This window comes from Crassostrea angulata, chromosome 8 (genome assembly GCF_025612915.1).
Source record: "Crassostrea angulata isolate pt1a10 chromosome 8, ASM2561291v2, whole genome shotgun sequence".
NCBI lineage: Eukaryota > Metazoa > Mollusca > Bivalvia > Ostreida > Ostreidae > Magallana > Magallana angulata.
Genome location: NC_069118.1, coordinates 32,403,322 through 32,457,036, shown reverse-complemented (window position 1 = coordinate 32,457,036; position 53,715 = coordinate 32,403,322). Strand labels below are relative to the sequence as shown.

The following is a 53,715-nucleotide window of genomic DNA, read 5'->3' as shown; positions in this document are numbered from 1 at the left end:
ATTAAATAAAAACACAATCATATACTAGTATATACATACAAGAGTTGAAGTACAGCAAAGAATTTTCCTTTGACCAGTTGACACAATAAAACAGGTGCCCCAAGTTACATAACCTCTGCTAGAAACATACAAAGCAATGTTTTTCTTGTACATTAAACAGTTATATATGTTTCAGGAATGTTCTATTAATACTTATAAATGGTCCATGTCAATTTAAGTCCTTAAAATATTTTTTATTTATAATTTATAAATAATTAATATATTATGATAATATATATTTTTACATATATACATGTATGTACATGTAATACCAGCATATTGTTTGTATAGGACTAAGCAACATGCGAAATCTACTTCTATCTTGGTAATTGACATGACACTGATGATTATGACACCTGTCAATTTATTTGATAAGGTACAACAGCTGTATATAACATGCAAACAATGCTCAAATGCTACTTACTTTAAATAATGGAATTGGATTACAGATGTTTTTTTTTTTATTGAAAATAGAATTAATAATATTATAATAATGAAAGAATAGAATTTATGAATCAATCAGTATAAGGAAAGCAAAGTTTAAATCTATTTCAAAGAAAATACCAACAATGAAATTCAATATACACGTCCGAAAAAGACCACTTTTGTTTGATTTTCATCACATTTTTCATAATTAATGACGTCTACTTTAGATATTTGATTTTCTTTACATTGCCTTTGTAGAACTCACACACAAACAGATTGTTATTATTGTCCACACATAAACCATTAGGATTCTTTAGATCACAGTTATCAATGTAACGGAGAAACTGTCCATTCTGATCCAGAATGTGGATACAATGGTTGTCACTGTCTGCGGTCAGGATGCGACTCTGACTGTCTGTTGTGATACCATAGGGTTTAAATGGTTGGTTCTTGGTAACTGAGGGATGACCGGTGTATCTCCATCTGAGTTTCCCGTCCTGATTAACCACCACTACTGCACCAGCCTTACTGTCAGCTACACAGATGTCATGGTTTCTGTTCTCTGTGATGTATTTAGTATAACCATTCCCTGAGTACAGAGGTTTACCTTCTTCATCAAATTGAATGGTTTGTTTCTCTGTAGATCCCGAGTAACGGACAACTTTGGATTGAGTTTTATCATCACTGAACATGGTAACCAGGAGATCACCAGTAGAGGTGACACACAGTTGACCAGGCGTCCACTCAGGTAATCTTATCAACTCTTCTGTCCATTCTTTACTATGTTCACTGTCCCATCCCTCCCATCAGAGTACAGTAGTTCCCCATCACTGTTTACAGCTACATCATTAGGCTTTTTCTCTGATTTTATTTTAAATGTCCGTACGAGTGAACCTTTAATATTGAAGCATTTGATATCATTGGTCATTCCACTCGTCCAAATCCTGTCCTCATTCAGACAGGTAACACTGCATAGTTTTTCATGCCCAGTCTGTATTGTGACAACAAGCTCTGGTTCATCCAGTAGTTCTCTGACTGAAGTTTTGGGTTGGTTTAGTGACAAAACATTTTCTTCTGTAGCAGTGGATAATGGGGTGATCTGTTCAAACAAACTATACAGCTTCTCACGGTCTATTGGTTTTGGAATGAATGTTGGCAGTGATACCTGAACCTTGGGTGGAAACTTGCTGAACTCTCTGATCTTAGAGCTGTATTCAATGGTTGAAGATACTTCAGTGGATTTTTCGATTTTTCTTATGGTCTGTAATGTTTCTTTTATGAGGGACTGTATCTGTTTGATTTCATTCAAGTGTTTCTGTAAAATGTCTCTGTGTTTCTCTTTTATCTCGCTGAGTTCAGTTTTCATTTTGTTGATGACGATGTCGATTTCTCTGTGCCATTGCTCTCCTTGTTTGGACATTGCTGATGTAAGTTTTTCATATCCTCCATCCAGGTTGGCAAGCTGATTTTCCAAGTCTCGTGCAATTTCTTCATACTTAGGGGAAATATGATTCTTCAAGTCTTTTGTTTCTTTTTTAAGAACTTCTTTCTTTGCATTGTAAACTTCTGTAACTTCTACAAAGTTATGTCCCTTGTGCTGTTTAGATGCAGTACAAGAAGAACAAACAAAAATGTTTCCGCAATCCTCACACTGAAAATCACAATTCTTGTGTGGATGTATTTCACATGTTGGATAAATGAGGGTTGATCTTCGTTCCTTAAAAGGGACTATTTTATGTTTGTCGTATCCATCTGAGATGTGTTTGCCTATACATGGCGTGCAGAGGTTGAAATGACAAAAGTCACAGTAGCTGTGTACGTTGGCGGTCTCACAAAGGCCACATCGGGGTATATCCTGCCCGGCACTGGAATGAGGATCCATGGTTCACAGTTCAATCTCTAAAAAGATAAATACATATATTTTTTATGTTTAGTTATAAAAAGAAAAGGGTTATTATGTTTTCTTAATTCTCAGAGTCACAATGATGAACTGATTTTGTATGTAACATTATTTCAATGTATGTAGATTTCTCTATAAAATTCTGATAAATGACTAAAATAACCCCCACCCCCTCTGAATATTTTTTCAGCTGGAAATTATTCGACAGTTTTCAAAACTTTATAAATCATTTAAAAATTACTCAAACTGATATTTATGCGTTTGATTATCTATACCTATTTTAGGGAGTTGAATATACAGAACATTTAGATTCAAAACGAAAGTAGCTTTATAATTTTAATATTTCTAACGTTATTCATAATTTCAGATCTAATTAGAATAAAATGTTTTAATCACCATGGCTTGCAATCTAATTGTTGTCAAGTGATAAGAAATCAAACCCTGTTTACCAAAAATCACATATTCTTTAACTGTCTGATAACATGGCTTGTCTTGCTCTGAACGTAAGGATCCACCTGATTAGAATTTTAGAAAAAGAATACAAGAGTTACTCCCCGTTCATCGCTTTCGATGTTGCCTGGCTGAAGTCTGCATATTTTTTCCTTGAGTAAAGTTTAATTTTAGAAGAAGAAAAAAAATGTTGACAAGCAAAAAAAAAAGGGGTGGGGGAGGTTACTTTGCAAAATCCTGAAAATCGTATATTTCTAGGGGTAATGTCTGTTTTGATGTGTTTTGATTTGTTTTGATTTGTTTTAGACTGTTTCTTTGATAGTTTATTTAACCAATAAAATGCTTTCTTTGGTTATCCATTCGGGATATGAAAGTAGCGACATTACAGGAAAAATACATAACCCGCATTAAAAAAATCTTTGATGATTCTGTTCCAGTAAAAAAGATACATCTCTAATTATAGACGCATGTGAGACATTTAAAGTTTTGAAATGATTTTGGTTTTAACGTGTGAAAAGTAATTAAATCGGTCTTATGGCATCTCACATTTTATTTATAATGGTTGTGAAAAGAAGCGAGAGGGCAATGCATTGCTGTCAAAATTAAAGGAAACGCCCCCTCCTTCATTCTCCCATCCCTTAGCCCCCCCCCCCCACACACACACACACACGCACCACCGCCGCTACCACCATTACTACATTTTGCAGACTGACTTTTTGCATTTATATTTGAAATGATATACATATATATGCAATTGTATCATAATATTGACCGAACTCGAATCTATTTTGTCTATTTTCTTATCTATCCGAATACGGCAGCGTTTAGCGAGAATTCACGCAGTGTATAGCCTAATATTTCAATAACAGTTAAAATACGCGACGTCCACCTATTCTAGAATTAATTGTTTCACATACCTTTTCAAGGACCGCTACTCTGTAAGACAGTCGATGCAAAAAAGAAACACGATTTTCTCATGAAGGAAAATAATCTTAATTAGCAGCAAAATCAGTCTTTCTTTCTTTTCTTTTTTTGCATCAAACTGAATTAAATTTTATTTAAAATTGAAATTGCGTATTTCATTTGTATATATTTAAGTATTGAATCCTTATTTTTTGAAAGATATAGTCTCATAACTGCAATGATGTGTGCATACAAATTGAATAACGCGCGTTAATAACTACATACATAAAATATCACTAGAAACTCTTCTAACTGAATAGCCTATATAGGCTATATATCTTCGATTTCTCTCTATTACGTAAAATTATCATTGATGACGTCACAAGCATGTTTAATAGAGAAGATCATGTCGGGAGACAAATCATCGGAATGCAGTGTAAACAATGCCGAAATAAGACTTATTCAATACAGATACATAAGATTTAGATGAGTGTCAGTTAGGATATTATCAGGATAATACAGGCATGGATATTTTGTTTATTCAGCGAGTTTTATAAGGTAAGCAGATCGACATTTATATGGCTTGACCAGCCTTTCCTCTGCCAGCGTGTACAAAAAACGCAAAAGTGTAACACTACCCCGGATATTATGAAAGATGACTTTGGTAAATATCAACGGTATATGGCCTAAACTACTTAAAAAGTGCTGCTAGAATCCTGTGCTTGTTTTAAACGAAAAATACGTAGTATTTTCAATGAAATTATAGAAGTTGAGAGGTTTTCCGATAAATATTTACAATATTTATTTTATGCGATTAACAATAGGATTCTAGCGGTAATACTAATAAACATGAACTAATTGCCGATCGAATTATTGTAGCAAACATACAAATGAACTTCGGGGTAGTGTTACACTTTTTGATGTTTTGTTAGGTAAAAAAGTGATCTATTTTTAACTGTCACGTGATACCATGGTACGGCAGCTTCAAAGATGGAGTCGATTCCGAAGTAGAAAAATAAAATCTTGGTGAACACATTCACTTGGTATTGTAACGTGCCCGAGGATCAAGTACACGGTTTAAAAGTTATAGAAATTTAATTGTGATTAAACAGCAATATAATTATAAATATGAACTGGCATATCTCTTGGAACTCTTGGTTGGTAAATGATTAAAGCAGCAAATAAATATAACAGGGGTGTATTTAAAAAAAGGGGGGTGGGTGGGGGATGTCGACTGGCACCCAACGTACGTATATAGATTTAGTAATTAATATTCCGTAAATGTTTGGTGTGTATAACTGGTTCCCAAACTTACATTTTGTTCAGTTCTGCTGGTTACTGCTTACTCTGTAGCCTACCGCTCGTTCTCTCTCTCTCTCTGTTAGATCCGCCTGCTATATATATACTCTTCCTTGTCACCAATGTGAATAGTGACGTAGTACCCAAAACTACGTCACTGACTTTGATGATTTTTACCAAACTCCCATAACCGGAAGTTCAGAGTTACCAATGTTTATGCGGTGCATGGAAAACTATTTTACGAGAAATTACGTTTGGTATGGGATGCCATCGATAATAAAACAACATGGGGAAATATATGAATAACTAAGTTATGGTTAGCAGGTATGATTTGTTTACCAAGTCGAAATAAGCGCTATTTAATGACATTTCTTATTCACCACATCACCAATCTGTAGCAATCGCCAACACGTGCACCAACAATGTCGCCAATTCAAATCACCAACAATCACCAACACGTTGTTGTAAATGATGTACCGTTTAATTAATGAATACATGTATTCAACTACAAATCATCTGCAACACAGCATTCAAAAATTGCGCTTAGTATTTCGGTAACACAAGGGGAGTAAGGGAAAAAGAACGATAACTCTAAACCCATGTAGCCTATTACAGTATTAATATTCAGCACTGTTTTCATCAAAATAAACAGTTTTTAAATTGATCATAATTTTGACGGTCATTAAACTCGGAGTTGCCTTAACCTATCCGCGTAATTTTGACTCCAGGAGATATATGACAACATTGTTACACTATATATGTTTTTTAAATCATGAAATCATGAATTTAGTAAAAAGTCAAAATATTCAAATAATCTTTATTGTTTTAATAAATGCTTGTAACAAAGGGTTGACAGCAGCACTTTACAAAATAATTGAAACAATTGAGTTCATGCCCGGATCCAGAAGAAAAGCCTCAGTCGCCATTCGGAAAAAAATCAACACCTTGGACAACCCCCTCCCCGAAAATTTTCTGGATCCGCGCATGGTCAGATGTCAGGCACGTATAGTATCGGAGGTTACTAAAGGGGGCGGGGCAGGGGGAGAATGTTCCACCTCCACGATTGAAAGTTATAGTAAACTGAACAAAATTATATCTCTAAAATTGAAGTTTAAGGTAGTTGTCGCTCATCGCTACCCCCTCCTCTTCCACGGATTAAGATTTTGGAAAAAAGATTTTTGGGTGTTTTTTTTTTCTTGTAAAGATTCCGGATAATCATGTCCCCTTCCCCGCTATCCACTTTAAAAGCAATGTTACGCACATGTCATGATGTGTTCTTTTATATTCCGTAGAATCTCCACATACTATATTCCCTATACAAGCATTTCACATATATTTTTGGAAAGAGCTAGACTAGCTTGTCTTCACGAATAACAATAATTAATTTAGAGTGGAATAGAAGTCTTAAATCAGCTGACAAGGACATCAGTTGATTTTGATTGACACCTGTTCCCTCCACATCTTGCTCTGTACTTTTTTTACCGTGTCTGTTCCATTCCTTGAAACAACAAAGATCCTCTTGTACATGACGTGCATAGACACTGTGCACAATGTTCATCTGTCTGGGATCTGAACATTTATACACAGTACAGTTTACATACTGTACACTATCAAAACCTAAATATACGATACAAAAGGAATTATATTTTTGTTTTCATTTATCAAATGTAAAATATTGTTGACGGATTATAATGTTTGTGTTATTTCTAAAAACGAATATCAAGGGGAAAATTAAAGAGTGGGAATTACTGGAAGAAATAAAAATATTTCCGATGAGGAATTTAATCCCGAAACCGAGCCCCGTGTGTTGCGGAGTTCCTTGCCTCTATTACCTACATGTAGTTCCGGTAGTTTTCCAAGCTTTACGTTTCTATGGGATGGATTACACAATTGTTTGAAATAGTGTCGTTTCTGAAGAAATGATAAAACATAAACTTTATTTACAATGATTTTATGTTCAACAATTTGCATGGCGTTTGCCCCCACCCCCCTCCCCGGCCGGTGTAATGAAGAATAATGTCCCCCGTAGAATAATGACCGGGGGTCATTTTTTGACGTAGAGTAATGACCCCCCCCCCCCCCCTTGCTGAGGAATAATTGTATTTTTCTGAAGAAAAATGACCCCAGGGGTTATTTTTCTTCATGTTAAAGGGACTTGGACACGATTTGTGATCAAAAATTTTATTTTTATTTTTTATGTATAAAATGGTTTAATGGTGCATTTTAAATTATTGTCCAACATATTGAATGTTAAAGTCAAGTTACGAGCGAGATACAGAGTTAAGAATTGGTTGTTATGTAAACAAAGCTCGAGTCTTATAGTTGTTTACAAAAAATGTAATGTAGAGAATTACCATTTCTTAGACAAAATGACATGTAAAAACAATTTAAACTAATTCTGTATCTTCATAAATACTATTATCAACAAAAAAAGATACATTTGATTGAAACTTACACCAATAAAACATATATGTAAAAATGACAATATTCGAGCTTTGTTTACAAAACAAAGAATTACGAACTCTGTACCTTGCTTATAACTTGATATTTGAATTTCAAATTTTGACAAAGCATTATAAACTTCTATTTTTATCAGCATAAACATTTAAAATGGAAAAATAGAATTTGAAAATTTTAGGTCAAATCGTGTCCAAGTCCCTTTAAACACGAAGAATAATGACTCCCGTAAAAAATGACCCCCGCTGTAAGCAAGAATAGAAATTGGTTACCCCGTATCCAAGATACGACTTTGAAATTATTTGAATTTTCACTCTGTTCAACTGATTTTAAAGTTATAAACACCGAAATTGTAAATAAATCACTGTATACTGGCACTGTACCAGTTATCGGGTATAATTTTACGTTTTCTTTTCGTGTTTCCTTATTTCTTGACATATTTGAATAAAACTTGACATACTTTAGATGGTAAACTCCTTATTTATCAATCTGTTAGATTACGATTTACTGTACCCGTTATCGGCTTCGTGATAATAACAGTAAAATCCTTGTACATGTTGGTTTTATATTCTGCAAAGTATGTCCCTTGCGGGGTCAGCCTATATGTCGTGGGGGTTATGATAAACGTGCATTTTTCTTTTGTAAATCTTCTCATTTATGTGAAAAAACTAAATTTCCAACAAGTTCAACAAGTTTAATCATTTTAATGAAAATGTCCATCACAACACCCCCCCCTTCCGGGATTTAAAAAAAAAATTTAAATTAAAGAAATAGTGATTTAAACTTGAATGTAAATTATTTTGAGTTTTTACATTAAACAATGAAAATACATGTGTGTTTCTAATTATACATGTATATGAATTTAGAAGACATTTTTATAAATTTTGAGACCAAATTTCACTTCGGGTTTTTACTGCGATCATTTCAATCGAGCAAAAGTGAAAGTAGAGAAGTAGACAGTTTCCGGTGAGGAAAAATACTTCATTCTAGCAGTTTCCAGCTATCTAAGATTAGTTTGCATCGTAAGGGAATTATATAAGTGTCCGGTAGGTTCCACTTCTATATTTATGATGACAGATTTGCATTAAATTTGAGTAAATTAATTTGTCATGCATGTGACATGACTATATACCGAAGATGTAGGTATGCACTCTTTAACATGTAGAAGCCTACCATGTTGGTTAGTACTTAATCCACAAAACCTATCTTTGTTTATCATAATCAAAATTGAATGAAATTATCAGTAATCATTTTAAGTAGATATTTACTAAAGTATAATATTTATTTATTAATACTATTATTACTTATTAGGTTAGTTACTGACTCACTAGGGAAATATATTGGGTTGATCAATCTCATAGATGGCGAGGCGAAGCCGAGCCTTCTATGAGATTGATCAACCCAATATATTTCCGTAGTGAGTCAGTAACTAACCTAATAAGTGTTTTGTTTTCTCGAGGACTTTCAAGCGACATATTTATTCACAAATAGCGATGATCTACGCAAAGCCATGTACAAGATGCCTTACATCTCGTCCAATTTAACTCATTTAAACTCTTCAAAATTTTCAATCTCACCTTACAAATACTCTTTCAAAATCTTTGCTTCACCCATGTTTACTTACAATGTTTTGTTGCTATTCAATTTTAAATGTTTTCTCCCTTTCCTCTGCAGAGATTTGAGCAAATTTCGATGCTGCCATTTTGTTCTGCTCCAGACAAAACAATGTGACGTCAATATTCTAAGGGCAACTATTCTAATTTTAAAGAATTTCAAAGGGCAACTACTCCAAATTCTTTAAGAACTTACGGCATGCAGTTTATGTATAAAATACTATGAAATGTCGAAATGAATAAGCGAAGCGTCGACTAATGAGGGCCATATTGCCTAATATTATTTCTCACAGAACAAATATAGAGATATATGAGGCAATCACGTGCTATGTTTAAACCATTGAAAATGTGACATTTCAGTCCAAGGGAAAACATTGAAAAAATAGATCTGACAATATGTTGGGATGGGGGTTGATATAGAACGTTGGTTGGGGGTGGGGGGTGGGGGTGTTTGTCTTTAGGCTGTACAGATGTGTTGTGCATTAAGATGTAGTTATTGCTCTCTCTCTCTCTCTCTCTCTCTCTCTCTCTCTCTCTCTCAGTTTTAAACATATGGCTGCTTTTGACATGGAATTGCAAATGTTGGGGATAGTGTTTGATACATGTAGAATTAAATTCAAAGCATTTCATTTTAGATAACATGTAAATTGAAATGGAACTAATCTTCAAAGAATAAAACACAACAATGAGCCACACTTGATGTAAGTAAAATTCATTTTCGTAACTACATTGTCCAAGTTTAAAGGAAGGAACCTGTAAAAACTTATACCCTAGCCAGTATTTTACATGCAGATAATTTAGAGTATTAGATACTGAGTAACTTTATATTGATTTTACATATTTCACAGACTTAGTGGGTATTTTTTGTTCTTCTGGATTTTGAACTCTCTTCCGCATGATATGTCTTTTGATAAATTTTGTTAAATTTGTTACCATGGTAACAATATACAAGAGTAAAAAGAAAAACTCCTTATAAGCAAGTTTCTTTTCCCTATGACATATTTAATGAGTTAAGTCATTGCAATTGTGTATTTGTTCCGAAATTAGGCTTAAATAAAAGTTCAGCAAATATTACACTTATGTGAGTAAAAACAACTCATCACTATGATGTCATATAGGTGAGGTAATCTCAAGCTAGCATCAAAATGGAGCAAAAACTGAATTGAGGGCCTCACATTATAGAGTCATATATAACTTTATTTTTTATGAACCAATACCTACATGTAATACCTTAATGGATAGGGAAATTCCTATACTTTTCTATTTTACCTTTTTTGTGGTATTTAAAAACAATTCTTTTTTTGTAATTAAAGAAAAACTTGTGATTTTTATGACAACATTTTTATAAAATCAGACATAATTGAGCTTTTTCATAAGAATATGAACAAAATAAATTTGGTAAAATATTGAATGTTTATGTTTTACATGTATTTTAATCCTTGAGATTAAAGTTTCCTCAATTTATGCTATTTGAAGAGCATCGATTGCCGATGAGCTATATGTTGTTTAGGTAAATTATAACTGGACTGTTTCTTCAGATTTCATGCATGTGTATCAATGCTGCAAAATCCATAATTATGTATTGAATTTTTCCAAATTTGGAATCATGGTTCTGTAGAGTGTCTAGAGTGAAAAATATATATCAGCTAAGAATTCTAAATAAGCACAATGACTATTTTATATGAATTATAATTTCTGTTACTTTCTGTAAACTGCAGTAAAAATTACAATATTGTAAAAACTATCTCATAAATAATAACAAAATATACTGAAAAACTTTAATCTATAAGGGGGTCATTATTCTACAGGGGTCACTTTTCTTCATGTAGCTAGAGACTGCTCATTTTTATGAAAATGACACTTATGCTTCAGGCAAAAGAGTCATTTTTCTACGTAGAATAATGACCGGGGGTAATTTTTCTGCGTAGAATAATGACCGTGGGGTCATTATTCTACATTACACCGGAAAATCTGCATTATGCAGGCATTTAATTTTACTGTAATCTTGATTTCTTTGGTGCAATATGATAATTATTTATTGAATATTGAAATGACATCTCTCTCTCTCTCTCTCTCTCATTTAATTGCCAATATAAAATCGTAATCCTAGTATATCCCCTCCAGTTCCTCATCTTTCCAATACACAATATCCTCACCCTTTGTATGTGTATATACATGTACTGTGGAATCATTAATATTCGTGGTGGCTCAATTTTCGTGTTATTCGTGGGTATTCCTCTCCCACGAAATTAAATCCTCAACGAAAACAAATTTAGAAAGAGTTGTCTTTGTTACTGAAACAGTAACCGACGCATCCACGAGATTACATCCCCTTGAATGAGCAAAAAAATCACAATCCACGAAAATTGGCCCCCACGAATTTAAATGATTCCACAGTATATATATTCAAAGAGAAACTTTGATATATAAAGAAAACTTTTAATATTAATTGAAAAAAAATGATCCTTCGAAACATGGTATAACAGACAGAGGTAAATATCACTACCTGTCATCAAGACAGGTGACACGACGCTGCTCACATTACTTGCTCCTGTACAGGGACTTGCTCGATTCGCAATAATTGATGGACAGACATCTCACACTTTTTCAACATTTATCTTTGTTGCGAACTCAGCGGCCTTACAGACAAAATAAACTATTCTTAACCATACACTGGACGAGAAAACGAGTGTTACATTGGACTACGGTGATGCATGGGCCTTTCAACTCCTTAATTTTAAGTTACCGGTAGTAAAAGATCAACAACCTACTACCGCACCATGTCTCTAATTTCTTCCATTAATGAGGCGTGTCATTAACTTTAACTTCTTTGTATTAATTAACTTATATATTTATTTATTTATTTATTTATTTATTCATTTGTTTGTTTATTTATTGACTTTATTTCTTGACATTGACTTATTGTATGTAATTATATATTTGTATATATATATAATTATATATTATAGTTTATTAACTGCTCTATTTTACTTATTAATTAATTAATTTATTCATTTATTTATATATATATATTCATTCATCTTTTTTTCATTTATTGACTGTATATTTTTGACATTCACTTAATATATGTTATTATGTATCAGAACAGCTGATATTTTAATCAGATTGGCTTGCGAAGAGAAGTGGATGAAGGAAAATTGTTATGATGTGTTTTAAGTCATAAAGTGGAGTTTTTTTGGCGTTCTATCGATGTGTGTAGATTAGAAATCACCAACAATGAGCCTTTGTGGCTGGTACCTCTCCTGATCAAGGTTACTCTGTATTAACCAACTTTCACTGAAACCACTCGCATGAAATGAAAAAGGAGTGATTGATGAAATGTTTAGTAAATACATTTTTAATGCAATTATTACCAACCATTATGCTTGAAGAAAATTTGATGCATAAATCAGTAAATAATAATTGCTTGCCGGTGTTATTTTAAATTTTATGTCTTGATATTTTCTGAGTTTTAATTGTTTTCCTCTGTTACATAGGTTTTGTTTTTAAATTTGTTCATTTTGAATGTCATATATATGTATATACGTTGTAGACATGTGCACGCTCCCCTTTCATCCCATTTCCATGTTATGGTTTGACAATATGCACCTTCTCAATAGATTTATTATCTCTAATAATATTAAATTGCCAATATTAAAGTGAAGTATGAATTTAGCTATGATTCAGCACCCGCATTAGTTTTATTAGAACCTGACAATGCTAATTTATATGAAAATGCACGCCAATTCTTTAAAATTGAATAATATAACGGCAGTTTTTCAACCCCTCCCCCAAAAGGCAGGGTTTCCTAAACTTGTACATGTATATATTCTCGGGTGGTCATGATATAAACAAGTTTGCTATGTCTTGTGAATAGACATGTATATTTGCACAAACTAGAACCAAGAAAATCATTCAAAATTAACACGCCGTGAAATTGCATACAGTATAACTTTAAACATATTTTCTTAAATCAGAGGCCACCGCGAGCACCATGGTTTTAATAATCGCTCATAACTTTTTGATGTAGCTACAGAATTCAGTCAAACTTTCCACATGTGTTCCACAATAAATGTTTTTTTGTTTTCAAATTTTATTTTTGCGAGTGTAAAATAATAGATTACTTGTTGTAGGCTATGCCTGTCCACTTCCCAAAAGAGAATACTTGACATGTGGATTTCGTTTGATTCCAGTCATGGTTGTTAACAGAAGGATGCAACTGTCCTCATGCATCAACAGTTAACTTAAATTTAAATGGAATTAAAGGACAGAAATTGGTTTGTTTACTCCTATTAGCATTAACAGTTTTCAAAAATAGAGCAGTTGTTATTTATAGAAAATGGACAGTGAAATAGATTCATCCAATATTTTCTATAATAGCAAAAATACACGCGTTATGATTTTTTTTCTTAGCAGGGGGTATCAATTGTGAGCTTGCTCACAGTACCTCTAGTATTTATTTAAATGCTGTTTTAGAAACCATTTTCCGTAAAATTTCTTTGAATTTCTTAATTGTTTTTATTAAGATGTGAATTGAATATATATTTTACTTACTCAATTATTTTTAGCTTGAAATAATTTACTAGTCTTTATGATTTCATTTGTAGGTAGTTGTCCTGACTAACTCAAATTTGGAGGAGAAAATCCGAATTGGAGAGATCTGCCACAAGAACAACATTAAATTCATTTCTGTTGATTCCAGAGGACTGTTTGTGTAAGTTTTAATTTTGTTGGACTTAAGCTGATATTCGTTTATTGAATGAAATGGTTTGCCTTATTTATGAGGGTTAACCTTATTTTCTGCAAGCTTCCAAGCGAATTGTCAGGTTTTCCATAGTAAAAATTTCCATGATTTTAAAAAGGCATTCTGTATGTGATGAAAATTCAGGCAAATAATGAATACCATTGGTGTATGAAGCTCCTTGTTGGTTGTTCCTTATCAGTCATCGTGACTTGTCGCTATAGAAACTAGAACTGAGGCTCATTGACAATGTCTGATTATAGTAATGTTAATGTGGGGGTTTTGGTTTTTGGCAGGGAGCTGTTTTGCGACTTTGGAGATAATTTCGTGATGAATGATGTGGATGGGGAGGAGCCCATCTCAAACATGGTGGCATCCATCACTAAGGTAAAGCAGACCCAGACAGATTAAAAAAAAAAAACTGAATCCTGACTGGTGGTGCAGGGTTTAACATACTGTACAGTAAAAGACATTCTGGTCAGGGTGATTGTGAAACACTAAATAAGTTAAAAATGATTTAAGTTAAAATTGATTGTTCCTTATTCAAACTTGATTTTTTTTTCTCATGGTGTCGGGAGAGAAAGAAATAAAAAAAATTAAATTCACAGCCTCTATTATGTTAAGATGAAAAAAAAAATAAACAAAAGTGTTCAAATGATGCGGGCTAAACAATTTGATCTATTTTTAGGATAAAGAGGGCGTGGTCACTTGTTTGTACGAAGCCCGCCATGGATACGAAGACGGGGATCACGTCACTTTCGCTGAAGTACAAGGAATGACTGAGCTCAATGGGTGTAAACCAATCAAAATCAAAGTGCTAGATAATTCTCCCTCAGTCTATTTCCTTTGGAACATTTGAATCAATTTACTTTAGAATATATGGATTACCTACTTCACCTATATGTACACTTGTATGTTAAAAAGAACAGTTTTTGATTTACTTTTGGGCTGTACCAATTTGATATTTGGAGATACTGTAAAAAAAGAAGATACATGTACGTATTAAAGAAAAGTTTTGTTGTGTTTTTGTTGTTGTTGTTATCTGATAAATGCTTTGTTAATTGCAGGACCGTACACGTTTAGCATTGGAGATACAACCAAATTTTCCAACTATGAATGAGGGGGAGTACTTTCCCAAGTCAAGACGCATAAAACGATTCACTTTGTAAGTTTATACAACTGTATACAGCTGAAATTCAATATCTCGAACATCGATATCTCAAATACAATGGATATGTTGAAGTGATTTTTAAGTTCTAGCCTCTTATTTTTTAAGTGTTTTGCCCTTGATATTTCGAATACTCAGATATCTCAATGTTTTCAAATAGTCCCATCTAGTTCGAGATAACAAAGTTTGACTGTATTGTGTCAGTTTATTTTCTTCCAGCTTTTTCCTATTGATTTTTTTTTAATGGTGTTTCAAAAGTAGGGTTCATTGTTGTAACTATGGAATTGAATAAAAAAAAATTCCCTACCTTACAACTCATTACTGATTTTAATTTCTTTGTGCTTTCAGAAATCCATCAAGGTTGCTATGGTTGCCCCCGAGTTCCTCATGACAGACTTTGCTAAGTTTGACCGCCCCGGTCAGTTACACATTGGTTTCCAGGCTCTGTATGAATTCCAGTAACAGAAAGGACAGCTGCCTTGTAGTCGATGCAAGGTCAGTTTTAATTACATTCATAGAAACAATACTTTTATACTTCCAAATTCCAATTTTTTCTTTAAGAAACAATAACTTAAAACTTTCAAAGTCCCAATTTTTTTGGGGGTGAGTTATCAAACCTAAAACAAATTTGCTTGTTGTTTTTAGAACAGAAACCTTAGATGTTTAAGAAAGTTATCAAATCAGTAAAATTTTGATTTTGAAGCTTTTTTCTCTCTTCTTTTTAAGGCTGATGCTGATGAATTCCTTAAAGTTGTGAAGGCCTTGAATGAGAAGTCACCAGCTAAAGCGGATGAGCTGGACAAGAATGTAATGAGAGAGATGGCTTACACCTGCCGTGGAGACTTGTGTCCATTGGCAGCCATTATGGGAGGGGTGGCAGCTCAGGAGGTCATGAAGGTAAGGTCAAATGTCATATGATGATTAAACCTTTTTTTTCTTCTTGTTAATATGCATTTGATTGGAGCTATGTTCTATTAAAATTATTTTACATGTATCAAGAATTAGTTTAGTTTATTGAAAAAATAATAAATTGAACGTATAATGGAGGAGATATAAATATGTGGACCCCCCCCCCGGGGCATGGCATGTCTACATGCAGCTATTAAATATTTCAGTACAATCCGCAGAAATTGTCATCTCTTCTACAGAAAAACCTTTAAGGCTCTTTAAGCGTTGGAATGTGATATTCCATTTGCTTTGTCATGTGACTGTTTAAACCCATATGAAAATGTCTTATGATAATGATAATGAGATGTAATAAGATGAGTTGATCTTGCTGTTTTCAGGCCTGCTCAGGGAAGTTCCACCCAGTGTGTCAGTACATGTACTTTGATGCTCTGGAGTGTTTGCCAGAAGACAAGGACACCTCTCTGACAGAGGAAAACTGTAAACCAGTAAGTAACTGTTGTAACCGTAAATCATTGAGTACTTGTAACTAGTAAACCAGTAAGTAACTGTTGTAACTGTAAATCATTAAGTACTTGTAGTAACTAGTAAACCAGTAAATAACTGTTGTAACTGTAAATCATTGAGTACTTGTACAGTACAGATCAGACCCATCCTAACACCAAAGTAAATCCCAACTAAACCCTAGGTTTACTTTCAGGGTTTACCTTGGGTTTGCTTTCGGTTTACTCTGAATTTGCTTTTTGGGTCAACTGTAGCACTGACTTGTGAAGCAGACCCTTCATTTAACTTACCATCTTACTGTCTGTAATTCTTGCCTCTTGTATATTCCAAATACACATGTAACGTCTAATTTCAGAGTATGCTTCTGATCAGGGTTTACTATTTGTGTCCACTCTGGGTTTACTCTGGGTCCACTGTAGTAAACCCAGAGTAAACCCTGAAAGTAAACCCAGGGTTGAGTTAGGGTTTACAGTACTGATCAGACCCAACCTAACAGAAAGTAAATCTCAACTAAACCCTGGGTTTACTTTCTGGGTTTACTCTGGGTTTACTAGAGTGGACCCAGAGTAAACCCCAAGTAAACCCAGAGTTGACACAGAGAGTAAACCCCGATCAGAAGAATACCCTGAAAGCAGACGCTACATGTGTATTCAGAATTTACAAAGGGCAGGAATTACAGGCAGTAGGATGATAAGATAAAATACAAGTTTGTTTTACACTTTAGTGCGTATAGTTGACTCCAAAAGCAATTCTCGAGTAAACCCCAAGTAAACCCAAAGTAAACCTCGAGTGGACCCAAATTTTCAAAAAGTGAACCCAGGGTTTAGTTGGGGTTTACACTGGTGTTAGGTTGGGTCTGATCGGTACTGTAGTAATTAGTAAACCAGTATGTAACTGTCGTAACCATAGACCAAATATTACATGTAGTAACTAGTAAATTAGAGAGTAACTGTAAAACAGTAACTACTAATGTAAACCAGTGATTTCTAACAGTAAGTGTAAACCAGTAAGTTAATGTAAACCATTTAGCACGCCAATGGTTCAAAGAAGTTGAACATAGAATAAACAGCTCAAATTGATGCAAAATTGTCACTTTATAAGTATTTATCTATTGTCAGATTTAAAATCAAAACATTTTTTTGACTTTCAGACCAATAGTCGATATGATGGGCAGGTAGCTGTATTTGGGTCAGATTTCCAGGAGAAGATGGGAAACCTCAAATATTTCTTGGTAAGTGCTGTTGATTTCTTTTGAATAACAGATTACAGTAATTGGATGATATGATAAAAGTTATTGATATAATGCATACGACGAAAATGTATATTTACAATTGTTACATCTTTGAGCAATGTGGAAGCAGTTTATGATAAGACTGGTAACTTTGTTAAATATTTTTAGACATGAAGTATTCGAAGTGCTTGAATGAAGATATTTGAAGTGTAGTAATGTTAGAATTGTTTTGTAGGTGGGAGCTGGTGCCATTGGATGTGAAATGTTAAAGAACTGGGCCTTGATGGGTCTGTCTGCAGGAGAGAATGGACATATATATGTGACAGACATGGACATCATTGAGAAATCCAACCTTAACAGACAGTGCCTGTTTAGGCCCTGGGACGTACAGGTCAGTATATATATACGTGCTCAGAGAGAGAGAGAGAGAGAGAGAGAGAGAGAGAGAGAGAGAGAGAGAGAGAGAGAGAGAGAGAGAGTTTGTTTTCAGTATGAATATAGGCTTAAAAATAAGATATAGTTTCATTTAAGAGGCCCGGGGGCTGACAAATACATTTTTTTAGCACTTGCCCTCGGGCAAGTGGCAAGGCAAAATTTACTTGCCCTACCTCAATATCTACTAGCCCAACCAAATTCTTTATTGTGATTAAAAATAAACAATACACATACCGTACGATGTTTTTGCCCTTCACTTTAAATTTTTCCACTTTTAATACTCTTCATAAAATATATAGTTTTGATTCAACATCTCTTCCTCTTGGTTTTCTCAAGAGTGTGTTAAAAAATCAACACATAACATGTTGATATTTAGTTGGATTTGTTTTAAAGGTAAAAAACAAACATTTTATTAACAGTTTTGGGTGTTTTGATAATTTCTGTCACCTTAGGTTAATGTCCGAGATAACAGGTCACAAGCGCACACACACTTTTATACATATCCACTAAATTTTGTTTTAGAAACCTAAATCCCCAACAGCAGCCTGTGCTGCCAAACACATGAATCCCTACATAAACATCACCTCCCAGGAAAACAGGGTGGGGCCCGATACAGAGAACATCTACACTGACGATTTCTTTGAGAAGCTGGATGGTGTGGCTAATGCCCTGGACAATGTAGATGCAAGTGAGTTTCTTTTTTAAAATTAAAAAAAAAAAAAAAAATTGTATACAAAGAACTGAAATGGTACTATGATATTTCAGCAAACACCGTTGATATAAGAATTTTAAAAAAATTCAGATGATTTAATATTCATGCATCAACATTACATGTGTATATGAAAAAAATATTAAAATGCTTATGAACATTTAATAAAAACTGCATAATGCATAATTTAGTACAGTATGTTGTATTGAATAATAATCAATATGGGCTTGTTTTATTGCCCAGGATTGTACATGGACAGGAGATGTGTGTATTACAACAAGCCCCTGCTGGAATCAGGGACCCTGGGCACCAAGGGCAACGTACAGGTGGTCATTCCCAAACTGACCGAGTCTTACTCCTCCTCACAGGACCCTCCCGAGAAATCCATTCCTATCTGTACCCTCAAGAACTTCCCCAACGCCATCGAACACACACTACAGGTAGGGAATTCCTGCAGATATCCAGAACTGTCAAGTTTCTGTTGGAAGTCTAAGGATTGTGTGTAGAGTGCTAAGTTCAAGGTTGAGAGAACTTGATAAAAGTAAAAACCTATAAATATTAGATTTTTTAGAAGAAAAAAAATTTGTTGTGCTAAAATTATGAGAAAATGAGACTTAAAAGGTTATTTTTTATTTTGTAACTTGATGAAGCTCCTCAATGTCATTGAAACTACATTATTTTTGTAATAATTTTTTTTTTTAAAAGAGTGAATGTTCATGTGTGTATTTACCACAATGCATGTACAAATTTGATATTTTGAAGCATGAAGTTGTGAAAGATCAAAACCTTCTAAACATGCAAAACTCTACAAATTGTTCCGCTGCTAATGCAATGCTATTCAAACAAGGTCTTTCAATTAATTCTGTGAGTCAATTCACAATAACGGTAATTACATATTTTCAATGCAGTGTACATACAGTACTCGCAATGATGAACATCTACACTGACGATTTCTTTGAGAAGCTGGATGGTGTGGCTAATGCCCTGGACAATGTGGATGCAAGTGAGTTTCTTTTTTAAAATTTAAAAAAAAAACAAAATTGTATACAAAGAACTGAAATGGTACTATGATATTTCAGCAAACACCGTTGATATAAGAATTTTAAAAAATTCAGATGATTTAATATTCATGCATCAACAGTACATGTGTATATGAAAAAAATATTAAAATGCTTATTAAAATGCTTATAAACATGTACTAAAAACTGCATAATTTAGTATAGTATGTTGTATTGAATAATAATCAATATGGGCTTGTTTTATTGCCCAGGATTGTACATGGACAGGAGATGTGTGTATTACAACAAGCCCCTGCTGGAATCAGGGACCCTGGGCACCAAGGGCAACGTACAGGTGGTCATTCCCAAACTGACCGAGTCTTACTCCTCCTCGCAGGGCCCTCCCGAGAAATCCATTCCTATCTGTACCCTCAAGAACTTCCCCAATTCCATCGAACACACACTACAGGTAGAGAATTCCTGTAGAGATCCCCAGACCTGTCAAGTTTCTGTTGGAAGTTTAAGGATTGTGTGTAGAGAGCTAAGTTCAAGGTTGAGAGAACTTGATTAAAGGAAAAACCTATAAATATTAGATGAGAATAAAAAGGTTATTTTTTATTTTGTAACTTAATGAAGCTCCTCAATGTCATTGAAACTACATTATTTTTGTAATAATTTTTTTTTAAGAGTGAATGTTCATGTGTGTATTTACCACAATGCATGTACAAATTTGATATTTTGAAGCATGAAGTTGTGAAAGATCAAAACCTTCTAAACATGCAAAAATCTACAAATTGTTCCGCTGCTAATGCAATGCTATTCAAACAAGGTCTTTCAATTAATTCTGTGAGTCAATTCACAATAACAGTAATTACATATTTTCAATGCAGTGTACATACAGTACTCGCAATGATGATGTCACTCAAGTTGGGAACCACATCAGGATAACATACACCAATATACCAAATTTGGCCAATCTATACTTTTTTCAAAAATTTCCATAGAATATGGCTTAATTGCTGCCCTATTAGTTAAACTCTTAAATATATTATCCCTTTGATATGGTATAATTTGTGTTTTTGCAGTGGGCCAGAGACCAGTTTGAGGGACTGTTCATCCAGCCAGTAGAGGGCGCCCTTCAATATGCCACAGATCCTAAATTCCTGGAGAGAACTGCCAAACTCCCAGGCACACAGACAGTAAGTCAAAACCAGGGGCATTTGTGATTTTCGTCCATTGAACATTCAAATTATCTTCATGTGCACAAGCCAATGTTGCATGAATATGCAAATAATCTCAGTTTCTTCCAACAGAAAATGGGGATACATTGAAGAATTTGTGCCCTTTTTTCTTCCATAAAGGGTATCAATCACCCTATTCATAATGAAATTTCTCCATGTTATAATAAATATCAAATATAGTAGTATTTTTTGTGTGATTAACGTTTGGTTTGCCTTGTGTACATGTAGGTGGAGACACTACATGGAATTAAGAAGGCCATCGTTGACGAGAGACCAACCAGTTTCCAGGACTGCGTGGCTTTTGCCAGGAATCTGTTCCAGGAGAACTATAATAACAACATTCGTCAGCTTCTGTTCAACTTCCCTCCTGATCAGGTCTGTGTTGTTGATAGTGATTTATACACAGCTATTTCTTTTTATTGAATTGTCTTTATGCATGTACATGTACACTTATGAAAATCCATTGTCAGCTTATAATCTGATGGAAACCAAATTGCATAACAATCCTTCATAATAAAACTTAGGAAAAAATAGTATAATTGAAGAATGGGAGGGGGGCAGAAAAGTTCCTGAAATTGTCATCTTAAGGAAATGGAAATAATATATGTCATGTGGAAATGGCATTAGAGAGCGTTTGTGTAACCTTGATGTTAATAACAGGAAAGCTTTGTGTGAATTTTAAGAGCTAAAATAAACAAATTAAGTATAGTACATAATGTATGGTTATTTTATTTATAATCAAATCCTCTACAAACATATTAGAATAATGTTAAGAGTTTTGTCATAGATAATAGAAAGGTAGAATAACTTGTGTTTGGTTGATTTTTTTTATCAGGTCACAAGTTCCGGAGCTCCATTTTGGTCTGGTCCAAAAAGATGTCCGCATCCACTGGAGTTTGATGTAAATAATGTAAGTTCAGTCTGTGATCTTCCCCTAACTATTATTTTGTATCTTAATTGAATTGTCAGTAATGTTTACCCTGCAATTCGATTCTCTGCAGGAAATAATCTTTGTCTTATTTTGTCCTCTTTATTGCAGACCACCCATTTCGACTATGTTATGTCTGTAGCTAATCTCAGGGCTCAAATGTATGGCATCAAACAAGTTCGGGATCCAAAGGCTATCTGTGATATGGTGTCAAAGGTCAAAGTGCCCGAGTTTAAACCTAGGTCAGGGATAAAGATTGAAGTGACTGATGCTGAAATGGAAAGAAACCAAGGAAACCTAGGTTTGTTGACAAAATATGTTGTGTGTGTTGCAAACTCCTTGTGATAGATAAGGGATTTTTTTTTTTTATATTTTTTCCCCACGTTTACACGAACATGCCTGTATTTTGGGAATTTAAAGAAAAAAGATATTGCTTAAAATGATTTGATCTATTGTTTCTATGATGAAATAGATTTATATCAGTCATTTTAACCCAAATACAGTAAAACACAGTTATAGCGAACACACTTATAATAAATTGACACTTACAGCAAAGTGATTTTCACTCCCCGCGACTATATTACATGTTGTTAACTTGACGGATATTAAAAATTACGCTTATAACGAAGCAAAATCGCCCGTCCCTGGTGCTTTGTTATAACTAGGTTTTACTGTACATAATGGACAACATCTTTTCACATTTATGCCCCCAGAGATGTAAGAAAAGGGTGTATTTTTTTTAAATCTCCTCTTTGCATGCTTTTGAAAAAAACAACAAACCAGGTCTTAAATTGAACATCAAGGTAAAAGATTAATGGTCGAATTTAAGATCATTCATCTAGTTAATGGTCAAATTTTTCACATTTGCTTACTATAGAAGGGATACTTTTTCATGAATTTTAAAGAGGCTTGGAGAAATTGTATAATTATTTTTCCAAATGCAGATGTTGATGCTGTGGAAAATCTACAAAAGGACTTACCCCCTGTGGAGAAAGTAAAGGCCATGAAATTAGTTCCTATCGAGTTTGAGAAAGATGATGATACTAATTTCCACATGGACTTTATCGTGGCTGCTTCCAATTTGAGAGCCGAGAACTATGACATTCCACCAGCAGATCGACACAAGGTATGCTGAGGGGAATTAATGAATTGAAAGTAGATATGGTTGATTCATATGTATATGTTCTCACAGTTAATGCAAGGTGTACATGTTAGTCAGTTCTTTAGATACTTGACATTAATGAAATGTCTGAAGCATATGTAAGAATCCTATTGTATGTGACAAATGTGTATTAAGTCTATATATACATGTTCATATCATTAGGCTGTTTTGATTGGGTCTTGGTGTGGATTTTGGGGTTGGACCGATCTTAAGATTTTTATATACCACTAAAGAAAGATATATGCTGTTTATCAAATGATCAAGAATGATATGTACAATAGCCTAATTTCTAAAACAAAATGTAAAGAAAACTAATTTGTTTCTCATTCAATGTTTCAGAGTAAGTTGATTGCTGGAAAGATCATCCCAGCCATTGCTACCACCACAGCACTCATCACAGGCCTAGTGGCTGTAGAACTCATCAAGGTATGTCTGGTCGTGAACGGATCATAGCCACTTGTGCTTTGAGTGCAGGTTATGTTTTATGGCAAAAATTGTGCATTTACATGTTCATTTTGATTTTGTTTGACCTACGTTAGCTAGGGAAAGGTTTGTGTCCTTTTCTAAAGGAAAACTATACGTTCCAAGGATATTCATGATCAGATCTGGAGGGAGACTAAATATAAAAAATAAACATTGGATCCCCCATCCCTTCTATAATAAAAAGGGGGGCTTTAACTTTTGAGCATTTTGTTGAATATGAAAATTATATTCAGTAAAATTTTCTTTCATGGGGGGGGGGGGGGGGGGAGTAGATCCACCCTCGCCCTTGGAAAAAATCCTGGATCCACACCTGATCAAAAATATTTCGGCATGCATTTGTTGTAAAACTTGTCTTTCGATGTATGGTTATTACCACTTTTACAATATTAAAGTTCTCTTTTACAGCTTGTACAAGGACAAAATAAATTAGAAAGCTACAAGAATGGATTTGTAAATCTGGCCTTGCCCTTCTTTGCTTTCTCAGAACCAATTGCAGCACCCAAGAACAAGGTAATGAATTCAATCAGAACTTTAAAAATTGTGATATGCCTCTGTGTGCTCTTTCTCAAATGCATGTGTATGTATATGTTTGTACTTTATGATTTTAGTATTATGACACTTACTTCACATTATGGGACCGATTTGAAGTTCAAGGAGAGATGACCCTACAGGAATTTTTAGATTATTTTCAGGTAAACTAGTCTGTTATTATTAGATAAATGTATGGATTCATGATTGTCTGTCAAAGCTGGAATTGATTTCATATATCCAGAAATGAGCGTTCTTTAAACATTTTGTTGGCTGTCCATAGATAGTATTGGACTCTGTGACTCTGTCGGATACTTTGATGTCACCTTGATAATTAAATGTATGATGTGTGTATACCTTTGTAGAAAGAATACAAGCTGGAGATCACCATGTTATCACAGGGCGTGTCCATGTTGTATTCATTCTTCATGCCCCCCGCCAAACGACAGGAGCGACTGGGACTACCGTAAGTTAACGTGTTTTGATGTTCTGAATTATTCAGGTCTCGGAATAGTAAACAATTTCATGGCAGAATGTTAACAAGACCAGGGATGGGGTAATTGAAAGAAGTATTTGTAATTGAGTGTAATTAATTACATTTTTCAAAGTAATTGGAAGTAATTTGTAATTGAGTCTCCCTTCAATTACAAGTAATTGAATGTATTTCAATACTTTGCAAAAAATATCATGTATTTTCAATTACTTTTTCAATTACATTTCAATTACTTTTTTTCAAGTTAAAAATTTAAAAACTTAAGGTCTCATATTCAGTCCATACAGTTCTAAATTAACTTTAAGCTTTAAGCAGTACATTTTATCAGTACAAGTAAATATAATCAATTATATGCATGTACAGGTATATAATGTAAACAGGAAATTTGGCAGACAAAATTAAATAATGATATTTAGGTTATATACCTATTGGCTGGTGTTTATACACTAATTAAGTGTCTCATTATGTTTGATGTGTTTATACAACATGACACTCTAGAAAAGGTTTAATTTGTTCAGGCCTGAAGCTCTCTCATACCCAAGAACAAATGTATTAAATAAAAATTTAGTATTAAAAATCTTGTTCAGAACCAAAGATGAACCAAAATGACACTGGATTTAGTACCGATTTTTTGTCGTGTTTATATATTACATGTATTTTGAAATATAAATTTTAAAGCAAAATCTATAAATGATGATTAAAATAAACGCAAATGTTTAAAGACATTACTGTAAAAAAGTGTTGTGTGTGACTGTCTCAATGCTGTTTAGACATGTATTTCTTCTTAAGATATTAAAGTAATTGAAATGTATTTAATTACATTTGTCAAAGTAATTGAAAGTAATTAATTACATTTGAAAAAATCAATGTAATTGTAATTGCAAGTAATTGACAAAATTATTGATGTATTTGAAAGTAATTAATTACATTTCAAAGTAATTGACCCCAACCCTGAACAAGACACAAATATTCTCAAGACAAAAATAATGAACTCGTAGAGATTTTGGTGAAACTGGATGTTTATAGCTCAGAGTAGATGGGGGTATTCTTGTATCAAGACTAGTTTAAGAAATTTTGTTTAGAAAACTGAACTATTTTAACAAGCATTCAATTCATTATACAACAGTTCACGGTTTGTGTCAGAGGAATCAATTGACATGCAATAATATCTCAAGCAATGGTAGAAAAATCGACTTTCTTTTTACTTCATTTATGAACATTTCTATGCATTCTTTTTCTTATCAAAATGATGTATTGAATTGCAGATTATCAGAAGTAGTGAAAAGAGTCTCCAAGAAGAAGATTCCTAGTCACGTAAAAGCTTTAGTGCTGGAGCTGTGCTGTAACGATACGGAGGGAGAGGATGTAGAAGTTCCGTACGTTAAATACAATCTACCACAGTCGTAATGTAAACACTGCCCTAGAGACCGCAATAGGTATCCCCACGAGTGGTGACCAGACACTAGACATTCTCATATTGAGAGACTTATCAACAAACAGTCGGACAAACGGATGACTGATGCACAGTCAGTGAAGTGCAATGAACATAATTACAAAGATTTTTCTTCTTTTTGACTGTTGTATATTTGTATTTCTCAATGATGTAATATTAACTTGTGGACTTGTGTAAAGGAAAACAAAGCAAACAATAATTTGATTGTCTTACTATAGTATTCGCTGTACACAGACAGGTTTGGTAGTGTGCATAATAATTTATTCTGTCTTTATGAAACTTAAAAAAAAAATGAATAGAATCATAAAAGTTTAACAAGTTGTTGTTTATTTTCTTGAATGACTTCGTTTTTAACAAGTATTCTAATTTGGACTGTGAATCTTACCATTAAGAAGGTGGATTTGGGTTTTTAGCTGACCTTAACTTGAAGTTCAAATGAGAATTTCCGATCACCTGTTATCCGTCCATCCATCTGTAAACTTTTCACATTTTTGACGTCTTCTTTAGAACCACTGGGCCAAATTTAACCAAACTTAGTACAAAGCATCTTTATGGGAAGGGAATTATAAATTGTTGAAATAAAGTATGAAAATTTTTTTAAAAGGGAGATGATTACAAAACAGTGAACATAAGGGGTGTGTCTTAAAAAATCATCTTGAGTACCAATAGTTACACCAAATCTTGTATATATAGTGAAGTTCATAAATTGTTAAAAAAAAAACTTGACCCCAGATGATGCTTAAAAATCTTCTTCTCCAGAACTACAATGCTATTATTTTTCTAATTACTGTGCAAGCATCCTAAGATAGCGTAGATTGTTAAAATAATTAAAATAGTGACCCCCAGAAGAGGGGTTCAAAGTTAAACATAGAAATAAATATGTTGATGTTCTCAAGAACTTCAATGCTTCATAATCATGACTCTGGACCAATACTGCAGCCTGAAGAGGGTTCAAAATTCATTATGAAAAAAACAGGGAAGGTGTTCAAAATTCTTCTCAAGAACTACAGTGATACAATTTGTGAGATTATTATGCATGCATCCTAAGATTGTGAAGATTCTAGATTGTTAAAATTGAGACCCCCGGACCAATATTTCTCAAGAAATACACTGCTATGTTTTGTTATATTACTATGTATAAGGATCTTCATATCCTCACATTTAAGTCACAGTGACCTTCTTTCACTTTTTATAATCATTTATAGTTCAGTTTACAATTGTTATCTTTACAATGTTGAGGCCTATGATAAAATTGCTTTGATTTTAGGGTATGATGTCCCCCCCCCCCCTCTCCCCACGAAATAAGCTTCTTTTTTAAGTTTTGTTTAAAATGTTGTCAAGTCTAGCAATATATTAGAGTCTAACAGTATTATTCATATTTAAACATTTTGAAATGGATGAAACAAGAAATATTACTCAAGTGAGCGATGTTGCATATGGGCCTCTTGGTTTTTTGGGCTTTTTTGGGGGGGGGGGGGGGTTGTCAAAAGTAAACTTTCAGAGAGACGGTTAAATTATAATGCAGAATTTGTATTATGATTGATTGGAACATTTCTACAATCTGATTATAATCGGATCCTCGATCCGCTTCTCGTGTAGCGACAATAGAAAAACAAGGAGCGGATCCAGGATCTGATTTTAATCAGGTTGAACATTTCTTATGGTTTTTTTTTCGAATGAGTTTATAATGATACCCACTTTTTTAAACTGATTTAAAAAAATTATTTCATTATCATAATGGTACCTACTGCAATATTAAATGAAAATACAATAATACATGTATATATACCTACAAGAGTTGAAGTACAGCAAAGAATTTTCCTATGATCAGTTGACACAATAAAACAAGTGCCCCAAATTACATAACCTCTGCTCGAAACATACAAAGCAATGTTTTTCTTGTACTTTTAACAGCTATTAAAACAGTTATATATGTTTCTGAAGTGTTCTATCAATACTTATAAATGGTCCCTGTCAATTTAAGCCCCTGAAATATTTTTCTATTTATAATATATAAATAATTAACATATTATGATAATATATAACTTTTACATATACATGTTTGTACATGTAATACCAGTATATTGTTTGTATAGGACTGGCAACATGCGAAATCTACATCTATCTTGGTAATTGACATGACACTGATGATCATGACACTTGTCAATTTATTTGATAAGGAACAACAGCTGTAAATAACATGCAAACAATGCTCAAATGCCCCTTTCTTTAAACAATGGAATTAGATTAGAGATATATTTTTTTTTATTGAAAATAGAATTAATAATATAATGAAAGAATAGAATTTATGAATCAATCAGTACAAGGAAAGCAAAGTTTAAATCTATTTCGTAGAAAATGCCAACAAAGAAATTCAATATACACGTCAGAAAAAGACCACTTTGTTTGATTTTCATCACATTTTTATAATTGATGATGTCTACTTTAGATATTTGATTTTCTTTACATTGCCTTTGAAGAACTCGCACACAAACAGATTGTCATTATTGTCCATGCATAAACCATAAGGATTCTCCAGATCACAGTTATCAATGAAACGGAGAAACTGTCCATTCTGATCCAGAATGTGGATACAATGGTTGTCACTGTCTGCTGTCAGGATATGACTCTGACTGTCTGTTGTGATACCACGGGGTTTAAATGGTTTGTTCTTGGTAACTGAGGGATGACCGGTGTATCTCCATCTGAGTTTCCCGTCCTGATTAACCACCACTACTGCACCAGCCCAGAAGTCAGCTACACAGATGTCATGGTTTCTGTTCTCAGTGATGTATTTAATCATCCTCTTCACTGAATATAGAGGTTTTCTATTCCCTGAGTACAGAGGTTTACCTTCATCATCAAATTGAATTGTTTGTTTCTCTGTAGATCCCGAGTAACGGACAACTTTGGATTGAGTTTCATCATCACTGAACATGGTAACCAGGAGATCACCAGTAGAGGTGACACACAGCTTACTAGGCTTCCATCCCTGTAATGTGATCAACACTTCTATCTGTCCATTCTTTACTTTGTTTACTGTCCTTTTTGGCCCGTCAGCGTACAATAGATCCATGTTAATGTCTACAGCTATATCATTAGGCCATTCTTCTGATTTTGTTTTGATTGTTTGGAGGAATGAACCTTTAATGTTGAAGCATTTGATATCATTGGTCTGTCCACACGTCCAAATCCTGTCCTCATTTAGACAGGTAACGCTGCATAGTCCTTCATACCCAGTCTGTACTGTGGCAACTAGCTCTGGTTCATCCAGTAGTTCTCTGACTGAAGTTTTGGGTTGGTTTAGTGACAAGACATTTTCTTCTGTAGCAGTAGATAGTGGGGTGATCTGTCCAAACAAACTATACAGCTTCTCATGGTCTATTGGTTTTGGAATGAATGTTGGCAGTGATACCTGAACCTTGGGTGGAAGCTTGCTAAACTCTCTGATCTTAGAGCTGTATTCAATTGTTGGAGATACTTCTGTGGATTTCTCGATTTTCCTTATGGCTTGTAATGTTTCTTTTATGAGAGACTGTATCTGTCTGATTTCATTCAAGTGTTTCTGTAAAATGTCTCTGTGTTTCTCTTTTATCTCACTGAATTCAGTTTTCATTTTGTTGATGATGATGTCAATTTCTCTGTGCCATTGCTCTCCTTGTTTAGACATTGTTGTTGTAAGTTTCTCATATCCTCCATCCAGGCTAGCAAGCTGTTTTTCTAAGTCGAGAGCAATTTCTTCATATGAAGGGGCAATATGATTCTCCAAGTCTTTTGTGTCTTTTTTAATGACTTCTTTCTTTGTCTTGTAAACTTCTGTAACTTCTACAAAGTTATGTCCCTTGTGCTGTTTAGATGCAGTACAGGAAGAACAAACAAAAATGTTTCCGCAATCCTCACACTGAAAATCACAATTCTTGTGTGGATGTATTTCACATGTTGGATAAATGAGGGTTGATCTTCGTTCCTTGAAAGGGACTATTTTATGTTTGTCGTATCCATCTGAGATGTGTTTGCCTATACATGGCGTGCAGAGGTTGAAATGACAAAAGTCACAGTAGCTGTGTACGTTGGCGGTCTCACAAAGGTCACATCGGGGTATATCCTGCCCGGCACTGGAATGAGGATCCATGGTTGTTCAATCTCTAAAAAGATAAATACATATATTTTTTATGTTTAGTTATAAAAAAAAGGGGTTTTTATGTTTTCTTAATTCTCAGAGTCACAGTGAAGAACTGATTTTGTATGTAACATTATTTCAATGTAGATTTCTCTATAAAATTCAGATAAATGACTAAAATAACCCCCACCCCCTCTGAATATTTTTTCAGCTGGAAATTATTCGACAGTTTTCAAAACTTTATAAATCATTTAAAAATTACTCAAACTGATATTTATGCGTTTGATTATCTATACCTATTTTAGGGAGTTGAATATACAGAACATTTAGATTCAAAACGAAAGTAGCTTTATAATTTTAATATTTCTAACGTTATTTATAATTTCAGATCTAATTAGAATAAGATGTTTTAATCACCATGGCTTGCAATCTGATTTTTGTCAAGTGATAAGAAATCAAACCTTGTTTACCAAAAATCACATATTCTTTAACTGTCTGATAACATGGCTGATCTTGCTCTGAACGTAACCACCTGATTAGAATTTTAGAAAAAGAATACAAGAGTTACTCCCCGTTCATCGCTTTCGATGTTGCCTGGCTGAAGTCTGCATATTTTTTCCTTGAGTAAAGTTTAATTTTAGAAGAAGAAAAAAAAAATCTTGACAACCAAAAAAGGGGTGGGGGAGGTTACTTTGCAAAATCCTGAAAATCGTATATTTCTAGGGGTAATGTCTTTTTTGGATTTCTGTTTTGATGTGTTTTGATTTGTTTTAGACTGTTTCTTTGATAGTTTATTTAACCAATAAAATGCTTTCTTTGGTTATCCATTCGGGATATGAAAGTAGCGACATTACAGGAAAAATACATAACCCGCATTAAAAAAATCTTTGATGATTCTGTTCCAGTAAAAAAGATACATCTCTAATTATAGACGCATGTGAGACATTTATTTAAAGTTTTGAAATGATTTTGGTTTTAACATGTGAAAAGTAATTAAATCGGTCTTATGGCATCTCACATTTTATTTATAATGGTTGTGAAAAGAAGCGAGAGGGCAATGCATTGCTGTCAAAATTAAAGGAAACGCCCCCTCCTTCATTCTCCCATCCCTTAGCCCCCCCCCACACACACACACACACGCACCACCGCCGCTACCACCATTACTACATTTTGCAGACTGACTTTTTGCATTTATATTTGAAATGATATACATATATATGCAATTGTATCATAATATTGACCGAACTCGAATCTATTTTGTCTATTTTCTTATCTATCCGAATACGGCAGCGTTTAGCGAGAATTCACGCAGTGTATAGCCTAATATTTCAATAACAGTTAAAATACGCGACGTCCACCTTTTCTAGAATTAATTGTTTCACATACCTTTTCAAGGACCGCTACTCTGTAAGACAGTCGATGCAAAAAAGAAACACGATTTTCTCATGAAGGAAAATAATCTTAGCAGCAAAATCAGTCTTTCTTTCTTTTCTTTTTTTGCATCAAACTGAATTAAATTAATTGAAATTGTGTATTTCATTTGTATATATTTAAGTATTGAATCCTTATTTTTTGAAAGATATAGTCTCATAACTGCAATGATGTGTGCATACAAATTGAATAACGCGCGTTAATAACTACATACATAAAATATCACTAGAAACTCTTCTAACTGAATTAAGAAATGAAGATAATAATTTTTCTATTGATCGACGTATCAAAGAAAAAATTGACCGGAAAACTTCATCAATGAGCGTAGCGCATTGATGAAAAAGTTTTCCGGTCAATTTTTTCTTTGATACGTCGATCAATAGAAAAATTATTATCTTCATTTCTTATCATTTAATAAAACATTTTCGAATCAAAAAATGTGAAGTGTCATTGATCAAAAATGTAAATAATGTAAATGAAGCGGCGCGTATGAATACAAAATAACAACAGCAACAATATTTAAAATGGATGCGCCTTCAGCTGATGGAGAGCTATTGAACTGAATTTAATGGATTAAACACAAATAGTGAGTTAAAATCTGAACCGGTTGAATTGAAAACGAAAGGAAAATACATGCGATAGCTTGTGATATTATTCACTGTGCAGAAAAATTCGTAATAACACTAGTTTTCATGTGAGATCGATGGAAAATGCAACTGGACGTGTAAACCACCCAAGGAGAGGCGATCGTGGACGAAAATAGTTGATATGTCGACAAAGAATAGTATGTATAAGCGACTTTTGTAAACATTGTGGTAACTATATAGCCAGTGATGTACTTAAATGGTATACTATAGTATTTGCCGCTTGGAATGCGCCGAAGGAGTTGATGCATTGTACTCAAAACGATGCTTATTCTGAATTTCTGATGACCGATCATGTAGGTGTAACAGGTTTATCCGTTGATGTAAAGAAGAAATCAACACTCCTGTTAGGGTTCGAATAACGGGCTTTTATTATCATCACCAGTTATATAAATAGATTGATTTGACCCTGTAAAAACAATATAACAAGTATGAATATACGGCATAAAACACATGAACTTCAAGTAATTACGTATTGATGTACAATCAATGTATTGAAGTAATTTAACTTTATAAAGGGAGATAACTCATATAAGTAAACTACAATTTACATAGTATCTCCTTTATATCAATTTACATGCATTTACATTTCAGTTATAAAACCATTGCTATAATTATGTAATGCATATAATACATTAATCTGATATTCTAAGCATATGAACATACACATACCATTCTATGGGAATAGGCCCCATGTACTAGTTGAACCAAGTTCAATATGACTCAATGGTTGCAAGGTATATGTGCATTCTGTAATTAATTATACAACTATTACACTATCATAAAAGTAGTTTTAATTAAAACACATCTATGGAGACTTCAGTTGTTATAACTATTTTAACTTTAACTTATTATTTCAAAAGTCTCTCTCTCACTATTCATTCAATCAGAGAAAGTGCGAAAGAATTATAAATATGATTAAATACTGATTTGACATTTAGTAGAAATATTATAAATGATATTAATATTAGTAATATTAGATTAACTTACCAAGAAGAGATGTAATTTGTCAAAAACGTCTGTACACCTTTATTACAGTCCGCTCTCTTCAAACTCTTGACAAAGATTAAACTAAAACCCAAAGAACTTTTGGAGGGAAATCGACCAACCAATAGACAAACAAGAAACAAACTAAAACACCAATGAGATTAAAAGACACAACTTAACTTTGACCAAAATATAATTACTGCCCTAAAGGCAACTTTGGACCTTTCTACAAATTAAGTTGTCATGAATGAATGCACACTAATGTATTTCAAGATCAATAAAATAATTATAGAATCCAATACATATGCATTCAAAAAATCATGAAAATATGAAAATGAAATGATGCATATGCAATATACATGTACTTGTAATTAAATCATAAAATATGAGACTGCTACATAGGGTACTGTGTAAGTTTAAAAATCATCGTTACCAAGTTTGAACAGCAGTGTTACCGTGAAAGTGTATGGACCTATATGTTCGTTATGATTATTCTGGAAAAGAAACAGCCAGCCTCGCAGTAATGTTGATTGATCTGAAGCAGACGAAATCGTGAGAAGACGCTTAATTTTCTATTTCGTGAATAAGATATTGTGTTTTGTTTATTTTTCAAGGTTAGACTTTCAAGTTTTTATGTTTATAAAGTTGTATTTTGTTTGATGACAATAAAACAGACACAACTTTACACTTTGTTGACAGTGTTTATTTTGGAAATTCCTGTTCTATAAATAGTGTTAGATCAGAACAGTTGAGAAAAGTAGATCCGGCGAAAATTTTATTGATGCAGGTATCAAAGAAATTTTTCGACCAATCAGAAGCGCCGATATCTCATCAAACGAATAAATATTAAATGATTAGCCTATATAGGCTATATATCTTCGATTTCTCTCTATTACGTAAAATTATCATTGATGACGTCACAAGCATGTTTAATAGAGAAGATCATGTCGGGAGACAAATCATCGGAATGCAGTGTAAACAATGCCGAAATAAGACTTATTCAATACAGATACATAAGATTTAGATGAGTGTCAGTTAGGATATTATCAGGATAATACAGGCATGGATATTTTGTTTATTCAGCGAGTTTTATAAGGTAAGCAGATCGACATTTATATGGCTTGACCAGCCTTTCCTCTGCCAGCGTGTACAAAAAACGCAAAAGTGTAACACTACCCCGGATATTATGAAAGATGACTTTGGTAAATATCAACGGTATATGACCTGAACTACTTAAAAAGTGCTGCTAGAATCCTGTGCTTGTTTTAAACGAAAAATACGTAGTATTTTCAATGAAATTATAGAAGTTGAGAGGTTTTCCGATAAATATTTACAATACTTATTTTATGCGATTAACAATAGGATTCTAGCGGTAATACTAATAAACATGAACTAATTGCCGATCGAATTATTGTAGCAAACATACAAATGAACTTCGGGGTAGTGTTACACTTTTTGATATTTTGTTAAGGTAAAAAAGTGATCTATTTTTAACTGTCACGTGATACCATGGTACGGCAGCTTCAAAGATGGAGTCGATTCCGAAGTAGAAAAATAAAATCTTGGTGAACACATTCACTTGGTATTAATATTCAGCACTGTTTTCATCAAAATAAACAGTTTTTAAATTGATCATAATTTTGACGGTCATTAAACTCGGAGTTGCCTTAACCTACCCGCGTAATTTTGACTCCAGGAGATATATGACAACATTGTTACACTATATATGTTTTTTAAATCATGAAATCATGAATTTAGTAAAAAGTCAAAATATTCAAACAATCTTTATTGTTTTAATAAATGCTTGTAACAAAGGGTTGACAGCAGCACTTTACAAAATAATTGAAACAATTGAGTTCATGCCCGGATCCAGAAGCTCTCCTCCGCCACTGGACATAAAAGAAAAGCCTCAGACGCCATTCGGAAAAAAAATCAACACCTTGGACAACCCCCTCCCCGAAAAATTTTCTGGATCCGCGCATGGTCAGATGTCAGGCACGTATAGTATCGGAGGTTACTAAAGGGGGCGGGGCAGGGGGAGAATGTTCCACCTCCACGATTGAAAGTTATAGTAAACTTAACAAAATTATATCTCTAAAATTGAAGTTTAAGGTAGTTATCGCTCATCGCTACCCCCTCCTCTTCCACGGATTAAGATTTTGGAAAAAAGATTTTTGGGTGTTTTTTTTTTCTTGTAAAGATTCCGGATAATCATGTCCCCTTCCCCGCTATCCACTTTAAAAGCAATGTTACGTGTCATGATGTGTTCTTTTATATTCCGTAGAATCTCCACATACTATATTCCCTATACAAGCATTTCACATATATTTTTTTAAAAGAGCTAGTTCTCTTCACGAATAACGATTATTAATTTAGATTGGAATAGGAGTCTTAAATCAGCTGACAAGGACATCAGTTGATTTTGATTGACACCTGTTCCCTCCACATCTTGCTCTGTGCGTTTTTTACGGTCTGTTCCATTCCTTGAAACAACAAAGATCCTCTTGTACATGACGTGCGTAGACACTGTGCGCAATGTTTATCTGTTTGGGATCTGAACATTTATACACAGTACAGTTTACATACTGTACACTATCAAACCCTAAATATGCGATACAAAAGGAATAATATTTTTGTTTGCATTTATCAAATGTAAAATATTGTTGACGGATTATAAATTTTTCGTTATTTCTAAAAACGAATATCAAGGGAAAAATTAATGAGTGGGAATTACTGAAGGAAATGAAAATATTTCCGATAAGGAATTTAAGCCCGAAGGTAAGCATGGAGCCGACCGAGCCCCAGGGAGCGGAGTTCCTTGCCTCTATTACAAACGTGTAGTTCCGGTAGTTTTCCAAGCTTTACGTTTCTATATATGGGATGGATTACACAATCTTTGAAATAGTGTCGTTTCCGAAGAAATGATAAAATATAAACTTTATTTACAATGATTTTTAGTTCAACAATTTGAATGGCGTGTGCCACACCCCCTCCCCGGCCGGTGTAATGAAGAATAATGACCCTCGTAGAATAATGACCGGGGGTCATTTTTTGACGTAGAGTAATGACCCCCCCCCCTTGCTGAAGAATTATGGTATTTTTCTGAAGAAAAATGACCCAGGTGTTATTTTTCTTTAAAGATGAAGAAAAATGACTCCCGTAAAAAAATGACCCCCGCTGTAAACAAGAATAGAAAATGGTTACCCCGTATCCAAGATACTACTTTGAAATTACTTGAATTTTCACTCTGTTCAACTGGTTAAAGTTATAAACGCCGAAATTGTAAATAAATCACTGTATACTGGCACTGTACCAGTTATCGTGTATTTAAATTTTACGTTTTCTTTTCGTGTTTCCTTATTTCTTGATATATTTGAATAAAACTTGATATACTTTAGATGGTGAACTCCTTATTTATCAATCTGTTAGATTACGATTTATTGTACCCGTTATCGGCTTCGTGATAACAACACAGTAAAATCCCTTTACATGTTGGTTTTATATTCTGCAAAGTATGCCCCTTGCGGGTCAGCCTATAGGTCGTGGGGGTTATGATAAACGTGTTTTTTCTTTTGTACATCTTCTCATTTATGTGAACAAACTAAATTTCCAACAAGTTCATCAACAAGTTTAATCATTTTAATAACACATCTTCTAGGAAATTATCCATCACAACACCCCCCCCCCCCTCCGGGATTTAAAAAAAAACAATTTAAATTAAAGAAATAGTGATTTTAACTTGAATGTAAATTATAATGAGTTTTTACATTAAAACAATGAAAATGCATGTGTATATGAGTTTAGAAGACATTTTTATAAATTTTGAGACCAAATATCACTTCGGGTTTTTAGTGCGATCATTTCAAACGAGCAAAAGTGAAAGTAAAGAAGTAGAAAGTTTCCGGTGAGGAAAAATACTTCATTCTAGCAGTTTCCAGCTATCTGAGATTAGTTTGCATCGTAAGGGAATTATATAAGTATCCGGTAGGTTCCAATTCTATATTTATGATGACAGATTTGCATTAAATTTGAGTAAATTCATTTGTCATGCATGTGACATGATAGCTGCAGATCTGTAGCTCTCTGGTTGAAAAAATTCGGATAGACAAACCAGAGAGCTACAGTTCCAAGCGTTGTAAAAACCTCCGATTTACGCCGCCGTTTTTGTGTCGCTCGCTTCGGGAATTATATCCGACTTTAAAAAATTGGATTTATTAATTAAACATATAGTTTACCCTAACTCTGCTTACTTTGTTTTCCTTTCAATGGTTCACAACGACCATCCTTCGCCTTGGAATGTCATCGTTTTAAAAAACTCGCCTTATTACAACCATGTTAACCTAGTAGCGAGATCTCGGGTGCGTCGATTTACCCAAATGGACCCAAATGAACCTAAATGGACCCAAATGGCGATTAAAGTGGAAAACAATATTGAATGTTGGTGGTGGGGGTGTCTTTAGGCTGTACAGATGTGTTGTGCATGAAGATGTAGTTATCAACATGTAAATTGAAATGGAACAAATCTTCAAAGAATAAAACACAACAATGAGCCACACTTGATGTAAGTAAAATTCATTTTTGTAACTACATTGTCCAAGTTTAAAGGAGGGAACCTGTAAAAACTTAAACCCTGGCCAGTATTTTACATGCAGATAATTTAGAGCATTAGATACTGAGAAACTTTATATTGATTATGCATATTTCACAGACTTATTGGGTATTTTTTGTCCTTCTGGATTTTGAACTTTAGTTAAATGTAGACTCTCTTCTGCAGGATATGTCTTTTGATAAATTTTGTTAAATTTGTTACCATGTTAACAATATACAAGAGTAAAAAGAAAAACTCCTTATAAGCAAGTTTCTTTTCCTAATGATATATATTTAAAGTAGTCCGAGTATCGCACTACGTCATAATACAGATTTTACAATATTGGTTCGACTTTTACATAACGTTCTAGATACCCGGTATTTATTTTGCTCTACATTGCTGTTGTAAACAATGGAAAAAATAAGCAATTAGAACGGTAATATATGTATTCTATGAGAGATAGAAATGATAAATGTTGAAAAAATCGATTCTGTTAAAGTAAAATAAAAAACAAAGTTTCTGATTAACCAGGATCTCAGTCATGCTTATCTCTTCTTTGTTTTGATCCCCTACCCCCCCCCAAATTTTTCTTTTACTAAAACCAGTTCAAATTTAGAGACAGAAGCTTTTTTGAATTTAATCAGTCGTCAATTAATTAATGTTTAAATGATATCTAACATTGTTGACAGATCTAAGCAGAAAACTGTAGCAAAATGTTATTTTTACGTATTTTTTCGTTAGGGTCTACTTGGTTTAGAGCTTAAAGCGTGAAAAGTAATCCGTCAACATATGATTTATTTTACCAAATCTTTTTTCTAAGAAGTCATTTTTTAAAAATAAACACCATGAATTTAAGTTTGAGTCCATAAAATAGTAAAAAATGACCAAACACGATACATGCATTGCATTTTTTTGTATTCTATTTTGATATATCAGGTCCATAAACGTATTTACTTACAACAATTTGCGCAAAATTATTAATGAGATATGGCTTTAATAAATGTTTATGCTCTATTTTGTATGCCCAGTTTTAATTTTCCCGAAATTGGTGATTATTTTTAGGAAAAACGGACGTCTGGCAAATTTCATCATTGTCAATAATTGTCGCAAGGGGGTACACCCGTCTCAGAGGTGATAACAAACAAACTAGCATGTAAACATACATATTTTCTTTTGTATATGTATTGCTAGAATGTATATATATCATTTAAAGCTAAGCTTTTAATGATTTAGCCCATTTAGTGCTAAGTATAGGACTACCTTAATGAGTTAAGTCATTGTGTATTTGTTCCGAAATTAGGCTTAAATAAAAGTTCAGCAAATATTACACTTAAATGTGAGTAAAAACAACTCATCACTAGTCTATGATGTCATATAGGTGAGGTAATCTCAAGCTAGCATCAAAATAAAGCAAAAACTGAATTGAGGGCCTCACATTATAGAGTCATATAACTTTATTGTGACGGTCAGACCGGTTCGAATACCGACGCCAGATAGCTCAGTTGATAGAGCACCTGACTAGAGATTCAAGTAGCCCGGGTTCAAAACCCGGTCTGGTCCGTCATTATTTCTCCCATCCCGTTACATTTGGTGCCGTGACCAACCCCTGGAACTGACAGGTGAACTCCTGCCAGGGGAAGAGCCTGGGGTGATCATTTAGGGGGGAGGAATGTGACGGTCAGACCGGTTCGAATACCGGCGCCAGATAGCTCAGTTGGTAGAGCACCTGACTAGAGATTCAGGGGGCCCGGGTTCGAAACCCGGTCTGGTCCGTCATTATTTCTCCCATCCCGTTACATTATTTTTTATAAACCAATACCTACATGTAATACCTTGATGGATAGGGAAATTCCTATACTTTTTTTATTTTACCTAGTTCATGGTATTTGAAAACAATTCTTTTTTTGTAATTAAAGAAAAACTTGTGATTTTTATGACAAAATTTTTATACAATCAGACATAATTGAGCTTTTTCATTAGAATATGATCAAAATAAATTTGGTAAAATATTGAATGTTTATGTTTTACATGTATTTTATTCCTTGAGATTAAAGTTTCCTCAATTTATGCTATTTGAAGAGCATTGATTGCCGATGAGCTATATGTTGTTTAGGTAAATTATAACTGGACTGTTTCTTCAGATTTCATGCATGTGTATCAATGCTGCAAAATCCATAATTATGTATTGAATTTTTCCAAATTTGGAATCATGGTTCTGTAGAGTGTCTAGAGTGAAAAATATATATCAGCTAAGAATTGTAAATAAGCACAATGACTGTTTTATATGAATTATAATTTCTGTTACTTTCTGTAAACTGCAGTAAAAATTACAATATTGTAAAACTATTTCATAAATGATAAAAAAATATACCTACTGAAAAACTTTAATCTATAAGGGGGTCATTATTCTACAGGGGTCACTTTTCTTCATGTAGAGACTGTGCTCATTTTTATGAAAATGACACTTATGCTTCAGGCAAAAGGGGTCATTTTTCTACGTAGAATAATGACCGGGGGTAATTTTTCTGTGTAGAATAATGACCGTGGGGTCATTATTCTACATTACACCGGAAAATCTGCATTATGCAGGCATTTAATGTTACTGTTATCTTGATTTCTTTGGTGCAATATGATAACTATTTATTGAATATTGAAATGACATCTCTCTCTCTCTCATTTAATTGCCAATATAAAATCGTAATCCTAGTATATCCCCTCCAGTCCATCATCTTTCCAATACACAATATCCTCACCCTTTGTATGTGTATATACATGTACTAGTATATATATTCAAAGAAAAACTTTGATATACGGTATAAAGAAAACTTTTAATATTAATTGAAAAAAAAATGCTCCCTCGAAACGTGGTTTAACAGACAGAGGTAAATATTACTACCTGTCATCAAGAGAGGTGACACGACGCTGCTCACATTACTTGCTCCTGTACAGCGACTTGCTCGATTCGCAATAATTGATGGACATGCATGCAGACATCTCACACTTTGTTGCGAACTTAGCGGCCTTACAGACAAAAAACTATTCTTAACCATACACTGGACGAGAAAACGAGTGTTACATGTACCTTGGACTACGGTGATGCGTGGGCCTTTCAACTCCTTAATTTTAAGTTACCGGTAGTAAGAGATTTGTCAACAACCTACTACCGCACCATGTCTCTAATTTCTTCCGTTAATGAGGCGTGTCATTAACTTTAACTTCTTTGTATTAATTAATTAATTAATTAACTTATATATTTATTTATTCATTTATTTGTTTGTTTATTTATTGACTTTATTTCTTGACATTGACTTATTGTATGTAATTATATATTTGTATATATATATATATATTATAGTTTAATAACTGCTCTATTTTACTTATTAATTAATTAACTTATTCATTTATTTATATTTATTACATACTTAGTAATAAATACAGGTTTTTGGCATATGTGATACAGATGACATCACAAAATCCGTATCGGCCTCCGGGGCTGATATAGGTTATCAGCCCTCCAGGGCTGATATGGATCCGTATCACACCCCTTTCGGAACTCCTCTGCCTTTTTTCGCTTCGGCATTTTTGCATGTTTACAGACGAAAAATAAAATATTATCAGTTACAGTCGACATTTTTAAGTGCAGTTGAAAACTTCAAATGCTAGCAAATGTTTTAAAGCAGTCAACTTTTAAAATCTGATGAAATTCCGTTCTGTAGCTTCATGTTAAAACAAGAAGAACTCATATTTTTATTAAATACATGTACACGTGCAGACTTTTTTCAAATAATATGAATAATCAATTCAAAAAAAATTTGATGTTTTTTTTTTTTAATTTATTACTAAGTATGTAATAAATATAATAATAGATACCCTTTTCCACATCACAGCTTGTATCAGCCCTCGACCAATATCATCCCTTGGGCCTTCGGCCCTCGGGCTGATATTGGAATCTCGGGCTGATACAAGCTGTGATATGGAAAAGGGTATGTATTATTCTCTCTATATATTCATTAATTTTTTTTTCATTTATTGACTTTATTTTTGACATTCACTTAATATATGTTATTATGTATCAGAACAGCTGATATTTTAATCAGATTGGCTTGCGAAGAGAAGTGGATGAAGGAAAATTGTTATGATGTGTTTTAAGTCATAACGTGGAGTTGTTTTGGCGTTCTATCGATGTGTGTAGATTAGAAACCACCAACAATGAGCCTTTGTGGCTGGTACCTCTCTTATATTGCTATCAATGGCGCATACAAAATTAGCCCAGATTTCCTCTGAAATTTCATAGAACATCAAACAGCGACCCGATTATAGTGCATCGGACCGTCCAAACTGCCCCAAAAATATACAGCAGCTTATCCAGAAAGTTGGTTTTATCGTCGTAAACCAAAAAAGCTTCTATGTAATACGAATTTTGTGTAAAATGAGTTATTTAGACGCTTGTATGGTATACAGAATCTATAAAATTATGCCCCTAAAACGCCAATATTAAAGTGAAGTATGAATTTAGCTATGATTCAGCACCCGCATTAGTTTTATTAGAACCTGACAATGCTAATTTATATGAAAATGCACGCCAATTCTTTAAAATTGAATAATGTAACGGCAGTTTTTCAACCCCTCCCCCAAAAGGCAGGGTTCCCTAAACTTGTACATGTATATATTCTCGGGTGGTCATGATATAAACAAGTTTGCTATGTCTTGTGAATAGACATCTATATTTGCACAATTTAGAAACAAGAAAATCATTCAAAATTAACACACCGTGAAATTGCATACAGTATAACTTTAAACATATGTCATAAATCAGAGGTCACCGCGAGCACCATGGTTTTATAATATTCGCTCATAACTTTTTGATGTAGCTACAGAATTCAGTAAAACTTTCCACATGTGTTCCACAATAAATGTTTTTTTGTTTTCAGATTTTATTTTTGCGAGTGTAAAATAATAGATTACTTGCAGGCTATGCCTGTCCACTTCTCAAAAGAGAATACTTGACATGTGGATTTCGTTTGATTCGAGACATGGTTGTTAACGGAAGGATGCAACTGTCCTCATGCATCAACAATTAACTTAAATTTAAAATGGAATTAAAGGACAGAAATTAGTTTGTTTACTCCTATTAGCAATAACAGTTTTTAAAAAATAGAGCAGTTGTTATTCATAGAAAATGGACAGTGAAATAGATTCATACAATATTTTCTATAATAGCAAAAATACACGCGTTATGATTTTTTTTCTTAGCAGGGGGTATCAAATGTGAGCTTGCTCACAGTACCTCTAGTTTTTATTTAAATACTGTTTTAGAAACCATTTTCCGTAAAATTTCTTTGAATTTCTTAATTGTTTTTATTAAGATGTGAATTGAGGATATATTTTACTTACTCAATTATTTTTAGCTTGAAATAATTTACTAGTCTTTATGATTTCATTTGTAGGTAGTTGTCCTGACTAACTCAAATTTGGAGGAAAAAATCCGAATTGGAGAGATCTGCCACAAGAACAACATTAAATTCATTTCTGTTGATTCCAGAGGACTGTTTGCGTAAGTTTTAATTTTGTTGGACTTAAGCTGATATTCGTTTATTGTATGAAATGGTTTGCCTTATTTATGATAACCTTATTTTCTGCAAGCTTTATCTCCAAGCGAATAGTTAAGATAAAAGTGCACTTATAAAAAACAAGTTCATTTTATAAAATTTACATTTCTATCAGTAAACTTCATTGAAAGAGCTCAACTCTTTTCTTGAAAATTGTCAGGTTTTTCATAGTTAAAATTTCCATGATATTAAAAAAGCATTCTGTATGTGATGAAAATTCAGGCAAATAATGAATACCATTGGTGTATGAAGCTCCTTGTTGGTTGTTCCTAATCAGTCATAGTCGCTATAGAAACTAGAACTGAGGCTCATTGTCTGGTTATAGTAATGTTAATGTGGGGGTTTTGATTTTTGGCAGGGAGCTGTTTTGCGACTTTGGAGATAATTTCGTGGTGAATGATGTGGATGGGGAGGAGCCCATCACAAACATGGTGGCATCCATCACTAAGGTAAGGCAGACCCAGACAGATTAAAAAAAGACCCTATTCCTAGCTGGTGGTGCAGGGTTTGACGTACAGTAAAAGACATTCTGATCAGGGTGAATGTGAAACACTAAATAAGTTTAAAATAATCTAAGTTAAAATTGATTGTTCCTTATTCAAACTTGAATTTTTTTTCTCATGGTGTCTGTGGAGAATGAAATAAAAATTAAAAAGAAATAAAATTCACAGCACTCTATTATGTAAAGATGAAAAAAAACACCAAAATTTACAAAAGTGTTCAAATGGTGCAGGCTGAACAACTTGATCTATTTTTAGGATAAAGAGGTCGTGGTCACTTGTTTGGACGAGGCCCGCCATGGATACCAGGACGGTGATCACGTTACTTTCGCTGAAGTACAGGGAATGACTGAGCTCAATGGGTGTAAACCAATCAAAATCAAAGTGCTATGTAATTCTCCCTCAGTCTATTTCCTTTGGAACATTTGAATCAATTTACTTCAGAATACTAGTATATGAATTTCCTACTTCACCTATATGTACACGTGTATGTTGAAAAGAACAGTTTTTGATTTACTTTTGGACTGTACCAATTTAATATTTGAAGATACATGTACGTATTAAAGAAAAGTTTTGTTGTGTTTTTGTTGTTGTTGTTATCTGATAAATGCTTTGTTAATTGCAGGACCGTACACGTTTAGCATTAGAGATACAAGCAAATTTTCCAACTATGAACGAGAGGGAGTTGTTTCCCAAGTCGAGACGCATAAAACAATTCACTTTGTAAGTTTATACAACTGTATAATGTGTCAGTTTATTTTCTTCCAGCTTTTTCCTATTGACTTTTTTTTAATGTTGTTTCAAAAGTAGGGTTCATTGTTGTAACTGAGGAATTGAATTAAAAAAAATTGTCTTCCTTACAACTCATTACTGATTTTTATTTCTTTGTGCTTTCAGAAATCCATCAAGGCTGCTATGGATGCCCCTGAGTTCCTCATGACAGATTTTGCTAAGTTTGACCGCCCTGGCCAGTTACACATTGGTTTCCAGGCTCTGTATGAATTCCAGAAACAGAAAGGACAGCTGCCTCGTAGTCGATGCAAGGTCAGTTTTAGTTATATTCATAGAAACAATACTTTTATACTTCGAAATTCCAATTTTTTCTTTAAGAAACAATAACTTAAAACTTTCAAAGTCCCAATTTTTGGGGAGGTGAGTAATCAAAACTAAAAAAAATGTGCTTGTTGTTTATAGAACAGAAACCTTAGATGTTTAAGAAAGTGAATCGGTAAAATTCTGATTTTGAAGCTTTTTTCTCTTTTCTTTTTAAGGCTGATGCTGATGAATTCCTTAAAGTTGTGAAGGCCTTGAATGAGAAGTCACCAGCTAAAGTGGATGAATTGGACGAGAATGTGATGAGAGAGATGGCTTACACCTGCTGTGGAGACTTGTGTCCATTGGCAGCCATTATGGGAGGGGTGGCAGCTCAGGAGGTCATGAAGGTAAGGTCAAATGTCATATGATCATTAAAACTTTTTTTTTGTCTTGTTAATATGCATTTGATTGAAGGTATGTTCTATTAAAATTATTTTCCATGAATCAAGAATTAGTTTAGTTTAATGAAAAAATAATACATTTAGCACATATTGGAAAAGATATTTATATGGATTCCCATTTGCTCTGCCATGTGACTGTTTAAACCCATATAAAAATGTCTTTTATATGATTATGATAATGAGGTGTACAGGTAATAAGATGAGTTGATCTTGCTGTTTTCAGGCCTGCTCGGGGAAGTTCCACCCAGTGTGTCAGTACATGTACTTTGATGCTCTGGAGTGTTTACCAGAAGACAAGGACACCTTTTGACAGAGGAAAACTGTAAACCAGTAAGTAACTGTTGTAACCATAAATCATTGAGTACTTGTACAGTACCGATCAGACCCAACCTAACACCAGAGTATATTCCAACTAAACCCTGGGTTTACTTTCAGGGCTTACTTTGGGTTTACTCTGGATTTGCTTTTTGGGTCAACTGTAGCTTTGAAGTGTAAAGCAGACCCTTCATTTAACTTACCATCTTACTGTCTGTAATTCTTGCCCCTCCCCTCTTTCTTGCCTCTTGTATATTCCAAATACACATGTAACATCTAATTTCAGGGTATGCTTCTGATCAGGGTTTACTATCTGTTTCCACTCTGGGTTTACTCTGGGTCCACTGTAGTAAACCCAGAGTAAACCCCAAAAGTAAACCCAGGGTTTAGTTGGGGTTTACTCTGGTGTTAGGTTGGGTCTGATCGGTACTGTACCTTCTGTTAGGTTGGGTCTGATCGGTACTGTAGTAATTAGTAAACCAGTATGTAACTGTCGTAACCATAGACCAAATATTACATGTAGTAACTAGTAAATTAAAGAGTAACTGTAAAACAGTAACTAGTAATGTAAACCAGTGAGTTCTAACAGTAAGTTACTGTAAACCATTTAGCACACCAATGGTTCAAAGAAGTTGAACATAGAATAAACAGCTCAAATTGATGCTAAATTGTCACTTTATAAGTATTTATCTATTGTCAGATTTAAAATCAAAACATTTTTTTTGACTTTCAGACCAATAGTCGATATGATGGACAGGTAGCTGTATTTGGGTCAGATTTCCAGGAGAAGATGGGAAACCTGAAATATTTCTTGGTAAGTGCAATTGATTTCTTTTGAATAACAGATTACAGTAATTGGATGATATGATAAAAGTTATTGATATAATGCATACGATGAAAATGTATATTTACAATTGTTACATCTTTGAGCAATGTGGAAGCAGTTTATGATAAGACTGGTAACTTTGTTAAAGATTTTTAGACATGAAGTATTCGAAGTGCTTGAATGAAGATATTTGAAGTGAAGTAATGTTAGAATTGTTTTGTAGGTGGGAGCTGGTGCCATTGGATGTGAAATGTTAAAGAACTGGGCCTTGATGGGTCTGTCTGCAGGAGAGAATGGACATATATATGTGACAGACATGGACATCATTGAGAAATCCAACCTTAACAGACAGTTCCTGTTTAGGCCCTGGGACGTACAGGTCAGTATATATATATGTGCTCAGAGAGAGAGAGAGAGAGAGGGAGAGTGAGAGAGAGTTTGTTTTCAGTATGAATATAGGCTTAAAAATAAGATATAGTTTCATTTAAGAGGCCAGGGGGCTGACAAATACATTTTTTTTTAGCACTTTCCCTCGGGCAAGTGGCAAGGCAAAATTTACTTGCCCTACCTCAATATCTACTAGCCCAACCAAATTCTTTATTGTGATTAAAAATAAACAATACACATACCGTACGATGTTTTTGCCCTTCACTTTAAATTTTTCCACTTTTAATACTCTTCATAAAATATATAGTTTTGATTCAACATCTCTTCCTCTTGGTTTTCTCAAGAGTGTGTTAAAAAATCAACACATAACATGTTGATATTTAGTTGGATTTGTTTTAAAGGTAAAAAACAAACATTTTATTAACAGTTTTGGGTGTTTTGATAATTTCTGTCACCTTAGGTGAATGTCCGAGATAACAGGTCACAAGCGCACACACACTTTTATACATATCCACTAAATTTTGTTTTAGAAACCTAAATCCTCAACAGCAGCCTGTGCTGCCAAACACATGAATCCCTACATAAACATCACCTCCAAGGAAAACAGGGTGGGGCCCGATACAGAGAACATCTACACTGACGATTTCTTTGAGAAGCTGGATGGTGTGGCTAATGCCCTGGACAATGTAGATGCAAGTGAGTTTCTTTTTTAAAATTTAAAAAAAAAACAAAATTGTATACAAAGAACTGAAATGGTACGATGATATTTCAGCAAACACCGTTGATATAAGAATTTTAAAAAAATTCAGATGATTTAATATTCATGCATCAACAGTACATGTGTATATGAAAAAAATATTAAAATGCTTATAAACATGTACTAAAAACTGCATAATTTAGTATAGTATGTTCTATTGAATAATAATCAATATGGGCTTGTTTTATTGCCCAGGATTGTACATGGACAGGAGATGTGTGTATTACAACAAGCCCCTGCTGGAATCAGGGACCCTGGGCACCAAGGGCAACGTACAGGTGGTCATTCCCAAACTGACCGAGTCTTACTCCTCCTCGCAGGACCCTCCCGAGAAATCCATTCCTATCTGTACCCTCAAGAACTTCCCCAACGCCATCGAACACACACTACAGGTAGGGAATTCCTGTAGAGATCCCCAGACCTGTCAAGTTTCTGTTGGAAGTTTAAGGATTGTGTATAGAGAGCTAAGTTCAAGGTTGAGAGAACTTGATTAAAGGAAAAACCTATAAATATTAGATTTTTTAGAAGAAAAAATTTGTTGTGCTAAAATTAGGAGAAAATGAGAATAAAAAGGTTATTTTTTATTTTGTAACTTAATGAAGCTCCTCAATGTCATTGAAACTACATTATTTTTGTAAAAATTTTTTTTTTTAAGAGTGAATGTTCATGTGTGTATTTACCACAATGCATGTACAAATTTGATATTTTGAAGCATGAAGTTGTGAAAGATCAAAACCTTCTAAACATGCAAAAATCTACAAATTGTTCCGCTGCTAATGCAATGCTATTCAAACAAGGTCTTTCAATTAATTCTGTGAGTCAATTCACAATAACAGTAATTACATATTTTCAATGCAGTTTACATACAGGACTCGCAATGATGATGTCACTCAAGTTGGGAACCACATCAGGATAACATACACTAATATACCAAATTTGGCCAATCTATACTTTTTTCAAAAATGTCCATAGAATATGGCTTAATTGCTGCCCTATTAGTTAAACTCTTAGATATATTATCCCTTTAATATGGTATAATTTGTGTTGTTGCAGTGGGCCAGAGACCAGTTTGAGGGACTGTTCATCCAGCCAGTAGAAGGCGCCCTTCAATATGCCACAGATCCTAAATTCCTGGAGAGAACTGCCAAACTCCCAGGCACACAGCCTGTAAGTCAAAACCAGGGGCATTTGTGATTTTTGTCCATTGAACATTCAAATTATCTTCATGTGCACAAGCCAATGTTGCATGAATATGCAAATAATCTCAGTTTCTTCCAACAGCAAATGGGGATACATTGAAGAATTTGTGCCTTTTTTTCTTCCATAAAGGGTATCAATCGCCCTATTCATAATGAAATTTCTCCATGTTGTAATAAATATCAAATATAGTAGTATTTTTTTGTGTGATTAACGTTTGGTTTGCCTTGTGTACATGTAGGTGGAGACACTACATGGAATTAAGAAGGCCATCGTTGACGAGAGACCAACCAGTTTCCAGGACTGCGTGGCTTTTGCCAGGAATCTGTTCCAGGAGAACTATAATAACAACATTCGTCAGCTTCTGTTCAACTTCCCTCCTGATCAGGTCTGTGTTGTTGATAGTGATTTATACACAGCTATTTCTTTTTATTGGATTGTCTTTATGCATGTACATGTACACTCATGAAAATCCATTGTCAGCTTATAATTTGATGGAAACCAAATTGCATAACAATCCTTCATAATAAAACTTAGTATAATTGAAGAATGGGAGGGGGGCAGAAAAGTTCCTGCAATTGTCATCTTAAGGAAATGGAAATAATATATGTCATGTGGAAATGGCATTAGAGAGCGTTTGTGTAACCTTGTTGTTAATAACAGGAAAGCTTTGTGTGAATTTAAAGAGCTAAAATAAACAAATCAAGTATAGTACATAATGTATGGTTATTTTATTTATTATCAAATCCTCTACAAACATAATAGAATAGTGTTAAGAGTTTTGTCATAGATAATAGAAAGGTAGAATAACTTGTGTTTGGTTGATTTTTTTATCAGGTCACAAGTTCCGGAGCTCCATTTTGGTCTGGTCCAAAAAGATGTCCGCATCCACTGGAGTTTGATGTAAATAATGTAAGTTCAGTCTGTGATCTTCCTCTAACTATTATTTTGTATCTTAATTGAATTGTCAGTAATGTTTACCCTGCAATTCAATTCTCTGCAGGAAATAATCTTTGTCTTATTTTGTCCTCTTTATTGCAGACCACCCATTTCGACTATGTTATGTCTGTAGCTAATCTCAGGGCTCAAATGTATGGCATCAAACAAGTTCGGGATCCAAAGGCTATCTGTGATATGGTGTCAAAGGTCAAAGTGCCCGAGTTTAAACCTTGGTCAGGGATAAAGATTGAAGTGACTGATGCTGAAATGGAAAGAAACCAAGGAAACCCAGGTTTGTTGACAAAATCTGTTGTGTGTGTTGCAAACTCCTTGTGATAGATAAAGGATTTTTTTAAATATTTTTCCCCACGTTTACACGAACATGCCTGTATTTTGGGAATTTAAAGAAAAAAGATATTGCTTAAAATGATTTGATCTTGTGTTTCTATGATGAAATAGATTTATATCAGTCATTTTAACCCAAATACAGTAAAACACAGTTATAGCGAACACACTTATAATGAATTGAGACTTACAGCGAAGTGATTTTCACTCCCCGCGATTATATTACATGTTGTTAACTTGACGGATATGACAAATTACGCTTATAACGAAGCAAAATCGCCCGTCCCTGGTGCTTCATTATAACTGTGTTTTACTGTACATAATGGACAACATCTTTTAACATTTATGTAAGATGTAAGAAAAGGGTGTATTTTTTTTAAATCTCCTCTTTGCATGCTTTTGAAAAAAAAAAAACAGGTCTTAAATTGAACATCAAGGTCAAAGAAGAATGGTCGAATTTAAGATCATTCATCTAGTTCATGGTCAAATTTTTCACATTTGCTTACTATAGAAGGGATATTTTTTCAAGAATTTTAAAGAGGCTTGGAGAAATTGTATAATTATTTTTCAAAATGCAGATGTTGATGCTGTGGAAAATCTACAAAACGATTTGCCCCCTGTGGAAAAAGTAAAGGCCATGAAATTAGTTCCTATTGAGTTTGAGAAAGATGATGATACTAATTTCCACATGGACTTTATCGTGGCTGCTTCCAATTTGAGAGCCGAGAACTATGACATTCCACCAGCAGATCGACACAAGGTATACTGAGGGGAATTAATGAATTAAAAGTTGATATTGTTGATTCATATGTATATGTTCTCACAGTTAATGCAAAGTGTACATGTAAGTCAGTTCTTTAGATACTTGACATTTATGAAATGTCTGAAGCATATGTAAGAATCCAACTGTATGTGACAAATGTATTAAGTCTATATATACATGTACATATCATTAGGCTGTTTTGATTGGGTCTTGTTGCATGTGGATTTTGGGGTTGGACCGATCTTAAGATTTTTATATACCACTTACTAAAGAAAGATATGTGCTGTTTATCAAATGATCAAGAATGATATGTACAACAGCCTAATTTCGAAAACAAAATTTAAAGAAAACTAATTTGTTTTTCATTCAATGTTTCAGAGTAAGTTGATTGCTGGAAAGATCATCCCAGCCATTGCTACCACCACAGCACTCATCACAGGCCTAGTGGCTGTAGAACTCATCAAGGTATGTCTGGTCGTGAAGGGATCATAGCCACTTGTGCTTTGAGTGCAGGTTATGTTTTATGGCATAAATTGTTCATGTACATGTTCATTTTGATTTTGTTTGAGCTACGTTAGCTAGGAAAAGGTTTTTGTCCTTTTCCAAGGGAAAACTATATGTTCCAAGGATATTCATCCTCCGATCTGGAGGGAGACTAAACATAAAAAATAAACATTGGATCCCCCATCCCTTCTATAATAAAAAGGGGGGCTTTAACTTTTGAGCATTTTGTTGAATATGAAAATTATATTCAGTAAAATTTTCCTTCATTGGGGGGGGGGGGGAAGTAGATCCACCCTCACCCTTGGAAAAAATCCTGGATCCACACCTGATCAAAAATATTTCGGCATGCATATGTTGTAAAACTTGTCTTTCGATGTATGGTTATTACCACTTTTACAATATTAAAGTTCTCTTTTACAGCTTGTACAAGGACATAATAAATTAGAAAGCTACAAGAATGGATTTGTAAATCTGGCCTTGCCCTTCTTTGCTTTCTCAGAACCAATAGCAGCACCCAAGAACAAGGTAATGAATTCAATCAGAACTTTAAAAACTGTGATGCGCCTCTGTGTGCTCTTTCTCAAATACATGTATATGTTTGTACTTTGTTATTTTAGTATTATGACACTTACTTCACATTATGGGACCGATTTGAAGTTCAAGGAGAGATGACGCTACAGGAATTTTTAGATTATTTCCAGGTAAACTAGTCTGTTATTATTAGATAAATGTATGGACCCATGATTGTCTGCCAAAGCTGGAATTGATTCCATATATCCAAAAATGAGCGTTCTTTAAACATTTTGTTGGCTGTCAATAGATAGTATTGGACTCTCTGACTCTGGGTCAGAAATTTTGATGTCACCTTGATAATTATGATGTCTATATACCTTTGTAGAAAGAATACAAGCTGGAGATCACCATGTTATCACAGGGCGTGTCCATGTTGTATTCATTCTTCATGCCCACCGCCAAACGACAGGAGCGACTTGGACTACCGTAAGTTAATCATGTTTTTGTGTTCTGAATTATTCAGGTCTTGGAAGAGTAAAAACATTCATGGCAGAATGTCAACTAGACACAAATATTCTCAAGACAAAAATAATGAACTCGTAGAGATTTCGGTGAAACTGGATGTTTATAGCTCAGAGTAGAGTGGACATTCTCATATTGAGAGACTTATCAACAAACAAACAGTCGGACAAACGGATGACTGATGCACAGTCAGTGAAGTGCAATGAACATAATTACAAAGATTTTTCTTCTTTTTGACTGTTGTATAATTATTTGTATTTCTCAATGATGTAATATTAACTTGTGGACTTGTGTAAAGAAAAACAAAGCAAACAATAATTTGATTGTTTTACTATAGTATACTATAGTATTCTCTGTACACAGACAGGTTTGGTAGTGTGCATAATAATTTATTCTGTCTTTATGAAACTTTAAAAAAAAATAAATGAATAGAATCATAAAAGTTTTACAAGTTGTTGTTTATTTTCTTAAAAGACTTCGTTTTCAACGAGTATTCTAATTTGGACTGTGAATCTTACCATTAATTCAAGGGTGGATTGGGGTTTTTAGCTGACATTAACTTAAAGTTCAAATGAGAATATCCGCCCATCCATCCATAAACTTTTCACATTTTCAACGTCTTCTTTAGAACCACTGGGCCAATTTTAACTAAACTTAGTACAAAGCATCTTTATGAGAAGGGAATTCTAAATTTTTGAAATTCACAAAGGAACGATTTTTATATGGGAGATAATTACAAAACAGTAAAAATAAGGAGTGTGTCTTAAAAATGTTTAAATTTGTTCTCAATAACTTCAATGCTCAATAACCATGACTCTGGAACAATACTGCAGCCTGAAGAGGGCTCAAAATTCAATATGGAAAAACAGGGAAGGTGTTCAAAATTCTTCTCAAGAACTACAATGCTACAATTTGTGAAATTACTATGCATGCATCTTAAGACAGTGTAGATTCTAGATTGTTAAAATTGTGACCCCCGCACCAATAATGGACCTCTTGTTCTTTGGGTGTTTTTTTTTGGGGGGGGGGGAGGGGATTTGTAATATGATTGATCGGAACATTTCTAATGGGGTTTTTTTCGAGTGAGTTTACTTTGATAACCACTTTTTAAAACATTTTAAAAATTTTATTTTATTATCATTATGATACCTACTACAATATTGAAAAAAAAATAATACAATAATATATATACATACAAGAGTTGA

General features: G+C 33.8%; 2 protein-coding genes, 2 long non-coding RNA genes and 2 pseudogenes across 5 annotated transcripts; 3 read left to right on the top strand and 3 right to left on the bottom strand.

Annotated features, from left to right (window-relative positions):
- Window positions 1-385: 385 nt before the first annotated feature.
- On the bottom strand, window positions 386-2,872 carry LOC128158760 (uncharacterized; annotated as a pseudogene).
- Window positions 2,873-8,406: 5,534 nt separating this feature from the next.
- Window positions 8,407-14,648, top strand: LOC128158792 (uncharacterized). 2 transcript variants are annotated; one of them, XR_008240042.1, is made up of 6 exons: window positions 8,407-8,520; window positions 9,723-9,788; window positions 13,221-13,364; window positions 13,695-13,801; window positions 14,125-14,215; window positions 14,517-14,648. It is a non-coding gene; the product is annotated as an uncharacterized LOC128158792 (long non-coding RNA). The 2 variants fall into 2 exon arrangements; XR_008240041.1 differs by lacking the exon at window positions 13,221-13,364.
- A 246-nt stretch (window positions 14,649-14,894) lies between these two features.
- On the top strand, window positions 14,895-26,387 carry LOC128158753 (ubiquitin-like modifier-activating enzyme 1). The gene is made up of 18 exons (XM_052821711.1): window positions 14,895-14,993; window positions 15,345-15,491; window positions 15,723-15,893; window positions 16,283-16,390; window positions 17,557-17,637; window positions 17,873-18,028; window positions 18,595-18,760; window positions 19,025-19,221; window positions 20,865-20,978; window positions 21,249-21,395; window positions 21,856-21,930; window positions 22,060-22,249; window positions 22,893-23,074; window positions 23,450-23,536; window positions 23,999-24,103; window positions 24,202-24,285; window positions 24,487-24,587; window positions 25,880-26,387. Exons 3-18 carry the CDS (start codon window positions 15,807-15,809, stop codon window positions 26,019-26,021), a joined length of 2,022 nt encoding a protein of 673 aa, XP_052677671.1. The 5' UTR covers window positions 14,895-14,993; window positions 15,345-15,491; window positions 15,723-15,806; the 3' UTR covers window positions 26,022-26,387.
- A 1,830-nt stretch (window positions 26,388-28,217) lies between these two features.
- On the bottom strand, window positions 28,218-30,715 carry LOC128158754 (uncharacterized). Its single transcript, XM_052821713.1, has 2 exons — window positions 30,658-30,715; window positions 28,218-30,212 (listed from the first exon to the last, which is right to left on the bottom strand). The coding sequence occupies exon 2, from the start codon at window positions 30,197-30,199 to the stop codon at window positions 28,508-28,510; it is 1,692 nt and encodes a 563-aa protein (XP_052677673.1). The 5' UTR covers window positions 30,200-30,212; window positions 30,658-30,715; the 3' UTR covers window positions 28,218-28,507.
- Window positions 30,716-32,609: 1,894 nt separating this feature from the next.
- On the bottom strand, window positions 32,610-33,643 carry LOC128158791 (uncharacterized). The gene is made up of 2 exons (XR_008240040.1): window positions 33,253-33,643; window positions 32,610-33,012 (listed from the first exon to the last, which is right to left on the bottom strand). It is a non-coding gene; the product is annotated as an uncharacterized LOC128158791 (long non-coding RNA).
- A 9,212-nt stretch (window positions 33,644-42,855) lies between these two features.
- LOC128158788 (ubiquitin-like modifier-activating enzyme 1) lies at window positions 42,856-52,517 on the top strand (annotated as a pseudogene).
- Window positions 52,518-53,715: the final 1,198 nt, after the last annotated feature.

Coding starts and splice junctions, on each gene's coding strand:
- LOC128158753 (XM_052821711.1), top strand. CDS start 15,807: ATGAGAGAGATGGCTTACACCTGCCGTGGAGACTTGTGTCCATTGGCA. Junction 15,894..16,282: donor CAGCTCAGGAGGTCATGAAG/GTAAGGTCAAAT, acceptor TGCTGTTTTCAG/GCCTGCTCAGGGAAGTTCCA. Junction 16,391..17,556: donor CAGAGGAAAACTGTAAACCA/GTAAGTAACTGT, acceptor TTTGACTTTCAG/ACCAATAGTCGATATGATGG.
- LOC128158754 (XM_052821713.1), bottom strand. CDS start 30,199: ATGGATCCTCATTCCAGTGCCGGGCAGGATATACCCCGATGTGACCTT.